We start from the raw sequence: 72,089 nt of genomic DNA, 5'->3' as shown, positions 1-72,089 counted from the left end.
TGTGAGATCAGTACTCCGGTGAGAGTGAGCGAGTGGAAACCAAAGGGGGCATGGCTGGTGCAGGTCCGAGCTCTGATGTGACAGAGTTGTGTGTTTGTGTGTGACCGCATGTGTGTAGGTGTGTGTAAAATAGTTTGTGTGAGTGCGTTGTTTTGTGTAAGGGTTTTTGTGTGAGTTTGTGCATTTGTGCTAGTTTGTGTGTTTGTGTGAGTTTGTGTGTTTGTGTTGGTGTATGTGTTTGTGTGTTTGTTAGTGTCTGTGTGTGTGTGTGTGTGTGTGTGTGTGCGTGCTTGTTTGCAAGTCTTTCAGTTGAGTAGGTTGGTACTACAGGGTTGTGTATCAATGTATATTTTCTGTTTGTGCTTTACTTTAAGAACCACACAAACATACACCCATTACAACTCAATACATTAATTGTTGTTTACAAGTACTTGATACAACGAGTTCAGATTCAACTGGATATCCAAGTCTCCCTGTTTCTTCAGTCTAATCAGATGACCCTTAGCAATTGCTCCTTTCCCCAGCCCCCTCTATAATATGTTACTTTAACTATTCAAAGACTTTCGATAAGAGGATGCTGTGTCTAATTTTGCGATTTCATCTGAATATCTGTCTTTGGCAGATCACTGTGTTACGACCCCCTGTGCCGTTGCGCACCTTGCCTGCAGTCCTCATACTGGCCAGGTGGAGGCAGCAGGCTAAGGATATACAATCTTCTAATCAGCAGTGATCATCCACACCTGGCGCCAGATGTGGATATTTAAAGACTGTTACACCCCAGGAAGAGCAGCTTCCGCAATTTACACACACACACCTGTTGACCAACGCATCCACACGCATCCACGCATAGACAAAAACCCCTAGACTTTCCGTTTGACTGACTTGTGTTAAATAAATCGCCGTTTTGTTTTAAAGATACACCTTTTCCTGTTTCGACCTTTTTATGCTACTGCCGCACGAGCCGGGCGTAACATAAATTGGGGGACTCATCCAAAATAGATAGTTTTTTTTCCCCTTATCCTGCGTGGAGTGCGTGGCTCACTTATTCAGGTTTGGTTCTGGTATCCCTGACCTCCGTATACTCCAGGTAGGAAGCAATGGCTCAGCTGGATCCCCAGTTCCTTCCATCGAGCACTGGTTTGTTGTTTTGTGTTTTTTTGTTTGTTGCGTGTTTGAATTTGCTTCTCGTCGTGGAAACAATCCTGGGCGGGTATTGTTGAAAACTCTTGTCAGGGGTACGTGAGTACGGCTGCACTCATTAAAGAACAGTGCACCCCTAGCTCGGCAGGTTTCTGAAGCGACAGGTTTAGGAGAAGAATAGTTAAGACAGGGCTGGAGTGTACGGACGAACGTGATACGGTGGTGAGTAAGATAGTTTTTCCCCCTAAATTCTGTGTGATAGACGGTTAGGTGAGGAATTGGGCATTAAATATATGAGCAGTGGCTTATTTAGGGTTGAATTCAGGTGATCTGAAGAATCACCGGGTTATCTAGTATAATTAAAGGAGTTTTGTTAATTAGGTATGGCTGTGGAAGCCTACATAGCGTTCAATCAAAGCTCTGTTTAACAAGCAACAAGTTATTGGGATAAACTGTCTGCTAGCATTTGCTGACGTGTGCTTTGGCCCGGTTTTTTGGTTGTTAAGGAAAAAAAGCTGTTAAACTAGGGTGTTTACAGTTAGGTAGTTCCATTGGTTACGCTCACTGTTTAACCCTCTAGATCCCATAGCGGCCGTGGACGGCCTTCTTGTAGAATCCCATAGCGGCCGTCGACGGCCGTAACTTTTAAAGACACGGTGTGAATACTACAACATTAATATATGAAAAAATACACCGCTAATGGATAGATTAACTTCTTACTTTTATTTTGAAACCGGAAACGGGATATGCTGTCATTGGCTTTTTTTAAGTATTTGCTAATTTAACCTCGCTACTGACAGATCGCCTAAGATTAGCGGTTCCCAAACTGGGGGTCGCGACCCCCCGGGGGGTCGCGGAGCACCGTCAGGGGGGTCACGGAGAGATGGGCCAGTTGCATATAAAAAAAAAAAAAAAATACGAATAATTATATATACGAATAATATAATTATATGAAACATTATATTAAAATACTGGCGTCAGAATAGGCTTTTAATGCACAGCCACTTTGCAGAGAGAAATCCACCTTTGAAAAGAACCCCCTGTAGCCCCACCCTTTGATTCTATATTTGTCGGTTGGTCCCGCCATCGAACGTCAGTGTGATAATCGGATTCAGTTTTCCTCAGCGACGACCATTATTCTCGTTGATTTCACAATGGAGAAATTTCTCGCACTCGGTCCAAAAAGAAAGGCTGCTGCTGCTGCTGCTGCTGCAACGACGCCACCTGCCGGCATATCATCGAGGACACCGACCCTAGCCAAGACAAGGAGGTTTGACGATGCTTTCGTGGGACTGGGGTTTACCAGTGTGATGGTGGGAGCTGAGGAGCGGCCGCAGTGCCTTCTCTGCCTGAAGGTGCTAGCGGTCGAAAGTTTAAAACCCAACAAACTAAAGCGCCACTTGGAGACAACACACCCTGAACATAAAAATAAGCCGATTGATTTTTTTAGAGAAGAGCTTTTAAAAGTTCGGGCACAGCGTAGGTCTTTCACAAAATTAGCATCTACAACTGCCAATGCACAGTTCGCCTCCTATAAAATGAGCTACCTGTTAGCACAGGCAAAGAAGCCTCACACAGATGGCGAGGAGGTGATCCTGCCCGCCGTGATTGAGATAGTTAGAATCATGGGAGACGAGGCAACAGTGAACAAATTAGGCCTGAAATCAATTCCTCTGTCAAACAACACCGTCAGCAGGCGTATACACGACATGGCTGAGGACATTGAAGAACAGCTGACTGACCGAGTTCGTGCTAGCACTTGGTTTGCGCTGCAGGTAGACGAAGCTACTGACAGCAACAAGGACTGTTTATTGATCACGTACATACGTTTCATCGATTCGGGGGACATGAGAGAGGATCTTCTCTTCTGCAAAGAGCTGAAAACAAGAGCCACTGCTAACGAACTTTTCCGAATGATTGACACTTACATACGAGGGGCAAATTTGAAATGGGAGTGTTGTGTTGGAGTGTGCACAGATGGGGCTCAGGCTATGGCTGGGAAGCGCAGTGGATTGCAAGCGCTCATCAAAGGTGCGTCCCCCAACGTACAATGGACTCACTGTATGATTCACCGTGAAGCGCTTGCATCAAAACAGCTGAGTCCAGACCTGAATGCTGTCATGACCGACGTAATTGCGACGGTCAATTACATCAAGACGCGCCCGGTGAAAGCCAGACTTTTCGCAGCGCTGTGCGGAGAGATGGGCTCCAAGCACACGGCCGTCCTGTTCCACAGTGATGCGCGATGGCTTTCGCGTGGGAAGGTGTTAAGCCGGGTGTTTGAGTTGAGAGAGGAAATTCGCGTTTTTTTCGAGGAGGAGGGCCATGCCCTTGCGACTAGATACAATGACGAACACTTTCTGTTGGCACTTGCATATCTTAGCGATGTTTTTCAGAAATTGAACGAGTTGAATCTCCAGATGCAAGGACCCAGCACCCACATCCCTCAACTTGCTGCTAAAATGCAGTCCTTTTCGAAGAAACTGGAACTGTGGGGGCAGAGACTGGAGGAGGGACACACAGACTCGTTTCAGAACTTACATGCCTTTCTGGAAACTACAGGTTGTCAGAACTCCATTTTGACATGCGTTCAGTCCCACATCTCTGCCCTCCAACTGCATTTTCAAAAATACTTCCCAACAACCGATGCAGTGGCACACTACGAATGGCTAACAGACCCCTTCAGTGGAAGGACACCTGCTCACCTCAGTGTCGCTGAACAGGAGCAGTTCATTGATGTCACTTCAGACATAGGATTAAAACAGCAGTTTAGGGCCAAGTCACTGCCTGCCTTTTGGGTTGGAGTGGAGAAAGACTATCCGTTGCTGGGTGGAAAGGCTATGTCCATACTTCTCCCTTTTGCCACTTCTTACCTTTGCGAGGTAGGCTTTTCTAGAGTGGCCTCCATCAAGAACAAATACAGGTCAAGGTTGGGCATTGAAAGTGAACTGAGAGTGGCAATCTCAAAGCTGTCACCAAGATTTCAAAAACTTTGTGCAGAAAGGCAAGCACACCCAAGTCACTGAAAAAAAAAACTTTTTGGGGTGGGGATTGGGTTAGTTTTGTTATATTGTTACTGACCAATTGTTACTGTTTATCATTGACTGTCTTGAATTATTTTTTTATTGTTTTATAATAAAACTTAGGCCAAAAGGCTATATTTGCATATTTACATGGCTGTCTCTGAAGATTTATATTACATAGTAATAAGAACATTATTAAAAATAACAATAATAATAATGGTGATGATTACTACTACATAATAATAATGATAATAATAATGACAATAATAATAATAATAATGATTTTGAACATTATTATTATGCATAGTAACATTAATGCACTAAGTTGGGGGGGGGGGGGGAATGCTGTCGTGCGGGGCGGGGGGGTCGCGAAAACAGTCTCAAGTCCAAAAGGGGGTCCCCTGAAAAAAAGTTTGGGAACCACTGGATTACAGTGTCTGTTGGAGTAAAGGCTAGAAATCAGAGACGTCTACATCTGTTCTCACTGGATGATACCGTATTTTTGTGCACCAATGACGACGACTAATCACGTTTGTATGACAGTAACGATCCTGTTTGAGAAGTCAGAAATAAAAAAACGTATTCAAATAGAAATATAAGTATCCTCCTGTTTATTTCTGACTAGCTAACTCGCCAGTAACGTCTTCGTATGGCAGTAACTGAGAAGTGTTGGTTTACAAATAGCACCAGCCTCATCGTATACATAGACAAAAGTCATAGCTAGATCAGTGATGTTTGAATAGATTGTAAAGCCATGACACTTTTATTAGCAGAGCAGTAACATTTAATAATTGGTCTTTAAGGGACGTTCAGTAAAGCTAATTTTCACGTTACCTCACTTGCGGAAATGGCGGTCAATTCGTGACTTTAGCAACCTACGAAGGAAGCACCCGCGTCTGTGGTTGAGAGGCTATTATTTGCACAAATAAACGACGTGGGTAATCGGCTGTGTTTTCTGGTTTTCAGAAGAAATGTCTTACAATTTGTATCGTCATCTCAATTTCCATGACCAGTTTGCCAGCTTACTTGCTAGCTATCTACATTGACTGAGGTAACGTTAGTCTGAGGAGTTCGTCTGGAGTTGGTTGATAGCCAGCTATTGACTCAGCCTCATCACTTACTAAACTGATCAGTTTAAGATAAATAACATGTATAGTAAAAAAACCTTCATCTCTACTAGTATTTGAAATCCCTCATTTGTTTTGAGCTGTAAGCTTATGGTAACAACAGTAGCTACAATCAATAGCAAGGTCATCATTGAATATTGAAAACCTCATATTGAAATGGTATTCAGCAGATTATTCGACAGCCAACTAGTAATATGTTATGATGTTAAATTTTAAGCTTGTACAGCTTTTATGCTGTGAAAAAGCTAATCACAATGAAATCAGGACCAAGGTATAGGACATCACTACTACAAAAATCTATAGTAGATGTGATATAGCTTGTCTGTATGTAGTACACACTGGGATATTGAGCTGATGTTGTGGCATAAAACAATTGACATAAAAATGGATGAAACAATAATGACTTCCACTGTGATGGCTTACAATAATAGGATAGTTTTTTCTTTTTCTTTTATGTGTCAGGATGTCAGTTGTTCCACCTCATCTGAGGGTAGAGAAGTGAGTGAGGGTGCTGTGGCAGCAAAGAGAAGTGAGGACATGGGGGGAGAGGAACAGCGAGAGGCCTGATGAGCATAAGGAAGCTTCAGTAGGACATAGTAGGTTTCTCACTGACGAAGATGGAAAGTTGTCAGCTTACAAGTGGTGGTGTTTGTATAGGTAGTCTGACATTACAGTCTCTAGTCTATAGTAGTCTGATATTAGATCTATAACTACCCTCACATAGTGTACTGGTATGCTCAATGGGTTAAGTGTTCTGGGAATGTGGTATTTGAGACGAGTGAAAATGATTGGAAAAAACTGTAAAAATAAACTTTTCCGTTGGTTTGTACATACAAGTTTTGTGTGGCAAGAATGCCAGGTGTGATAAGTGGTACAGTGGTTAGTGTTGTTGGCTAACAAGTAGGCTATCTGACCTGGGTTCAATTCCTGGCCAATGAAAGATGATAGTGTAAATCACTTTGGATAGACATGTTTGTTTTAGTTCCCTTTTTGGGTCACTTTGTCTCATTGATGGCCCATGACTTTCATAAGCAGCAGTAATAGTGGGAAAATGTCTTCATTGACACCTACAGTACATCTATATTTTACATGTATGTACATTTCAACGCAAATGCTGTACAGCGGTAGTTGGTAGCAAGGCTGCAAAACAAACAAAACAAAGATGTAAACTAAATCCCAATCAAGATGTAAACTATATACATTTATGTAGGCTAAAAACAAAATCTGTCTTATGTCAAGTGTATAATTTATTTTGTCTGAAAATACAGCATCTTTCCATCTACAGTGATCTAAATTGTGTCTGGTTAAAAAACTAAAGTTATCTGTTTTGAACAGAGTATCTAAATATCTTGAAAAAAAAAAAATGCTGTAGTTGCACAGCATTTTGCTGGTGGTGAACATTGACTGCATTTTGGATCTAAGCAATGGAAAAGTATCCCATTTGGTCTACTGCTGGATGTGTTAAGTGTTTTGAGAAAGAGTACATGGTATTGAACCAAGTGTGAAAATGATTGGAAAAAACTGTAATGGTCTCACTTTCGGAAGCTTGTTACCAGAGTCTTCTATCCCTGGGTTTGAACAGGGTAGGTATCTGAATAACTCCTCATACTTATTTCATGGCATTGGTGTCTGCCACATAGGACACTTGTAAGGCTGGATCAGATGAACAGTAGTCAAGAAAAGAGGGTATATGATGGATACCCAGGTGGATGTTTATCCTCACAAACACCTTCACCTCCTCCACAAATGTATTGCACCAGGATGCTTTTGAAGAGGCATAGAGTTAGGTGTTTTCCACCAAATTAGCAAAAATGTTGGTAATCTAGTCTAGTGTTAATATTTTAATATTTATTCATTTATTTACAATATATATAACAAATACTAATAAAAAACATTAAGAATATATTAAATATAATAACTACATCTGCTGTACGGTTCAAATGGTATGAATTTGAACTTTAGGGTGTGTGTAATGATTTGTATTTTAATATTTGTAGAAGTCACTAATACATATTTGATATCATATTAACAAAGAATTTATGCCCTTTCAAACAAAACAAACTTGTAATTGTAATTTTTCTTTTGTTTTCTAACTGTAACTGTTTGTTTACAGAATAACAAAAAATGAAGGAATTCTCTGTTTTTCGTGGGATTTTGCTGCAGTGTTCTAGAATTCCGTTGGGGTATAGAGGGTTAAAGCAGTTAATAAATAGTATAAGAGAACCGCTGATATTACGGAGGTTCGTGTGCCGGTAGCGTTGTGTAAGAGACTGGGCTGTTGTGGCAAGCTCAGTTTTCTTAAATAGGGTTGTCGTAGATTGGGGACGCCTAGTTCTCACTAGCCTTTTGCTTCGCTGCTGGTCAATAGGATAAATCTCCTGCTGTAATTTGAAGGGTGAGTTTGTTAGTGTGTGATTTAAGCCCGTTTTTTTGTGCGGATAATAACTGGCAAAAGTGAGGTGTAACTAAGTTTGCATCTGCAAGGTGTTTTGATAGAGGCCTGTGTGGAAATTTGTGTAGGGCCTATTGTTGTGAGTGCCTAAACACACTGGGGTTTCTGTAGTGCCCTGTTTGCTGTTGTTGGTTCAAGTATGTCTTTTAATATGGATGAGATGGCTGCTCAGCCCTCTGAGGAGGTGTTAAAACAATGCACAAAATAACAGCTACTGCGAATAGCAGAGCATTATGAAATTGAACTGTCAAGTCAAGTTAAAAGAATGAAGGCGACTGTGTATGAAGCCGTTAAGAACTTTTTAATTGACAGTGCGTTACTAGCAGCAAAAAGAGAGTACCCAGTTTCACCCTTGCTCTCTGTAACACCTAGAGCTGATAGTGAAGGAGTCGGCCCCAAAGAAAAATAATTTAGCAAAGAATTGATCCTGAGAAAGCTGGAGCTGGAGTATGAAAACATTGAGCTGCAGAGGCAGTTCGACAATGCTGAGTGGCAGAGGCAGTTACGACCTCCGCCGGCTAGAGTTAGAACTTGCAGCCAAAGGGATTAAAAGTCCAACCACTTCCGGTGAACAGTCACCGCCTCATCTAGCAGCAAGTGACATAAGTAGGTACATCCGGATGGTACCAACCTTCTCTGAGAGGGATGTAGATAAATACTTCCCTCATTTTGAGAGGGTGGCTACCTCCCTGAAATGGCCCGAAGAGATCTGGACCTCACTACTACAGTGTGTTTTGGTAGGCAAGGCTCAAGAGATTTATGCCTCTGTGGCGGTTAACACTCTAAGGTCAGCTGCCTTTTAGACTTTTCTAAGTTGTCTGACATGCCTTGATGTTTTTGTACATTTCCCTAAACTAAAAACATTGATGCACAAATGGAACATATGATTATATTGTAGAAGACATCAGCAATAATAACATGTGAGTAAAAGGAATGTAGTAATTCATTTTTTATTTTTAAATCTAATGTAAACATACCCTTAGAAAAACCTAATTTTAGAGGTGCTCAGATTTAGTAAAAAAACACATTGTGCAAATTTATTCACAAGGCTTTTTATTTCTGAACCTTGAAAACATATGTGTTAGCTATGTATATGTTAGTTTAGCATTTAGAAAGTGTGTGTGGTTTCTCTTCTATAAATTTATAATTTCAGAGTGACCTTTCCCTGCCCAAGAATTCTTTCCCTGCCCAATGAATATTGATGAGTTAGATTTGACAGGCCGGTGATTGCTCCTCCCCCCTGTCACTGTCACCTGTCAAAGAGGATGGCCAATAGATAACAACCCTGAAATGTCTCTCAGTTTTGAAAGTGCATAATTAGTTAGTGGATATAACTAAGTCAGTAAACAAGTAAGTGGATATATATTAGAAAAAAAGTGCATAATTAGCAAATGCATGCAAGTAAGTGGATATAACTAAGTAAGTAAGTGGATATAACAAGAATCAGAATCAGAATCAGTAACAGATTTATTGTCATGCAGGTTTACACCAAGAAATTGCTCTGGTGTATGGGTACAGTAAACATATAAACAAACCCAACACAATAAGTACTACACATAACATAAGACATAGAAACACACTAAGTACTACACATAACATAAGTACTACAGATAGACCACAGTATGAATACAGATATAAAAAAAGAGAGTATATAAAAAAGTTAACTAAGCAAGTAAGTGAATATATATAAAAAAAAGAGTGTATATAAAAAAATCCACTAAACGAAGAGGGGATGTGGACATCTCGGACCATGGAGCTGCCGATGAATCAGCACAAACGAACACACAGATGAAGCATTTCACCAACCAGGGACATGTCACCTGTGTGTCGGTTTGCCTGTTGCATGTTGCTAAACTAAGCAAGTAAGTGGATATACTGTACAAAAGAAGTATAATCATATCCCCCAAGCATGCCAAGCCTCAAAACAATTCCTCTCTGGGATAAGGCAAAGGTGGATACGACACGCTTTGCACTTCCAGAGGGTTTTTGTTTGCTTTCCCCTATACTTTCTGCAAAATGCACATGTCTTGCGATTATCGCGAGTAGCAACCTCACAAACTGGCATACAAACATTGCTGGCATTCAGTATAGGGTCTGTTTGTGGCTGAGTTTTTAATGGAACGCCAAACAGCTGAGCAGTGAGCTCCTCAATGAAACGCTTGTGGGACAAGCTGTCCTTGTTCAAGCTTTGCCTGAGTTCTCTGTGTAGAATGTATGCATTTGTTGCGGCTATGTCTATGAAGTGATACAAGAGCTTCTTGTACCACTTCATAGTTCTGTGTTGTGCAGTGTAATATTGTATTAACTGGTCAGAGAGATCCACACCTCCCATGAACCTGTTATATTCTGTCACAGGTGAAGGGCATGGAACAGCCAGAGAAGACCAGACACCCTGCTTAGACTTCACTCTTCTCTTAGCTAAGTCCCCAGTGTAGGCTGTGTGGATGGTGGAACAGACAGACACCTCTCGTGTATCCATCCACTTCACAAACACCAGAGGACCTTGCCTTATCCAGCGTATTGTTCCTCTGGGGGACTTCTTGTTCAGTGCATTGATAGCACTGCGTGGGCACTCCTTTCGAAAGTCTCGGTATGTGCCACACGCGCCAAACTTAGCAGCAAACAAGTCCTTTAGAAGCGTTGGGCTCGTATAGAAATTGTCCATATACACATGATATCCAGACCCCAAGTACTGTTTGTCAATTAGTGACATGACACTGTCATACGAGAGGCCTTGGCCAGTGGGGAAATGGTTCTTTCCGGTGTATACGGAAAAGTCCAAAGTGAAACCATTGCTGGAGTCAGCAAGCACAAACAATTTAAAACCCCACTTGGTCGGTTTGTCCTTCATGTACTGACGCAAGAAGTGTCCTTTGGAAGGCACCATGCGCTCATCCACAGCAATGTTCCTGCGAGGCTGATAGAATGCTTTACAGGCATCCTTGATAGTGTTCATGAGGGGTTTGAGCCGGAACAGTTTGTCGTGTTCTGAGGTCCCCCTCTTGGCATCGTTCACGCTGTCCTCATCTGGGTCGCTCATGTGCACATTCCAGGATATTGTGCGGAACCTGTCTCTTGGCATCACCTCTGCTGGGAATGGGACAGTGAAGATGTGGCCTTTCCTCCAGTATTCTCGTACATCATTCAGCTTGACCATGCCCATGAGGAATATCAGTCCAATGTATCTGTAGAATTCCCCCACACCTACATCCACCCATGTATACTTCACTCCTCTGGCTATGGACCTAGCAGCCTGCTTGTTGGTGTGTTTGCAGAGAGTTTCCACGGCATCACGTGAAAAAAACAATTTGAACAGGTCCAGAGGACTGTAGTTGTCCGCTGCATTCAGCTGCACACCAGGCTCCCTTGCAGGAAGAAATCGCAGTGTTGCTGGAGCAACATCAATGTCCTTTTCTGACTCCCATGTCAACGGCTCCTGCTGGGGCAGACGCTGTGACAATGGCTCCTGTTGGAGATGACACTGTGACAACGTCTTTGTCTTCTTTTTGGACAGAGGTCGTGCTCTTTTGCGGGGTGATGTAGGTGCTATGTTCTCCTCGTTGTTTTCCACGTTGTTCTCCACGTTTCTGTAATAGAGTAAATAAAAACAATGATCAGTTGCTTGTTCAGGGATTTTTGCAACATAGAATCCCAGAGCTGCAATTCACACTTTACAGCAGTTTCGGCCATTCACACCTGGCCTGGCCGGTTTCGATTCACACCTATCAGACGTGTTTGAATAGCCTACACTAATGACTAACCCAAGGGGAACAACATACTTTTAGCGTTAGTATTTGTACTTATTTTGGTGCAGACAACAAAACTGCAAACATCGACGTATATAGCGAGATAAAGTTATGTATATGATTCATAATCGCCATATAGACGGTAGTCGCCTGGTTTACTCCTCTTTGCGCAAACAATAAACCCCAAACATCGACAACAAAATGTCGGCGTACGTAGCAACATAAAGTTATTTACCTATATTATTCAAAACCGCTATACATACGGTAGTTACGTGTTTTATTTATTTTAGGATAGACAACAAACTGCAAACATCGACGACTGTAGCAACATACAGTTATGTATGATTCAAATCGCCATATAGACGGTAGTCGCCTGGTTTACTCAGCTTTGCGCACACAACAAACTCCAAACAATATAAAGTAATTTATATTATTCAAATTCGCCATACAGTCGTAGCGTGTTCTACTAATTTTTGCACACACAACAAACTAGACGCCAACGGCATAATAAGCATACTATGCCATGAGTTTTACTCCCTATAAGTAAATCAACACCATGCAAGAGCCAGTCAAGTGAATATAAATTACTTACTCATCAGGAATATCCTGAACGGGGTCAAGACGAAGCACGAAGTGGTTATGTTCGTCCTCACTGTCTTCACTACTTTCATCGGATTCGTGGTTGTCCTCCTCGCTTTCCAGGTCAAGTTCCTCCTGAATTTGTCGTAGAGCATCAGCAGCAGAGATGGGAAGCGGCATGTTGTCTCGTTCTCAGTCGAAATGTAAACAAACATACGACCATGTGGACTGGCTTATATGGGTGAAAAGGGCGATTACTGAGTGCTCCTCGCCACGGCATGACCCAATAGCGTTCGCCGAATTACCATTTCTTACCATATGAATAGCCACCAAGTGCTAATGGGTGGCGCATTAGGAGCTGAATTCTGGCTCAGACAGTGAAATGTGCAAGTTTTCGTTCGATTCTCCTGACAAAGTGCCTATTTATTTTTTAGTTTTGAACTTTATATATTTTAAAAGAAAAGGGTTCAATGATTATGTGGGTGTTATTTGTATGTCTGTAGGTCAAAAACTCGCGGAGCTTTAAACATTTTTTGACAAAAAAAAAAAATATCCCTGACAAGGGATATCGACCTTAGACCGTTAAACAGGCTACAGATTATGAGGTGGTGAAGACTGCAGTTCTGAGGGCTTATGAGCTAGTTCCCGAGGCATATAGGCAGCGTTTTTGGCAGTACAAGAAGTGGGAAAAACACACCTATGTTGAGTTTGCTCGCGAGAAAGAGCACTTGTTTGGCCGGTGGTGCACCTCTCAGAAAATAGACTCTCTGGAATTACTCAGCGTGCTCATCCTCCTTGAGAAGTTTAAGAACTGCATCCCTGATGTCATTGCCACCCACATCAACAAGCAGAAGGTTAGCACACTGGCTCAAGCAGCTGTGCTGGCGGATGAGTTCGCTTTAACACACGGAAACATGCAGCCCACCAGATCCGGTGACAACTTTAGAAACAGGGCTCCCTACCAGGGTAAACCTAGGCCTGTTGTGGCAGGGCCTAACCCTGCGCCTCCCCACAGGAGTCCCTATGCGGCCTCTGGTGGAAAATCGGACGTTGTATGTTTCTTTTGCAGAAAACCAGGTCACAAGATCTCGGACTATCAGGTTTACAAAAGGGGCCAGTTTAAGACTGCAGGTTTAGTGGCGCTATCACAGAGCAGGTCTCATGGGGACTGTGGGGTTGCCTGTGACTGTTCTGATGAGAGGGTTTGTAGTAGAGGGAAGACTGACTACTCTCCCTTTATAATCGTAGGGGCAGTGTCTTTGCCAGGAAAAAAGGATGTGCCGGTGAATATTCTGCGAGATACAGGGGCTGCTCAGTCCTTCCTTTTGGAGGGAGTGCTGCCTCTCTCGGCACGGACTGCCATGGGAACTCATGTGCTAGTGAGAGGCATTGGGATGGGTTTCCTAAAGGTACCATTTCATAGGGTCCAGTTATCTTCTCACCTTGTTACAGGTAGCGTAGTAGTTGCTGTGCGTTCGTCTCTGCCTGTGCCTGGGGTTGAGTTCATCCTAGGTAATGATTTAGCTGGGAGGAATGTCTGGGGGCCCACTAGGGCTGCACCAACCCCTGTAGTAGTTAACACTCCAATGGCGTCTGACACGCCAGTCGAGTGCATAAAGAAATTCCCTAATGTTTTTCCCGCTTGTGCTGTAACGAGAGCAAGAGCTAAACAGCTACGGGAAACTGAAGAGGGTTTGGGTTGTTCTCTTGAGGCGGACAGTCTGGCTGCAAAAGAGAAGGTTGCTCCTCTAGGCCAGTGGTTCCCAAACTTTTCTGGCTCACGGCACCCCTTAACATATCTCTCTCCATCCACGGCACCCCTATTTTTTTTTATTATTATTTTTTTTTTTTTTACTTTTTCTCTCAACCTCCCTTGTATCATAATTTGTACTTTATGCCATTTGATTTAACCTTGTGATATGTTGAAAAGGCTATAACTGCTTTTATTATAGTCATTACATTGAGAAGTTGAGGTTTATCTCATTTTTGTTATATTCAAATGAACCACTCTCTTCAATTCAACTTATTTAATAGAACTTTTGAATAAATAGTGAACAGAATATGAACAGACAACGTCTGTCCCTCTCACAACTATATCACAGCCAAAATACGCATTGGTAATAATCGAGAAATTAGCTGTCAGTAACAAAACATATCAGGAACAAACTTTCATTATAAAGTCACAAAAATATAGTTCTACTCGTCTCCACAGACTACTTATCAACTTAATGGGACACATGTGACTGTCTCTGACTGCAGAGTTTGTTAATGCGAGGAGGGATTGTGAACAGTGCAACACGGAGGTCATCAGTGGACGTTTGATCGTGTTATCAGGCCCTAGCATTACCTTGACCATTTTTTTGCAGGCTGGTAATATGAACGATTCTGCTAAGTGTGTGGATTTTTAGATTTAGCAAGCAACTCTGCAACTAAAAAAACTAGCATTTTGTGCCTTCTCAGACACACGCACGGTAGAAACGTTCGCTCTGTGTGGTATTCTGTGTTATACGTTTTTTTCAATATTCAATGTCTGTTCTGGTGTGCTGGGTGCTTGGTCTCCAGGTGCCTTGGCAACCTGGCCACCATGGCTGCATTAGCCAACGTCTCCCTGCAGACCAGGCAAGCATACTGGTGTGGGGCAAGTTACCTCGCCACACCAAGTGAACCCATACTGGAGGTACGAGTCGTTATAATTGTTTCTCTTTGCTGAATTCGAATACAATGTCTGTTTCTGTGGAGGTGGATGCACTCTCTTTAAAAATGTATCCTTTGCGCCTACCTGCACTCCTCCACCTGCTGTCAATACAAGAATAATGAACGAAGTCACCGAAAGAACTGTTGGCATTACGCCCTGAATCAACTGTGAACTGTAGCCTATTGTTGTTTGTGCTTCAAATACATTTTTAATTGATATAATAACAATACAATTCATTTTGAAATTGATTTTATGTTTTTTTTAATGTCATTAAATGATCTGAGCATGCGTCACGGCACCCACGCAGCACCCACTTTTAAAACCACTGCTCTAGTCGACAGCCAAACTGTAAGCCTGCGCGAAGATGTCGGCGATGACTACAATTCTTTAGTGGTGACTGAGCCTAGCCCAGTCGAGTTGACCCATACAAATGGAGTCTCAGACTTGGTGGGGTCAGAAACTGATCTGGGGGATAAAAAATGTCCTTATTGAACCTTTTTCAGGTCTCCCGTGAAGATCTCATCACGGAACAAAAAACAGATAAGGGCCTGGAGAAGTTGTGGGCTGTAGTGGTGCCTGAGGAAGATGGCAAGGGTCAGACTTCCTGTTACTACATAACGGAGGGGATATCTCGAGGTACATCAGAGAGTGTCATACCTGTCAAATGACTGGAAAACCAAACCAAAAGATACCTATGGCCCCATTACAACCTTTTTCCGCTGTGTCCACACCTTTTGAATACCTGCTGATGGACTGTGTAGGGCCACTGCCTCGTTCCCGAGTTGGGCACTGCTATCTTCTGACAATTATGTGTCAGTCCACTCGCTACCCCTGTGCCTACCCTCTCTATCACTGCTCGCTCTGTTCTTAAGGCGTTAACAGACTTTATGTCCACATTTGGCATTCCTCGAGTTATTCAATCAGACCAGGGGACAAACTTCATGTCCAAGCTGTTCGCTAGGGCGTTGCGCCAGCTTAAAGCACACACAAGTGCTTCACCCAACCATGGGGTAATTCATACGGGGTCAACATTCCTGGGGGTTCCTCACACAATGGTCATGGTTGCGCTTCCGATGACCTCACAGCAGGGCCTCCCACTTCTGACACCATTTGTAGCGAAGGGAGTGCATGATCAACCCACCCAGACTTGAACCCGGGGCAACGGGGTGCCAAACATGCGCTCTGACCGCCACACCAAAGAGCCCGGCTCTATGGTGTGGCAGCCAGAGAGCATATTCACCTGTAGGGACGATCACATCGTCACACTACCCTCACCTTCGGGAAGCGCAACCACACTTCACACACACAGGCATTCATCATGCATACATCAATCATGCTTCTCCCATCCAGAGCACCCCACACACACATACACCTTCCACAATGTTCTACAAAAAACAATTAGGTCATGAGGCCATTGAGTTATGTCTGAGCTCAAGTGAGAGTCCAGGAAAGGTACTGGCTGCATTGTGTGGACTGAAGGTCTGATACAATGCAGGAGGTCTGCTACTCTCCTGCTTTAAGCAAAACACAACATCTCCAGTGCATATCACCCACAGAGTCAGGGGGCTCTGGAACAGTTCCATCAGACCCTTAAGTCGTTGTTAAGGTCTTATTGTGTTGAACTTTCCAGTGACTGGGAAGAGGGTCTCCCATGGCTACTGTTGGCCATCCGTGAGGACGCTCAGGAGAGCATTGGTTTTAGTCCCAATGAGCTGGTGTTTGGCCATGCTGTTCGGGGTCCTACCGCAGTGTTGGCTGATGAGTGGAGCACTAAGAAACCTCCTGCAAATGTGCTAGATTATGTGAGTGGTTTCAGGTACCGCCTCTATCAGGCCCGTGCGGCAGCAAGAAAAGCGCTAGCGAGATCACAGAGCAAGATGCAGCGCCTTTTCGATCGGAAAACTACGGAGCGGTATTTTGAAAAAGGGGACAAGGTTCTAGCCCTGTTGCCCATTATACATGCTCCATTCCAAGCCCGGTTCGCTGGTCCCTACACGATTTTAAAATGTCTTTCGGGCCACAGCTGTTTAATCCCTACTCCAGACCGGAAGAAGAAGATGCAGGTTTGCCATGTAAACCTACTCAAGGCTTACTTTTCGCCTGTACCTGTTGGGTTAGTAACTCCTGTGTGCCCTCCCTCTCAGAGGAGCTCTCAGGTGTCACCTCTAGGGGAATAGGGGAGTGAGGCTACTACCGATTTTAATGAAGATGTAACCGCGCCCTCTTGGGAAGTCACTGAAGGATGGTTAAGGAACTCTGAGGTGCGAGCGGAATTACACAAGCATCTGTCTCATCTGTCAGAGAGAGAACGAGCTGATGTGGTTGAACTGATTAACGCTTTCCCATCTCTTTTCGCAGATGTACCAAGCTGTACCACGGTGGTTAGGCATGACATCGATGTCGGCTCGGCTATGCCTATAAAACAACATCCCTATCGGGTGAATCCCACCAAACGGGCTATACTTTGTCAAGAGTAAGTAAGTAAGTAAGTAGTAAAGTTTATTTTAGAGCACATTTAAACGCAGCTTGCACTGACCAAAGTGCTGTACATAGTGCATTAGATATTGAAAGAATAATAAAATGAGACAAGATAAAATGGAATAAACAAAATAAAATAGAATAAACAAAATAAAATGGAATAAATCAACAGACAACACTTGATTACAGACATAACAGGGTGAGACAATTAGAACACAGGGAATGCCAATGTAAAAAGGTGCGTTTTGAGCCTGGATTTAAAAAGTGTGGTTGAAGGGGCATTTCTAATGTCAAGTGGCAGTTGGTTCCACAGCTGAGGGCCGGCAACAGAAAAGGCACGGTCACCTTTTTGCTTAAGCCGTGACCGTGGGACATGGAGGAAACCTTGGCTGCAGGATCTGAGGGACCTGGGGGCTACATGGGGATGAATGATATCAGACATGTTGCTGGGGGCCAGACCATGGAGAGCCTTAAAAACCATGAGCAGTATTTTAAATAGTATCCTTGACTGGACTGGAAGCCAGTGCAAGGAGGCTAGGACAGGTGTGATATGCTCATGTTTTTTTGTGTTGGTGAGCAACCTAGCTGCAGCATTTTGGATCATCTGAGGCCGTGCCACCAGTGTCAGAGGGAGACCAAAATAGAGGGAGTTACAATAATCTAGACGGGACGTTATGAATGCATGGATGACTTTTTCCAGATCATAGAGGTGGACTACCTATTAGAACATGATTTGGCTGAGCCCAGTTTTAGTTCATGGAGCTCTCCTTGTATTTTGGTTGGTAAGCCGGATGGGACTTACAGGTTTTGTACAGACTTAAGAAAGCTTAATTCAGTCACAAAACCTGACTGTTTCCCTCTTCCCCGTGTGGATGACTGCGTTGATCGAGTCGGAGCGGCTAGATATGTAAGCAAGTTTGATCTTTTGAAGGCTATTTGCAGGTGCCTTTGATCCCTCGTGCAAGGGAGTTGTCTGCTTTTGTTACACCAGATAATTTCCTGCATTACAAAGTGATGCCTTTTGGCATACGAAATGCGCCTGCCACCTTCCAGCGCCTCATCAATCATGTCCTATCAGGATTGACTGGGTGTGACGCATATCTCGATGATGTGGTGGTGTTTAGTTCCACCTGGCCAGAACATCTGGTCCAAATCAGAGAGTTGTTCGAGCGCCTCGCCAAGGCCAACCTGACTGTTAATCTCGCAAAATGTGAGTTTGCGAAGGCAACAGGCACCTACTTGGGTAAGGTGGTTGGTCAGGGCCAAGTCCGTCCTGTTGGGGCAAAAGTTGAGGCCATTTGTAATTTTCCAGCACCTTACAATCGCCGGGGGTTGCGGCGTTTCCTTGGAATGGTAGGCTGCTATCGAGGGTTTTGTGAGAATTTTGCAACGGTGGTTGCACCATTGACTAACCTCCTTAGTATCAAGGTCTCTTTTCACTGGACGGAAGCCTCCCAACAAGCGTTTGAGGCTGCCAAGTGTACACCCATTACTGTATACACTGACCATAACCCTTTGGTCTTCATTGACACCTAACCCTTTTCCTGTCTCGACCTTTTTATGCTACTGCCCCACGAGCCGGGCGTAACAACTGTGATGGCCATTCATTACTACATTTGATTTATGCATGACAAGATAATGTCCTTAAACTTCAAATACCCTTCAAATACCCTTTGAAAATACTATACCACTACTCTGTTTGATTTGTGCCGACTAGAGAAGTGTTCTAATAGCTGGTTTGTTGGTTTGTCCTTTTCTTTCTGTCTTTGGTGCCAGAACTGAACACAGTGGTGCTCCTTTTCACCTCTGGGTCATCCTGAGCGAGTGAGAGGGACTGCATAGGGTTTGAGGCCATTCCTCTTCTGTCCTCCGAAGAAACTTTGGTCCCTGGATCCATGCTTTGCACTTGACCAATGTGCTTGTAATCACACCTCTTGATGCCTTGTCAGCTGGGTTCAGTTTGGTTCCAATGTACCTCCATTTTGATACATTTGTGTTGTCCCTTATGAGAGAGAATCTATTTTCCACAAAAGTCTGAAATCTTGTTTGCTCATTTGCTATTTACAGTATATACAGACTGTCCTAAAGGTTGACTGACTCAGGTTTAACAACCTCTCAGTGACAAACCCCCCTCGAGAACACAGTGGCATAAAGTTGTAATAGAATATATTTCACTGGATTATTTGACATGTAAATTACATGATAAGGATAACATTTTTCGCAGTCATGCTTACTCCTGCAGAGCTTTTGAAGAAGCAACTTTGCAGGTAGAGTGGGAGGGCACAAGAAACCAAGTGGGTCATAGATTGAGCGCACTACCGATAGCATGTTCGTTCGAGTGTGAGGTTCCTCCCTTTGACACAGAGATGTAAACTCATTGACTAGCTCTAATGCTTCCTGTTCAGATGAGAGGGACTTCAAGCAGCCATCAACATAGAAATTGTTCTCAATAGTTCTTATTTACTTGGGATGGAATGTGCTCTTGTTGTCTCTAGCTGTCTGTCTTAGTGCAAAGTTTGCACACCTTGGAGATGATCCAAAATGGTGCACCAACATGTGATGCTCAACTGGAGGGTTACCAACATCACCATTAGGCCACCACAGAAATCTCAAGAAATGAACATCGGATTTGACACTCAAACTTGAAACATTGCACACTAGCATACTGAATCATTATTACCCATTTGCATGTGAAGAGGATGGGAGTTAACCATCACCATCAAGTTCACTGATATTAACTCAGTATTTGGTCCTGTGATGCTCACCTCAGTACCTCCAGTTTAGAGGTTGGATCCTCCAGAAGAGAAGAAAGATGCTTCACTCCTGAGGCTCCTGCTTTACTCCCCCACAGCTTCAGGTCTCTGATGTGTGAGGGGTTTGATCTCAGTGCTGATGCAAGAGAACTGAAGCCCTCTTCTGTAATACTGCAGTCTTCAAGGCTGCAGAGAGAAAAGGATTTTTTTTTATGTCTTTCCTTTAGAAAACAAAAACTGTGTTTTTGTAAGTGTGTATGTATGTTGGTTTGTATGTATTTCTGTGTGTGTGTGTGTGTCTGTGTGTAAATTGGTGTTTTAGTGTGTGTCTGTGTGCAGGTGTTTTAGTGTGTGTGTGTGGGTGAGTTTGTAAGTATGTGTGTGTGTGTGTTTGTATGTGACCACATGTGTGTATGTGTGTTAGCGTGTGTGTGGCGGACCTAGTCATTTGGGGGCCTAAGGCGAACATAGCCAGGGGCCCTCTTCATCCGTCCTTTTAATGCAAAAAAAAAAAAAGGGCCACCTCAAAGCAGAGGCGGACTGGGGGAGAAAAGTGGCCCGGGAGTTGTCTGTCAGAGCGGCCCACTTAATATACGGCACGTTGCCTGCTCAATGTATGCAAAATACCCATACACTTAACATAATTTTGGATGATTACAAAGAAATAACATTATATATGTTTTTTAATAACATTTGGATCCACAAATTTGCCTGGATGGACACATGGAATAAAATGATACTGGCTATTGTAACACTCCAAGGTAGGTATAGTTTGTTAGATGAATATGCTTAACTCTGGGCTAGTATCAGATGGTTAGGCCTATATGTATAACTACAGAGCCTTTAGGAATAAATGTCAGCAGAGAAAGAGTACACAATTTTTTTGATAATGATTAGGGCGACCTACATTAAGCAATATCAATTTTTTTGTACGCTGATTAACTCATACAGCAATACCTTTTTGTATAGTAGATGGCAACACACAATCAAAATATTTCCCCTCTACCTACATAGCTACAGTAGCTAGTTATATGGAAGAAAGTTGCATTCAGGAGCCTTCATAAGCAAACATGATTTGGCTCCACATTAAATTATCCCACTTTTTCATTATCCACATGTCTCAAATGTTGTATGATGCAACATAGCTTTACAGGACACACAAAATATGTCCAGTAACAACGTAAAGAAGGGGGCAACATATAAGTCAAAACCAACTATATTTATTGACTGATCTCGAAAGTATTGGCTTACAAAAGCTAAATAAGTCTTCACAAAGAAAATAACTCAGTGTTAGGGCAAAAAGCGAACATTCACACTGTACAAGCTATGAAAAGTGACAGTGGTAGCCTACAAATAAAGGAATACAGACCGCGTTAGCCACTTCACAGCGTGCTAGCCATGATTTTCTTTCGTTCCAATTCTTGGATGTAGGATTCCACCCTCTGTAGAAACCTGTTGAATCGATACATTTGGTGTAGGAAGTCCTAATTGTTTTGTTGTCAATTTATCTTAATTAGTACGCCGACAGAGAAAAAAAATCTCCTTTTCCTGAAAGCAGTTCGTCGCCACAATCGCCCTTAAGGTCCTCCGCCACTGGTTTGAACTTTATTGTAGAAATGAACAGAACAGAACATACGATGGGGTGTAAACATCAGTGGTAATGGTAGTGTTGCATGCTGGGTGTGTGATTATGTGTGTGTGTGTGTAGGGGTGTTAACCTGTTGTACCAGCAGGGCGTTTTTTCACAATTTTCACCCATTTTGCTCTGTTGTCTCTCTCACATTTAAAACTTGAATATCTCTGGTTCTATACATTGCATAATAACCATTCATTGCTTAAATTAAAGAAGACACTTGGGCCATCAACTGCAATTAGTTAAAGTGTTTATTATGTCATTTTAGTTTACATTTCAGAGCAGTAAAAGTAAGAATTGTCAGGGAAAAACACAACAACCTTTTTTTTTTTTTTTTTTTTTCCAGTATAGAACTGGGTTTTTAATGTTAGAAGAAACCAAAACCTTTATTTCCTGATTCACCAACATCTTGACAGTGTGTGTAAAAAATTTGAGGAAGATAGACAAAAGTTTACAAGTGCTACCCATCAGTTTCCACATGGTGTCTTTTTAGCCGTCTCCAAGTGTCTCATAACCTCTCCAAAGTCACCAAACACAAAAGTCACTGAATATCCAGCATTCAAACTTTTTTCTTGCCATCTGTACTACAGCAAACCAATTTGAATTAATTTCAATGTAAACATTTGAATTGTACTGTATTTTCTTGTTAAAAATATACATGATGGCCTTTGGGCTATCCAAAACCTACCCAAACCTACCCAAATCCACTTAGAAGTAGGCTACATCATCACAAATGTTTTTTGTGGTTTTGTACTTATTTGAAGTGAAGCCTGTCCTGGTTTTTGTTCCAGTGGTCTCAGTCTTTCATAAAATAAAATCAAAATGAAAAACCTTCAAGCTGGAGGCCTTGATGGTCCTGGCAGGTCAAAGAGCTGAGGGGTGTTGGGAGAGGACAGGTGTGTCTTGTGCAGGGACATCTCTGGGGGAACAAAATCAATTGGCAAATGTTATACAAGCAACCCAGCGAAAATAAAACAATAGATTACTGAGTAAGCATAACTGTACATCTCCAAAACAACTTTGTAAAATAACAAAACACAATATGCAACTAAACATAAGATATATGCAACATGGTGACTAGATCTTGATATTATGGGGTGGGGTTAGGTGCTAATTGCGTAGTTGTCTGTGAGACAAAAGAGAATATATATCTTGATGTCTTGGTTACTGAGTCTGATAATACATACTAATGAGAATTCTCTAGGGTTGATGGGATGAGATCAGGGAACAAAGGGTGAATACGGGGGTTTTGATAGCAGGAATTAGGCTGGTTTATCGAGGTGCGAATGGGTCAGGTGCGTGTCCGTAAATCAAAGTTAATTTACAATAGTATATTTTGCTCCATCAGCCGTATGAGCATTTCTTACTATGTAAACAACACTATTAGTTTGATTATATTACTACTATTATAACAATATTACTATGTAAACAGCAAACAAATAAGACCAGGAAAACGTGCTATACAAAATAACCTATTCGTGATGACGGTTGCATCCACCCACATAACATAAGTAGCTTAGCCTGCTTGCTAGCATTCCTGCTTTTTAGTCAGATACTACTTGGTAATAATCTCGTGGAAACTTACCGAAATGCATGCTCTTAGTAGTTAATGCAGATATGTACTTACATGTCAAGGACACCGTCAATGCGATATTCCCAATCCAACTCCTCGTGGGATTGCCCCATCTGAGTTATCATCGGCCAATTCAAAGTGTCCTTCGCCGTCATAAAACAGGAACTCTAAAGCATGTTAGGTGGTATATTTCTTCATTTTTGAATGAAGGAAAAGACAATAATGCAAAAGAGGATATAAACTAATCTAAACTATAGGATTAGAATATAAATTAGATCTGAACTCGCACGAAACTCTTACTTCAGCTGCCTTGTTGTGTACGCTGTCGCTGTGGTGATGACGGACTCAATGACCTGCGTCATTGCGCACAGTCATAAATCTTGATTTGTCGGTTACGCATTATCCAATCAGACTTTTACATTACTCAACGACAGGCAAAAGAGGTACCATTTTAAACCTGAGAATGTGTACTATTGGATAAAAAAGTGTCAATCAGGTTTTAGTAACTTGATAGGAGGAATAGTCATTTTCGTAAAACCAGCATTCAAACCAAAGTTAGGTTGCAGTGTGTAGTACGAAGGTAAATGTATTAAGAACAAGGAATTTAATGTACTTTGGCGAAAAATAACAACACAGTTTCGTAGAGTGCATATATGGCTTTTGTTATCAAGGTATGTTTCAGAAAAAAAACATTTGTCTTGGCCGCGAGCAGTTAAGGAAAATTCAAACACGTTGCTAAAAAAGGTGGGGGGAGGTCCGTGTAACGCCACGTCTCGTGCTGAACGAAGGGGTTAAAGGTGTCTACAAGCGAGACACGCAAGTATTAGGCTAGAGTGATTTACATTTAATAACAAATAAACATAGTAAGACTGACGGAGGAGATTAGATTAGTAAAGAAAATAGTAACCATGAGTGTGAATACAGGTCACTAGGAGTAGTATAAATCGCAGACAGTGATTCCTCTTGGTTATCATTAGAGGTATAATGTATTCGGTGAAGCAAGGAAACCTGTCGCGACCGACGATATCTGCGGGAGGGCCGGATGGTGATAGACTTGGGCCATCCTATCGGCCCATCGGTGCCTGGGTGGGCAATTTATCGGGGGCTTTCTGCTAGGTGGGGGCCTAAGGCAGTTGCCTAGTTCGCCTCAATGGTAGGTACGCCACTGTGTGTGAGTGTGTTTGTGTGAGTTTGTGCATTTGTGCGAGTTTTTGTGTTTGTGTGAGTTTGTGTGTGTGAGTTGGTGTATGTGTGTTTGTAAGTGTGTGTGTGCGCGCGCGGGCGCGCGCTTGTTTTTTAGTCTTTCAGTTGAGTAGGTTGGTACTACAGGGTTGTGTATGAATGAATATTTTCTGTTTGTGCTTTACTTTCAGAACCTCACAAACATACACCCACTTTCACCTCAATGTATTCATCGTTGTATTTAATAGAAAGAGTTCAGATTCAACTGGATATCCAAGTCTCCCTGTTTTCTTCATTCTAATCTGATGACCCTCAGGGATTGCACCTTTCCCCTGTCACGACCCAGCCTGGTCTGCCCCGCCCCCTGCTATCAGTGCTCTTCCACAGCTGGGGAGCAGAGTCTGCGCAGGTGCCCACAGGTGTGCTGAATGAAGGCTTGATGAGCTCCACAATAAGAGGGCCTTGGTGCAGTGCACCGGAGGCTCCCTCTCCTCGACGCATCGTTTATGTTTGTTTGTTAGACATACTGTATGTCCACCCATTAGACACCCACTCGCACTTCACTTTTATTTCCGACTTTTCTACTATACTTTTAATAAATGTCCGTTTGATTACTTTAACCTTGCTCGTGGAACTCCCGTTCATGTTCATGCAGAGAGCCGTGCATGTAACACCCCAACCCCCTCTATAACATGCTACTTTAACTATTCAAAGTCTTTCGATGATGTTGCCATTTCATCTGAATACCTCTGTCTGTAACAGAACACTATGATGGCCATTTATTACTACACTTGATTTATGTGTGACAAGAGAATGTTCTTTAACTTCAAATTCCCTTCAAAAACCCTTCAAATACCACGCCACTGCTCTGCTTAATTTGTGCCAACTAGAGAAGTGTTCTAATAGCTTGTTTGTTGGTTTTTCCTTTTCTTTTGTCTTTGGTGCCAAAACTGAACACATTGGTGCTCCATTTACATTTTATCATTTAGCAGACGCTTTTATCCAAAGCGACTTACAAGGTTGTATACACATTTTACACTGATGGCACACTGCACATCAGGAGCAATTAGGGGTTCAGTGTCTTGCTCAAGGACACTTCGACAGGGTATCAAACTAGCAACCTTCTGATTACTAAACGACTTCTTTACCTCCTGTACCACTGTCGCCCCTTTTCACCTCTGGGTCATCCTGGGCGAGTGACAGGGACTTCATGGGGTTTGAGGCCATTCCTCTTCTGTCTTTGCACTCACACCTCTTGATGACATGTAAGCTGGGTTCAGTTTGGTTCCATTTTGATACATCTGTGTTTTCCCTTATGAGAGAGATTCTATTTGGCACTTATTTGGTGAAATCTTCTTGCTCATTTGCTATTCATATAGAGACTTTCCTAAAGGCTGACTGACTCAGCTTTAACAACTTCTCAGCATTTTGTCCACTTTACCAGGCAGTACTGCAGCTGCCAGTTCTATGCCAGGGATGGTCATCTGTTTGAAAGGAGCCACTCTTGCTCTACCAAGCATAAAGGACACATGTACAATATGATTGTCGGCAGTCATTCTGGAGTAACTTATGGTGCCGTATCCACGATCACTGGCATCGGAAAAGTCTTAGTGGTCAAAATGGTTTCACACACTGTGCCACTTGAATCAAGACGTTCGATCCATCTTCTCCATTCGTCAGATGCAGCTTGAGGTATTCTGCTGTCCCAGTCATGCTTACTCCTGCAGAGCTTCTGAAGAAGCAACTTTGCAGGTAGAGGGAGGGCACAAGAAACCAAGTGGGTCATAGATTGAGCGCACTACCGATAGCATGTTCGTTCGAGTGTGAGGTTCCTCCCTTTGACCCAGAGATGTAAACTCCTTGACTAGCTCTACTGCTTCCTGTTCAGATGAGAGGGACTTCAAGCAGCCATCAACATTGAAATTGTTCTCAATAGTTCTTATTAACTTGGGATGGAATGTGCTCTTGTTGTCTCTAGCTGTCTGTCTTAGTGCAAAGTTTGCACACCTTGGAGATGATCCAAAATGGTGCACCAACATGTGATGCTCAACTGGAGGCTTACCAACATCACCATTAGGCCACCACAGAAATCTCAAGAAATGAACATCGGATTTGGCACTCTAACTTGAAACATTGCCTGAATATCTGTCATCACTGCGACCAGCTACTGCTAAATTAGGCCAGTTTGCATTTGGGATCCTCCAAAAAAGAAGAATGCAGCTAATGTACAGTATATTAATCAAAGAGAATGTGACAGCATCCACTAACCTCAGTTTCAGCAGTGTGCAGTGGGAATCCTCCAGTAAAGCACACAGCTGAGTCACTCCAAAAGCTTTTAGCCTGCGCTCACTCAGTTCCAGCTCAGTCATGAGTAAGGGGTTTGAACCCACAGATGAAGCCACAGCAGCACAGGCTTCCTCAGCAGCACTCCCCTTCAGGAACCTGTACAAATAGAGACAATAAACATATATGTTGTCTGACACAATCATCATCACTGGTGCTTAAATTAAATAAACAAAAAAATATAAAATCTCCTACCAAGGCAGTCTCTTACTAAAATTAAAAAAGTGAACTGAGTCACATACTGTATGTGTTTTTCTCATGGGAAAGCACACACTGCTACCCACTTGTGAAGTCTATTAGTTCAATAAGTCTGCTTGGCCTGAAGCAGCAGCTTTAAGGCGAGACACGGCAGGCAAAAACATCGTTTTTTCAGCAGTGGTCAATTTTGAGATTTTGAGCTAGTTCACTCCCTAAACATGTAATCTTTCATACTAGCATAAAGAAAATATCCTAATTATACATTAGTGTGTATATTTATCCACATTTTGTCTGTTCGCGCCGTCAGTATTTTCCTAGGTTTCCTGGAAAGTTAGCATTCTAACGTAACGTGCAGTATATCGGCTTTCTGATGCATGACATGTTTGCTACCGTTGAAAAGCGCTGTATCTTCCACACAAGGCTATGTTATCCAAATAAGGACATTTCCTTTCCAGCAGTAACCAATGATGTTAGTAAAAACGTGGCTTTAAACCTAAGGACGCAATTTCATTGGTTTGCGGTGGTTTCTGATAACGTGATGCGTTCAGACGCATCACGTGGTTTGGATTGACACTTCCTGAATCTTTAAATGCGATTTTCTCAAAATGAGTTTTTTGTCATTCTCCGGTAGATACTTCTCAGCCTATGTAGCACCTATGTACACCAAACTTTCCAGTTATACACTTAGCAGTATTCTGAAGATATTTACAGAAGGATTTGTTAATTAATCATTCCTGGCCTGATTTATGTGACATTTTGATCAAAAAAAGGTGTTGAAAATCGTTTTTTTAAGGCTATAGACAGTATATTTTGATTTTCTAGGTAATGAAAGCAGATATCCTGAAATCCCTCTGTAAATTTGTTTGCATCTTGTATGACAACAAAATGAAAATAAAAAAAATCACCTGGCTTTATCGTATGTCCAGATATATCTACCGGAAATATATGCAAATGTGCGCATATTTAATTAGATAAGGCCTAATTTGCATAATCAAACATAATAATTTCAGAAACTTGTAATACATTTTTTGTTCATACATGTGTAAGTAATCAACTGAGGAAGTTTCATGGTGATATCTATTATTTAAAAAAAATACCCTATTCACCTGTAGTGTCTCGCCTTAAATCTTACAGTAGTAATAGTTTAAGTACATTTAATTGAAGAAGATGAATTTGTATATAGTCGTAATAACAGTCTCATTACTTTTTTGAACTACTTTGGATTAAAGCCTTGGTCTTGATATAAACTTACCTGAGATTTTTCAGTTTACACTTCGGGTCATCCTTTAGGTCTAAAAGCAGTTTCACTCCTGATTTCCCTGGATTATTTCCTCTGAGATCCAGCTCTCTGAGATGATTGGGATTTAACCTCAAGGCTGAAGCCAGACTAGCATAGCCCTCCTCTGTGATACTGCAGTCTGAGAGTCTAAAGTGAGGCAAACACACCAAGACATTTACAGTGCATTTAAAGTGAAAACAAATTCATAGACAAATTCAGGGCATCAATTCCACTGAGGCAAGGCAAAGAAAAACACAACAAGACCTATCAGTGCATTTAGAGTAAGACCATTTTTGTAGCCAAATTGAAGGGATCAGCAGTTTACTAAGTGAGGTACATTGGACAACAGAGTATTTGAAAGTTTGAAAGGTGATGTTCCCGCAGTTCAGTTGAAAAAGCATGGTGAAAGTCCCATTTTTATTTAACTGAATAATTATTAACATTTACTCAAATATAAAAGAGTCATTCAGATTTTCTATGAAACAGTTTGTGATCTTGTGGTTTTCTTATACATTTTATTTTCATCTGAGTGCTTGGCCCAAAACATAATTGAAATAACTTTCGTATGACCCTGTACAGTGAGCTCTTAGCATGGAACATGCTAAAAATCTTTAAGTCCATGTATGTACTTTAAATGATTTGGAAAACTGTGTACGAAATACAGTTTCTTTATTTATAATAATTGGGAGCTCTGAAGCCTTCCTCTGTAATATTGCAGTTTCTCAGGCTGTAGAGAGGAAAGGCAAACAGATTCTGCATGTGTGTGTGAAAGTTTGTAGAGTGTGTTTTTGTGTTTTTAAGTGCGTGTGTCTAAGTGTGTGTGTGTGTAAGAGTGTATTTGTGTGTGTGTGTGTGTGCGTGTGTGTGTTAGTATGATTGTGTGTGTGTCTGTTTGTGTGTGTGTGTGTTTACTGCTGAATTCATATTATCCCTTTACATGTGAATAGGATGACAGTTCACTATCACTGTCAAATTCAGTCATAGCAACTCAGTATTTGATTTTGTGATACTCACTCTAGTTTTCCCAGTTTACAGTTGGGATCCTCCAGAAAAAAAGAAAGATGCTTCACTCCTGAATCTCCTGCTTCATTTCCACTCAACTGCATCTTTCTGATGTGTGAGGGGTTTGATCTCAGTGCTGATGCAAGAGAATTGAAGCCCTTCTCTGTAATACTGCCGTTTGAGAGGCTGTAGAGAGGAAAGGGAAAAATAATGTAAATCATTTAACAATTAGAATAAATATTGAAAGGCATGTAAAACAAATGGAAAAGGAGAGTGATAAGAAGTTTACTGCTGAAGTAATATAAATCTTTTACACGTGAACAGCTTGACAATTCACTTTCACTGTCAAATTCACTGATAGCAACTCAGTATTTGCTGTTGTGATACTCACTCTAGTTTCTCCAGTTGACAGTTAGGATCCTGCAGAAGAGAAGAAAGATGCTTCACTCCTGAGTCTCCTGCTTCATTTCCACTCTACTGCATCTTTCTGATGTGTGAGGGGTTTGATATCAGTGCTGATGCAAGAGAACTGAAGCCCTTCTCTGTAATACGGCAGTTTGAGAGGCTGTAGAGAGGAAAGGGAAAAATAATGTAAATCATTTAACAAATATAGCTGCAAGCAGCAATGTGATGGCCAAGCTGGTCAGATGACCCAGAAAAAGCCTTCAATTCACTCAGAAAGCTTTTGATTTACTCAGCAGAGGCTGGATTCGAACCGATGAGGCTGCCTACGACAGGGCACCATTCACCAACTCACTTAACTAGTGAGCTATTGTCGGTGATGGAAATCACAGAGTTCAGTTACTGTCTCAAAATAGAAGCGTTTCTCCTATGGCAATGGTTGTCAAATTTGGACCAAGTTTAAACAGTTGAAACAGCTGTAATTCAGTCCTATTTTGACAAGTCGAGGTGATTGTGGTCTGAAGATAATCTTTGCCAAATTTGGTGAATATTTGATATTCACCAAAAACGTTATATTCATTCATTCAAAATGGCAGCCACATCAATTCGGCCACCTCAATTTGATAGACTGTAACTAACAAACGGTCGTGAAAATCAAAACGCCAGGGCATAACTTCTGTGAGGCTTGTTCTGAAGATCATATATGGCAATTTTGAAGAATATTCGACAAGAATTGTAGGAGGACTAGCTAAAAAACGCTTTTCCTTAACATTCTAAATAGCGGAGAATCTATATAACTGGGTATGATGTCATAGAGTGTGTTGAACTCGTCTTGATCCAGGGAATCCAATGATGCCTCATTTTGGGAAATGCAGCAAATGGCCCAAAAGTAAAGTGTGTAAACACATCTTCAACTTTGACCCATTGGTGGCGCTAGAAGTTTTGAATGGGTGACATGAATCTTGGTGAAAGTGATGAGAGGACTGGTTCCAAAGAGTGTGCCAAAGTTCACAACTTTCGACCATGCGCTTCAAAAGTAACGTGTGTAAACACATCTTCAACTTTTACCTATTGATGGCGCTAGAGGGTTCAAATGGGAGACATGAAACTTGGTGAAATTGATGAGAGGACTGGTTCCAATAAGTGTGCCAAATTTCACAACTTTTGACGATGTGGTTCTAGGGGCTGCCATAGACTCCCCATTGCAGAAGAAGAAACATATAATAAGTAAAAGTTTGAGGGTCTGCCACGCCCACACCTTTGAGATTTTGAACAATCCCCCAAGACAATTTGATCCCCCATGGCTGAAGAGTATCCTGACCAAGTTTGAAGGCATTAACATTAAATCTGTATGAGAAGTTGCGAAAAAATATTTTTCCTTAACATTGGAATTAGCAGAACATTTATATAACTGTTTATGATGTCATAGAGTGTGTTGAACTCGTCTTGATCCAGGGAATCCAACGATACCTCATTGTGGAAAATGTGGCATATGGTTCAAAAGTAACATGTGTAAATACATCCTCAACTTTGACCCATTGGTGGCGCTAGAGGGTTGGAGTGGGAGACATGAAACTTGGTGAAATGGATGAGAGGACTGGTCCCAATAAGTGTGCCATATTTCACAAGACTCCAATGGCAGAAGAAGATGTGTAATAATAATAAATAGAAAACCAATAGGTGGCTTTCGCAGCTTCGCTGCTTGGCCACCAATTAGAATAAAAATTGAAAGGCATGTAAAACAAATGGAGAAGGAGAGTGATAAGAAGTTTACTGCTGAAGTACTATAATCCTTTTACACGTGAACAGCTTGACAATTCACTATCACTGTCAAATTCACTGATAGCAACTCAGTATTTGCTGTTGTGATACTCACTCTAGTTTCTCCAGTTGACAGTTAGGATCCTCCAGCAGAGAAGAAAGATGCTTCACTCCTGAGTCTCCTGCTTTATTCCCATTCAGCTGCAGCTCTCTGATGTGTGAGGGGTTTGATCTCAGTGCTGATGCAAGAGAACTGAAGGCTTCCTCTGTAATACTGCAGTTTCTCAGGCTGTAGAAAGGAAAGGTAAAAAAAAAATGTCTGTTTGTGTGTGTAAACGTTTGTAGTGGGTGTTTGTAAGTGTGCGTGTCTGTGTTAGTGTGTGTGAGTTTGTGAGTTTGTGTGTGTGTGTGTTTGTGTGTGTGTGTGTGAGCGTGCGTGTGCATTTAATTATGTATGTGTATGTCTGTATGTGTAAATGTTTGCAAGTGTGTGTGTCTTAGTGTGTGTCTGAAGGCCCCGTCACACCATAACGTTCTGGTCAACGTTCTCTGAAAATTCTAATCATTCAATTTTGAGCGTTCTAGAGCGAGGTGGACACATCTGGCGTGTGACTAACGTGTGACTAGTGTGGGACTGACGCATGAAGAACGTGTGTGTTTGAACAGCGACCAAGTGATGTGTCACTGGCATGCGGCGAACGATAGGTCAATGTTAGACGAGCATGTTGATCGTGTGCCTAACGTGTGAATAACGACAGAGTGGCATTCTGCTGCCGTGTGGGTTTTATGGTCAAACGGGTACAAAACGCTGGAAAATCAGTGAATTCAATTGTTCTGAACAGTGAACATCATGCCGCCAAGACGAAAAAAAGGTTTGAGGGGGGCAGGATAAAAAACTCAATACAACACAATTTGTAATGATCCATGATTTAGTGAACATGAACATAGCTGAGCACATCGAGGGAACTCGCCCGCAGAGAAGAAGACCCTACCGAAGACGGCAGTGCTGGACTAAATCATGGATCATTACAAAATGGATCATGGATCATTACTAAATGTGCTGTATTGCTATTTACCTTTTTGGACATGGAAAAAGACAGTAGAAAGGTTCCAAACTTAATAGTTTATAGAATGCTGCTTACAGATGTTGTGTGCATAGGAGGGTATATATAAGATATATAATATATTTATTTACCCTACCTAGTCATTCGGGATCCTCCATAGTGGGTGTTGTTTACGGTAGCCCAGAATCAACTGAATCCTGCAAGCATCGGTTTATACACCCACATACATGGACGTTCATAAATCGCTCAAATGACACTCATTGGACGTCATATGACGTTCGTTTGACGTTAGTCACACGCTTCGTGCTCTAGGGGTCCATTCAGTGGTATTAGACAAGATGCCAGTGAGTCGTTCACTGCAAAGCACACGTTTAATAACCAAGTAACGATATGGTAACAACTGACTAACGGCTGACCAACTATAGCCGAGCACGTGCAACGTTATTCAGTGTTTAAAGTTGAAGAACGCTGTGCTCCATGCAAACTTTTGTGCATGTTCAAAACGTTTTACGTGTGTGTAAGTATGTGTGTGTGTGTGTGTGTGTGTGTGTGTGTTTAAGTATGTGTGTGTGTGTCTGTGTGTGTGTGTGTGTGTGTATTTAAGTGTGTGTGTAGGTATGTCTGTCTGTATGTCTGTCTGTCTGTGTTTGTAAGTGAGTGAGTGTGAAATGAGTTTGTCTCATGAAGATGGAGTGATACATAGATATGAAGTGTTTATTGCTGAATTACTAGTGACCCTTTACATGTGAAAAGCATGACAGTTCACTATCACTGTCAAATTCACTTAAAGCAACTTAGTATTTGGTCTTGTGATACTCACTCTAGTTTCTCCAGTTGACAGTTAGGATCCTCCAGAAGAGAAGAAAGATGCTTCACTCCTGAGTCTCCTGCTTTATTCCAACTCAGCTGCAGCTCTCTGATGTGTGAGGGGTTTGATCTCAGTGCTGATGCAAGAGAACTGAAACCCTTTTGTGTAATACTGCAGTATGTCAGACTGTAGAAAGAAGGCGACAAACATATTTAATATCAGTTGACTGTCATCACATCCATGCATTACAATACTTACCACAGCAAACAATGACTTAATAGTCATAATTTCAGGAGTCTAAATAAAAATATATGTATGATACTGATCTTATTTCCATCTGAGCATTTTTCCCAAAATGTGCTTGTGATAGAGACATTTTAATGAGGACATTCGGCCCCCTTCTCGTTCATTTTCTGAAATTCTTCTGAAATGTTACTTACGCGACTTCGTAAAAACAAAGTAAGGGAAATGCATCCGCTGCATTGCGGCACGCCTGAAAATGCATTCATAAGCAGCCGAAGTCTTCTCAGCTGTGTTCCTCCGGATTAGTTTCTTAAATTGATGCGCGTTCTCGTGAAAGTGGATTTGCATACATACACGCCCCGCCAGTTCCTTATTCGGGCACGCAATCGTAGAAACGTGTGCTGTTGGAATCTCCCGTATCCACACGAAAGCACCTCGTAAGGCAAGTCATGTCTAAGCGGAAAGCGGGCAAAAAAACGCAGATTTAACTTAACCGGTGCAGCCATGGAGGTACTGCAGGATATATATGTGTCCATTCTATTCACTATGGCTATTTAAACGCGATTGGGTTTAGTGTTTATTTATTTATTCACTTACATTTGCAGTGTTCTTGTACATTAACATTCACATTCAGTCATTTAGCAGACGCCTTTGTCCAAAGTGACGTACAAGGAAGAGAACAGTCAAGCTACGAGCAATAGAGACCTAGTGTAACAATAAATACTACCTCGTAGAATCATGACTATAAATGTGAACCGTAATTGTTAATGATACAAATATTGGCCCTCATTCTCGACAGCAGTTGGGAAGACTTTCAGAAGGATTTTCTTTTGAACTCCACTTTGGTGGATTAAGGAAAACATTTGCCATTCGCCATAGTTTTTTCATCTTCGATTTCTTCTGAACTTCAGAAGACTTTCAGGACGCGAAATAGCAGTCGTAACTCTTCCCGAATCTTCTCAAATACGATTCCATGGGGCCCTCTTGTGGTTATTTGAGGAATCGCGTTGAGGAATGACATTTGAAAAAACTCCATGTTAAAAGGGTTAACGGTTGAATTTGTGAAAACCCGTTGGTGATTGCGTTCACGTCAACTCTACAGACATCCTCGGATTAAAATAATAATAATAAATACGAGAATATTTGTATCATTAACAATTACGTTTCACATTTATAGTCATGATTCTACGAGGTAGTATGTATTGTTACTCTAGGTCTCTATTGCTCGTAGCTTGACTGTTCTCTCCCTTGTACGTCACTTTGGACAAAGGCGTCTGCTAAAAGACTGAATGTGAATGTACACGAACACTGCAAATGTAATGAATAAATAAATAAACACTAATCCCAATCTTTAACCATGACATCCACTTACTGCTTATTATACTCCCACTCGTGACTAGTCTTCACACTTATGGTGTCTGTTTAGAAAAGAGCACTGACTGCAAATTATACTCCTACTCGTGACCTGTCTTCACACTTATGGTAGCAATTTTTCAATTTTTTTTTTGTAAAGTGACTTCTTAAATGTGTTTTACGGACTTCGGAAGTTCGGCGTAAGAAAAGATCTCCACCTTATTAATGAACACCTGTTACGAGTTGCTTTCGTGTGGATTAGGGAAATTCCGGCAGCACACTTGGCTATGGCTGCGTGCCCTAATAAGGAGCTGGCGGGGCGTGTATGTATGCAAATCCACTTTCACGATAACGCGCATCAATTTAAGAAACTAATCCGAGGGAACACAACTGAGAAGACTTTGGCTGCTTACGCATTTATTCATGCACACGCTCTTCTCTCAAGGACATGTTCTGAGATCACTGCTGTAACTTCTGAAGAGATGGACGGGAATACCGCCCTTTGGGCCTCATTTATAAAACGTTGCGTAGAAACCATCCTACATTTTGTCTAAGACATTTCCTGAAATGAGCGTAAGTGAGATCCACAGAAAACAGACGTACACACGAAAAACATGTGTACGCCAATCCTTCGGTTATAAATCACAAATGCTCGTGAAATTGTGCGCAACTGAATCTCCGCCTTCAAAACGCCCCTATTTAATCTAATCAGCATATTATCAATGCACAAACAGAGCGCATCTTCAATGCACAAACTCTCTGTGACAGTGGCAAGCAAGAAAGAAACATGTAAACAGAATAATTAAAGTGAGGTTAACATCAACGTTCTGCTGATGGAACAGCAGATGTGGGCCAAAACATCGTTAGAAAGCCTGTCTGGTGGCGTAATGGCAAAAGCAAAGTATTTGACATGTAGTAGACACGTCTCCGAAGCACCAGCACCTGCGGCACGAGCAGTGACTGACAGAAGCCGCATCTGCGGCAGCAGCACCAAGGCTTTGGTGCGCTCCACTACCGACCTGTGCTGTACTGAAGTGGGCTTCCTAGGCTTTCTGAGTATGCGAAATCTGGATGAGAATACATTGGGAACCCTGTTTTACGCAGGAAATCCTCTTTCACATTTTGCTGGGCACCTTATGGAAATCTAATAAATTGTGGGCATATGGGATAGTATACTGCGATGAACATCGGGCAAAATACCGTTTAATGATGACGAGGATTGCTCGACTGGTCTCCAATTTCTCATCGGAACGTTCCTGTAGCCAGGAATCCAAGAACGGACAATACCTGTTGAACGTGTATGGCCTGGTTGCCTCTGGTGCGCCTCTCTAGACGAGAGGCCATTTGGGCACAACGCTCTCAGCAAGCGGTACCTGCTTATCAGACATACATCATCCTGTGTCAAAAAGTCTGCGCGACCACAAAAAAACACTCTCTCTCCTTATTGCGCAGTTGGCAATATCCTCTAACAACACCAATGCAGCCATATCTCCTACTGAAAACCAAGCCACTATTAGTCTTTTTATAGGTTATAAGTTCGAGGGAAATGTTTTACACTTGTGAAATTAAAACGGAATACCTATAAGATGTGAATCTCATTCATTTGTAAATTATTCTAATAGTTTATTTGATTTTATTGAGCGAAACATTCATTTGGCCTTTCACCATTAGCCCAAATGGTGACGGTGGTGCTGACGATGATGATGATGATGATGAAACTGCGTGTCGGCAGTCGGCGCTCGGAGAGTCCTGAATTCCTGCAGTACTCCAGTATTGCCGCAAGGAAATGTACTTACACGAACTGAAACCAGACATAGAGATACGTCCTTTTCTACTCCTAAGACGTTTTTTATAAATCTGTACTTAGACGTGGATTTGATCGCACGCACAGTCTAAGATCAGTTCTGTGCATAAGTACGTTTTATAAATGAGGCCCCATGTCTGTCATGAAATCTGTTTGTTTTTTTCTACTCACATAAGGCTGGCTGCGCCCAGCTCATCTTTGGAGTTTTTCATGATATTTGGTTGTGACACATCTGCCTCTCAAAGCGCTGAAATTCTGATTGCTGGTCTCAGTCCAGATATGAGTTTCATAAACTGAGACAACTTCTGCAGTTCATTCAGTAAGCTCTTAACATTGAAAGGGAGGATCCTCAAGTCTATGTGTGTCTGAAACTTTACAAGAACATGTGAAACATTTTAAGAAAACTACTGTCTGTCTGCAACGATGGGGATATTTGATCAAGAAATGAAGATGTACAAATGATCCAACATAACTCATTATTAGAGAAAACTGAAGAATCAATGTCTTCCCTGAGTGTCTCCAGTGCACAGTTTGGGTTCTCCAGTCCGCAACAGAGTTCTTGGACCCCAATATCTCCAATACTGTTGTCACTGAGATCCACATTTTTCAGTTATGAAGATGCTTTGCTGAGGATACATGCCAGTGCTGTACAGCTCCTTTCAGTGAGCCCACAGCTCTTGAGCCTTAAGGGGAAAACAGCCACCAGTGACTATAAGCTCAATGAAAAGGACACTGCTGCTGTCTGTATATTAGTGTTGTGCTTCTAAACCAATTAAAAAAATCAGACTAAATGTTTTTTCAGGTATATGAAGTTGGGTTTCCATCTAAATTTCATCATCAACAGGAGTAATCAGGAGTCATCTAGGGAACCAGATTTTCCATGAAACAGTTTGTGACATTTCATGATACTCTAAACATTTTATTTCCATTTGAGCATTTGTTCTAGTACTGTATGTACCTTATATTAGTTTTGTAAACTGATACAACTTCCGTAGTTCGTTCATTGATCTTTTATTATTGAAAAGGAGGATATTTAAGTCTATGTGTGAAAATAGAAAATACTCTGTCTCATAATGGGGATACTTTTCATGTATAGTTTTCAAAGTTTATTTTATCAATACAATTTTAATATAAAAATGATCTCACATAACTAATTTCTAAGGAATACTGAATAATCAAAATGTCTTACCAGAGTGTCTCCAGTGTACAGTTTGGGTTCTCCAGTGCGCTACAGAGTTCTTGGACCCCAATATCTCCAATACTGTTGTGACTGAGATCCACATTTTTCAGTTTTGAAGATGCTTTGCTGAGGATACATGCCAGTGCTGTACAGCTCCTTTCAGTGAGCCCACAGCTAATGAGCCTTAAGGGGGAAACAGCCACCAGTGACTATAAGCTCAATGAAAAGGACACTGCTGCTGTCTCTGTATTAGTGTTGTGCTTCTAAACCTTCTAAATGTTTCTCCACATATCAGAATTAAAAATGGACAACCGGGAGTTGTGAAAAGCTGTGAGCAACTTTCACAGGAAAACGTGATAAAAGTGCAACAAATGCTGATTTAATTCAAACCTAGTCATATTATACACTATGCCAATAGTGAGAAGATCTACCCCTCTATTCTATCACATGTTTATTTGCATTAGAATACTGTTTACAAATTTCAAGTGTTTCTAGTCAGGGTTTATTTTTCAAATGGTCAAAATGTGTATTAAAATGTTGGATGGAAACACAGCTAGAGTCATTATCCCCACCCATTTTGAGAATACATACTGCCATCATACTTACCGAGCCTTCTGTGATTCCTCCACTACTGGCTGAAGCCTGAGGAAAGATTCATCAGATCTGATGTACTTCTTCAAGTCAAACTCATCCAGCTTCTGTTCTGATGTGAGCAGCACAAACACTAGAGCTGACCACTGGGCAGGTGAGAGTTTAGCTCCAGAAAGTGTCCCAGCACTCAGCAAGCTCTGGACCTCTTCCACTAAGGAGTAATCATTGAGTTCATTCAGACAGTGGAAGAGGTTGATGACCCTTTCTGATGAAGGAACCTCCCTGATCTTTGCCTTGATGAAACTGATTGTTTCTTTATTGCCCCTCTGATTGAGTCTTCTCTGTAGTAGGCCATGCAGGAGAGTCTGGTTAGACTCCAGAGAGAGGCCAAGAAGGAATCGGAGGAATAGGTCAAAGCGTCCATCTTCATGCTCCAAAGCTTTGTCCACTGCACTCTTCTGTAAGATGATCATGGATTCCTCCATTGAAGGAGACAAATTCAATATCCTTTTCCAAAGCTTATTGGATTTTTCAGGAGCTTGGTGTCTGGATATTATGTCTTTCCCTTCAACTGCCATCATCAAAAACACATACAAAGCTGCAAGATACTCCTGGATACTTAAATGCACAAAGCAGCACACCTTTCCTTGATAAAGCCCTGTTTCTTCTCGAAAGATCTGTGAGCAGATGCCAGAGCATACTGCTGCCTCTCTGACATCAATGCCATACTCTTTAAGGTCTTCATCATAAAAAATCAAATTACCCTTCTCTAACTGTTCATAAGCCAACTTCCCAAGACCAAGGATAACGTCCTGGTTCCACTGTGGATCAAGGTTGTGCACATTTTCAAACTTGCTGCTCCTCTGTTTGGTCTGGAAAATGAGGAAATAGGTATACATCTCTGTCAGAGTCTTTGGAATCTGTCCACCTCCTGAAGAGCCAAGAATTACCCCAAGAACAGTAGCAGCAATCCAGCAGAACACTGGTATTTGGCACATAATGTGGAGGCTTCTTGATAATTTGATGTGAGAGATGACATTGCTGGCAAGATTCTGATCATTGATCTTCTTCCTGAAGTACTCTTCCTTCTGTGGGTCATTGAACCCTTGTACCTCTGTGACCCGGTCAACACACTCAGGCGGGATTTGATTGGCTGTTGCTGGTCGAGAGGTAATCCAAAGCAAAGCAGAGGGGAGCAGATTACCCTTGATGACATTTGTCAGGAGTATATCCAATGAGGTGACCTTTGTGACATCAGTCAAACTTTCATTTTTCTGAAAGTCTAGTTGGAGTCGACATTCATCCAAACCATCACAGATGAACAACAGTTTGCACTTCCCTTGGCTGAGAAAATTTGACTGCTTTATTTCTGTGAAAAAGTGGTGGAGGAGATCCATCAAAGAGAATTGTTTTTCTCTCATGAGGTTGAGCTCCCTAAAAAGAAGTGGAAATATGAAGTGGATATCTTGGTTTTCTTTTCCTTCTGCCCAGTCCAGGATGAACTTCTGAACTGAGACGGTTTTACCAATGCCAGCAACTCCTTTTGTGACAACACTTCTGATTGGTTTGTCTTGGCCAGGTAAGGGTTTAACCTGTTACTGCAGTGGGATATTTCGCCTTAATTTGGAACGATTTGTACTTACACATAATAACACTCAATATCTGAAGTTGTACACATGATACAAAGATCATTCATATCTTAAATTGAAGAAGACAAATGGGCCAAGACATGCATTCACCTCCTGACTTTTATTTTCATCATTAAGTATCAATTTCAAAGCATCATATACAGAACAAAATGTCAAAAATGTAAAAAACGCCTTTCATTTTTATGTTTGACAGTGTGTGGATGGTTTCAAGGGAAGAAAATTCTGTCATGTTCTATATTTCCTGATTCAACATGTTCCTGAGAAACAAAGTACAAATTTTGGAGCAGATATCTAAAAATGTCCAGGTGTTGTACAGCAATATCTAAATGGTGCATTCAGGCGTCTCCAAGTGTCCAAAACCTCTCCAAGCTCTCCAAATGCATAAAAAAAAAATTCTCATTGTATATCATTGTTTTTTTTCGTTGTACAGACATATATAACTCCATTTTAGACTAATATTACAATTTCTTTTGAAATTGGATTGTGTCACTGTTGGAGGCTGTGCAGCTGGTAGTAGTGGTGGTGGCGACGGGGGTGGTGGTGGGGGTGAGGGTGATGCTGGAGCTGGAGCTGGAGCTGGGGCTGGGTCACTGCAAGATAAAAACGTTGGACAATATAAATATTTTGACTGGGTCATGCCTTACAATTGAATTTTGCTTCATGTTATTTACTAAGCTAATGCACAAATATGTAAAATGTAAACATATGTAAAAAACACCATAGTCAAGCTGAAGTGTGATAATAACATAGGCATTATGCATTTAGCAGATGTAAATAAAACATTTCTATGCGTTTTGAGGCAAGAAGCAGGTTGTGATATGTTAGTTTGTTGTAGCCTACATTGCAGCTACGTAAATACAGCAGCAGCATGCTAACCAATATCCATTACTAGCAAACTACATCCCACAATGATAAAAAAAATAAAGCACTAAAGAGAATAAGGCATATGCATAGCTAACTGGTATGCACTGAAAAGTAGTTGGTTTAAATTACTTACGCATCGAGGATGGCATCGATTCCATTCACTCTTCCACTGAGTCCATGCTAGCATGCTAGTCCATGCTGAGTCCATGCTAGCATGCTAGTCCATGCTTAGTCCACTGGCTTCCCCGAAAATCATCAAAAATCATCCCATGTATTTCACTCATCTGCAATCCTCGTCTTGCCATGATGGATGAGTACAAGGGAGACAAATTGCAGCCAAAAATATGCACAAACAAGCCCTCAGGATCGTGTGGACCAAACCACTTGCTGTGCGCATTTGAAGGTAAACAAAATTGCCCATTTACGCACCGGGAGCGCATCTGAGACTCTTGAGTTGCGCTTTCAAAAATCTAAACTCCAGGACTGAGCAATCAGGGCAAATGACCTACCTACTTTTTTGTTAGAATCTCTATTATTCGGTAAAACAGGTGTCAATCACTACTGAGAAGTCTTACAAGAAGTGTAAAGTGATATGATAGGACATGCCTGAGCAGCTGCATGATTGAGAGCTGATGCCATTGGTGGTAATGCCTGTCACTCATGACAAACATGTGTTTAACAGCCAATAAAACCCAAAGATTCTGAAAGAGGGGGTCTTAAGCTTTGTAACTATATATAACATCACGTGATAACTTCGTGTAGTGTTGTCAGGAAGAGAGCGAGGAGATCGCCATCAGAAACATACAAGAAAGTGAACGTTTTTTCTCAATGTCGTGAGCAAGTGAATAAACAACTTTATGGACATAACCATGCAGTTCAAGTCTGTTTTTTTAGATGTTTTGAAGGTAAATGAATGTTCTATAACGTTATTTAAGGTACGGATAATGCAGAAACACATTTAAATGGCTTAGTTATGGGAGGAGGCTGCTCCATATGTAAAAAATGAGGATGTGTCATGGTGTGTTTAAAATTGTATTTATTTGTAACGGATGCATGTAGACAACTGAAAATCGGTTTACATATAGTTGGATTACCACAAAAAAATATTAAATGCGAGTTTGAATCATATTTTCAGAAATAGAATTTTCAGGATTTGTTTTGGCGATTTATCCAGTACAGGCCCGCCCGCGGGTCCATTAGGGGGCGTTAAAGCAGTAACAAGTTAAATATGTCACTGCATTTGATTGATGTCTCCTGTCCAGCTGGTCTCTTGGATTTTAACTCAATCTGTCTGACTTCATGCTCTTCATTTACTTTTCCACTTCCTCCTTCTGTGATGTAGACTTCAGTGTAGATCTTTTCAAGAAGAGCAGAGCTTCCTTGCTTGGGTATTCCTTCAGACACACTCTGGTATTTGTTCTTGAGATTTCCTTTTAGCTCAGTCTGACAAACTACATCCAGCCCATCTATTTAAAACAAAAGAATGTTTTGTAGGCCACTGACACCAAAAATGAATAATAACTTTGTTGCTAATGCAACTCATGGAAATCATTACAAATGCAAGAGAAGGAAGAATTCTTACTATGTTCCAGTGTGTCAGCGAGATCTTTAAGCTTCATATTCCTAAGTGTAGCAGTACGGCTTTAAGCTGACGTCACTGCTCCATCTTAACTTCTCCCCGTCTGTCTAATTTGTTAGTAATTAGGTGGCACTCTTGTCAGTCTTTACAGCCCCTATAAATTCACAACGAGGTGCCAACTGGGCATGTGTCATACTCCACGCTACCTGTTGGCGTCAAGCTCAGGTCCACCGGTTGGTGGTAGGTATGACCATGTCTGGTTGGGTCCCCATTCCCAGCTCTTCGGTTTCACACCGAGTCAAACTGTATGTCGGTTGTGCGCTACGTGCAAGTATGTGTGGGTCCTTTTTATGAATGAACGGTTGTGTTTTAGCTAGCTACTCAACTGTGCTCTGTGTACTGTGTTTAGATAACAGACACATCGTAGCTGCTGCCTGTATGGTCCTGTGTGCTGTGCCCCCGGATGCTTGGTAGGCTAGCCTACTGTTTCTTTTTAATATTAGTACTACTGGCGTTCGTGTGACGGTAACGTTACTATATTTCTCCCGTAGGAATTAGCTGGGGCAGGTTGACAACGCTGCTGTTTTGCTGACACTGGTTTTACAACTAGCTTCTAGCTAGCGTCTCAAGTAGCTGTTTTGTGGCCTGCTGTGGCGAGTGGCCTCACGTCTCGTCCTCCCTCCAAGCAGCTGCAGCGTGTTTGTGTGTCTGTCTCCGTGTATTATTGTCGTTTCGTATTTCTTCTCTGTTTCTTGGTGTTTGCCTCAGTTGGCTACATTTGTTTTGGTTCTGTTTGTTTCGTTCGTTATTTATCTTTCTGTTTGTTTCTTTATTTGTGTTAACTGTGCTGGGTGCCCAAGGCTTGGTGGTTTATCCTCTCCCTCCCTTAGTGGGGGTGCTATCTCCCGTGTGGATTGGAACTCATTGACGTGTATATACACCTTCTTCTCTAGGTTTGAGTGTGTGCATTTGGTGTGCGCGGTGCACGTGTGCTGTGACCTTCTGGAGGTAATGCCCCACTTCCCTGATAACTCTGCCTGACTGGTAAGCCTCAGTCCAGCTTGTGTGTTTTGTTGATTTGTCTGTGCTGTCCTGTGTCTGTCTCTTCATCGTGTATTGTATTTTACATTGGTGTAATTTAATAAAATATATTTATTTATGGAAACACGCCTCCGCTTCCTCAGTTCACGAACCTGTGTGCCCCTAGTGGGCTAGTTTATCACCTTAACTATTTCCTTGGGCGCAATTCCCAGGGTGGCGTAGTCGTGCTCTGGTTAGTCCTAGCTCCACCCCTGTGTCATGCCACATAAGGAAGTGCAGTGCCATCTTCAGAGCCGCTTCTCTGGCTTCACTCTCATCCTCTTCTTAACTCTCAAAGTTCTCTTGGTAATCTGGACTCAGCATCCTCTTGAATGTTTGCAGCTCATTCTTCACAAAGGTGATGATCTTCTCCTCTAACACCTAAAGCACAAATATATGGTAACGGTCTGCAGTGCATTGCATTACAGAGCATTAAAGAGCACTGATACACTAATTACATTTACCTCAACCCTTGACCTTTTGATAGAGATTATTTCCAAACATGGTTAATGACTGAAGAATATAATAATCAAGTGCCTTGTATTAATATATTACTTGTATGAATCATGTGCTTATGAAAGCAGGAGCATGGCTTTTCTCTCTGTGTTTGTAACTAGAATATTAGGTGCCACTAAGTCTGCATATGAACAAGAGTATGTTTAGACCAGAGGAGATAAGAAAGGAACTGTGCTTCTTCCAAAAACTGCCATCCTTGCAATACAGGGAGCCTCGGACATGAGAAATCCACCACGTGGTTATCCCTGCTAAAAAGCCAAACTTCTGTCTATATAAACCTTGTGCAAAGGGTTTATCATTGCCTTCACTTTCAGCCTTGTGCTGGGAGGGGAGCCCGATTGCAATTGTCTTTGTTTGTCTGTCTAATAAATATACTTTCATGCAGCTCTGGAGTCCTGAGGTAACTAGGGTGATTTTCATGTATCACCTTGTATATGTACTCGAATAACAAAGTACAGTAATGTTCTATTACTTAATGATTCTCAGTATGACATATTCTATAACACTGCATTTATGAGCGTCATTACAAAGTCTACTGTGAAAAAGTGAGACAGCAAATAATAAAAAAATTCCTGGTAGCTAACCCTCCACACATATTATTATGGTATACGTGTAGATATGATTATCATCGTGGCTTATATTGGATATTGTTTGTGGTGTAAACTGTAGAAAGATGCCGTATTTAAAGGGTTGAGATGCAAACTACAGTTGCATCTAAAGTACATCATGTCAGTGTCAGGTTTCTGGACTGCAATCCCCCTGTTGACCATGTGGGGTCCTCAGTTCTGGTTTGGGCTATCACATGTGTGTTTTATGTCTCATTGTTGTCACCTGTGTCTCGTTTGGTTGCCTTTATAAGCTGTCTGTTTTTTGTGTTCTGTGCTCAGTCTTGATTTGATGCCCTACAGTCGCACAGCGTGAGTCTTTTTTGTCTTGTGGAATCCTTGTCTTTGTTAAGCCTTTTTTTCCTGGAGTTGCCCTTTTTTGAACCTTGTTCTGAGTTATACTGTTTTTGCTACTTTTTGTTGGACGCCTTAACTGCCCAGACCGAATTTTGTATCTGGATGTTTTTGAGTTCTTTTTTTGCCTGGTCTGTTGATCATCTCTGCCTGGTGCTAAGTAAATATTCTTTCTGAAACCAAGAGTCAACTTTCTGTTCCTACTCTGCATCTGAGTCCAACACTCACTTAGTACGCTGGTAGGCTCCCCGCCTGCCACACGGGACATCACAGGTTCAATCCCCAGTTAAGCCTGACAGTCAGCTGGACCCTGGGACAGAGTAATGTGTTTAAAAACTACTGCATGACCAGTGCAGAACATTTAGACAGACAGTGGAGCCTTATGTCACCAATGACTATATGTTAATGATGTTGCAGAACATTAAACATTAACAAAGGAAGGGAACTGGGGACTGAGCAATTCTTACATGAGACAGATGGTGTAGCCTATGGCTATATTTAAGAAATAACTGCTCAGTGAATTTCCCCATAGGATAATTTATACATTTTTATGAACACTTGTCAATCCAAAAAATTCAATATTAACTCGCAGTAGCCCACTTTATCACTTATATGTATTTGTTGTACATGAACTGTATCCTCTTTCCCTGGTAAAGTACTGATCCTTCTCTAAAGGTCTGGGTGCAAATGCCAATGTGTACTGTTTCTCTGACATCAATGCCAGTCAGGTCTTCTTCATGAAAGATCAGACTGCCCTTCTCTAACTGGTCATAGGCTAACCTCCCAAGAGCAAGGAGACAGCAGTGGATTCACTGGTACTGTAACCATCACTGGCTGTTCTCTTGTGTGCAGTTTTCTCCATTGCTGTGAACTAAAAACTACACACCTAAACCTCCACTACTGCCTGAAACTCTTTCCAAAATACATTGCAAATGACGATACGAAATATGTCAGTATGTAAATATACACTTTGCCATTCAAAAGTTTAAAATAAAATGTTCGTATTCATCAATGAATATTATGAAGGCAGTGCTAAGGCTAGAAACAATTATTCATTATTGACACGACAGTTTGGTGCTTTATATAAACACTTGTGCAGTGCCTGTAGGAATTATGCATTCTGTAGTGTTAGCAGACATAGGTGTAGCTGTTGGGTAGTGCAATAGCAAGACATATTTGCACTCAACATAGGTACAGGTTACACTGAAGTATTATTGTGATGCATGTTTCCTTTTCATTAAGAAATGTTTTAATGTTGTATAGCCTTTTTGGAGATACACCAACAAATAAAGTTTGAGATTATGTAGTGGATGCAGTTGAATATAGATGTTAAAGTTACAGATACATCGGGACACTAATACATCGGAAAACCTCTCTCATTGGGTCAGCAGATGCATGAACGCATGGTCACTGGTCTAGACTAACCAGCAACATTGAATAGAAAGCTAACTCTTATACAAAAACATCAAACTACAATATACTACAATATAATACTTAACATGGTAATGAGAGTTGGTTACATGCCAGGCCCATACGCATCAACTGGGGTAACATCTATGACGACGACTGTTCTATGACTATGATATCATTCACGTTGCGTGGGTCCGTCCCTCTTTCTCTGAATTACTACAATACCCATAGTGCCAGGGAGATACGCCCTAGACAGACTGACAGACACACAGAGATTTCTGGATTTATAGATAGATGTATGGATGTATATTGCTATAGGTTGTGCTTTATATATACATGTATGTGTGTTTGGATGTCTATTGCTATAGGTTGTGCTTTATATATACTTGCTCTGTTCTGTGAAGGGTGTGGTGCACACCCTGGGAAGATGTATCCTTTGGTAGATATATTCAGTTCATTCCTCAGAACAACCCATAACACTTTATGTGAAGGGGTGGGCACAACACTGAAATGACACTGTCATAACCATAACATGACTCCCGTCATGAACGTGAAGTAGTTTTTATGAATGTTTATGACTGTTGTCATTAAGTGCCATTCGCACATTGTTTGGGATGTCATTGTTATGACGACTTGTATTAACCAAGACAACATAACCTGTCAAACATGCCTTCACGGGCCTAAGTATCAAATTAATATATGACTAAAACTATAATGATAGCTATACTTATTTATGGTCAATGATAAGCTATATTTTATTTAGGGTCAATCTTCGGTTATTTGAATAGCAAAATGTTATTTTCTTTCAGAAACAAGTACATTTGTGAGTAATTCCACACTTCTGAGTGGTAATGTATAATAATAATTATGAACATATACTCCATAGCAGCACTGCATTAAATGTCTGCATCAAACCTGGAAGATGTGCTTCAGATCCCCATGTTGACTCTGGGTGAACTGGTCACTGACACCATCTGGTTTAGTTCCTCCATTTTGCTTCTGGGGATGGAAAGTCAAAGTGAGGAGTATTGTCTTTAACTAGGGAGCTAACCTTTATACATCAACAAAGGCACAGTTGACCCTGATACAAACTAGCCAGCTTGCTAACTGCTGTACTTGTAACTGATGGCAACACTGTGCTGTAAAACAGGGTTTCCAGCCTTTATCAGAAACTTAGTGAATAGATTGAGTGGCTTATGAAAACAAAATATATGCTTATTCCAAAACCATACCTCAAAACCTGCATCATTTGCCTTTCATGAAACAGATTGTAGGAGCCATTTGGGGTTCATGTTTTAATGTTGTGGGACACTAGATGGCGCTCCACCTTAATTGGGTTCACCCAATATAGGGGTGAAAGTTCATGCAAGCTAGCAGGTGTTGATTGACGGAGAGGGAGTACATATAGTTTTTTGACCGCTTCATCTATATATTTCTAAAGGTGTATTATATGTATTTGGATGAATGAACATGCTTATGAACTGGATCGTTCTACAAGGAATAAAGTTTGCATTATAAAAGACAGAAAGCAAATTTGGAACGTTATTTTATTTCCAACAAGCGCGTCAATTAGGTGCTCAGTCAGAAACCCCTCTGGGCTTTAAGCCCATACACAGATGTACCCAGATGTTTTTTACCCTGCCCTTAGGCTTTTTTTGGTCTGCACATGTATTGTCTGTTCTATGCTGCAATAATGTATTTCAGAAATAATTTAGTAAATTGATCTTTTATGATGTACTTTTGAACCGTAGTGGTGATGATGTACAGAACCCAAACGCTCGGCCCGGACACAGTGATGGAGAGAGAATACACTTTTACTGAAACAGGGTTCGGTCCAGGATAAACAAGCTAACATTCCAAAGAGGGAATCAGTTATCTGAAGAACAGGCAGATGTCAGTCACACAGAGAAATCAATAAACATGAAAAATAGCTGAACGCTGGAAACACGTCTACATACACAATAGATAATGAGGGACAGCTGAACAAAAACAAGGCGGGGCAGACGATCAAGGGCACGAGACAAAAGGTAAACAAACACAAAACCGAAGAACATATGACAACACAAGGGAAAAAAAACTAAGAAACAGGACGGGGTTTGAAAAACTGCACCCATGAGCACATCAATGAGCCACTTAGAATTCTCAGTGAGTTTCTTTGTTTTTTGACCAAATTGTTATGATTTTTGAAATGCTTGTAATATAGTGGTGTGGGAACATGAAGCAGTTTTGCAAAAACAAGTGTCGTGAGGCCCGTGTTCAGAGGTAAGTGTCTTGTTAGGGCAGGCCAAATGGCCCATGTGCAGTGGTGATGATGTACAGAACTCAAACGCAAGTGAACACCATCAAGGCAGTGCAGAGGTGAGTGTTTTGTAGGGTCAAGAAGAAAGGCCTGTTTTCAAAAACAGGCCTACAGGTGCAGGCTGATGGAGATGGCCAAGTATTCATGGAGGGGTCTCGGGATAAGAGACGCTGACAAGTGAAGGACAGGCGAAGCCTCCCAAATAGTTGAAAACAGGGTCTCTGAAACATTGGCAGGGGCACCCACCTGCTCTCACAAGTCACCGTTGCCCTAAAAATGTTTCTCCCCAATAAGTGAGCTCCTGTAATTTAATCATAATGCGTTAATGCGTTTTTTTTTCACAGCTCTACTTAAAATGTTTCTCCGCAATAAGTGAGCGGAAATATTCTAATATGCTGTGCACGGATAAAATGTATCGGTTTGAGAAAATATTCTGATTGGTTCAACTTGGATACGTTTTGAGTGTTCAATTAGTTCAATTTGGATACGTTTAAGGCTTTTGATTGGAAAAGCATAGTGACGAAATATGCCGTTTAAAAGTAAGCGCAGTTTGACAGAGCTGCTCCATGGACCTACACTCATATTGAATGAAAAGTCTGCAAGATTGAATAAACTTCAGTTCATCACATTTGGTCCTCTGACTCTCATTGAAGTATCATCTCTTAAGATTTCACTATTTGTTGACTTCCTAACATACCCTTCCTAGCATACCCTTGACATGAGATTGTTTCATGGACTTGCCTTGATCCATCCGCACCATCTTCATTTTGGAAGTTCAGGGGGATACCAATTGACTGGACACTCTTCATGGACACACCAGTGGGCGCAGGTGATGGAGGTCTCTCCTGACGGAGGTGTCTACACACAAAATAGCACCCATGATTTACTACTGAAGCATTTACACACAAAATCTGACTGGCTATTCTAAACAAGGGGAAGCTGGAAGGGGAGTGTTGGTATTTAAATGAAATACAATGACAAAATATTCTTATTTAGAGTTGAATAATCAAATTCAGCCATTGTTCTGTACTGGCCACAGTTTTAATGACGTTGCTCTGCATCCAATTCCATACGGAATGCAAGGGCGTGAAAAATGTAGCTTTCTCCTCTCACTACTAAACACACATGTCCTATAGGAGAGGGTGTGAAATGTAGTTTTCTCTTCTCACTACTGAACACACATGTCCTATAGGCAGGGGTGCACATAACTGGTACGCAGGCTCGTGAGGGCTCCATGGAGGTATTTTTATTCCCCTAACACATAAACCTAACCCTAACCCTAACCCGGTTTGGCCAACTGCAATGAGCAGTGGCGAGCAATGAGGCTGGCGGCTGACTCGGGCATTGAACTAGGCTCCAGCACTAACCCTGCTGCTAACAACAGCCCTAGGTCTGGACCTGGCCCAGGCTCTAACCCTAACCCTAACCCTAACCCTAGTTTTGGCCCCAACACTGGCCCTGCTGGTCACAACGTTCTTAGCTCTACACCAGAACCAGACCCTGACCTTAACCTCAGTCGTAGTCTCATGCCTAACCCTAATCTCAGCCCTTACCCTAATCAAAGCCCTTACCCCAACTCTAGTTCTAACCTTTACCCTGACCCTATTCTTAAATTCTTTAAGAATTTGATTCTTAAAACGGTTTTCCTTAAATGCGTGAGAATACCATCTCTTTACACCCGGTACCTGGATGACATATTTGGCATCTGGGGTCATACTGAACAAGAATTTACAGAGTTCGTTTCGACTTTGAATGCACGACACCCGTCAATCTCCGTGAAGTATAATTTACAAAAAGAGAAGATTGAATTTCTCGATACGGAGGTCTTTATTATGAGGGGGGAGGGGGAAGGGAGGTTGGGAACCAGGGTCTTCTTTAAATCGACAGACACACATGCACTCCTGTACAGGTCCAGTTACCATCCAAAGCATACTTGTAAGGGGATCATTAAGTCCCAACTTATAAGGTATCGCAGGATCTGTACAGAAGAGGAGGATGTGGAGTCGGCGATAAAAACCCTGTTTCGAGCCCTCAGACCAAGACGATATAGTAGAACTTTCCTCAGAGCGATCAAGGCTGAGGTAAAATACAACTTCAGACAGGAAGATGGACCTGGGAGGGGGAACAAAAATATGGAAAATATTATTCCATTTGTGTCCATTCTCTCCCCGACCTCCTTATCCCTGAACTCAGTAGTAAAGACAAACTTTAAGGCACTTCAGAGAGTGGTGGAGCCAATGGCCAATTTTAAAATTATAGCAGCTTTTAAACAAAATAAGAATTTAAAGGATTATTTAGTACATGCGTCCTTAGGCAGTAAGAAAAAAGACAAGTTAGATCATCTGTACAAGAGGGTGAAATTTATAAGGAATGTACATACAGGCCAGGGAGCCCCTGTTTGGCAAACATTGGGGCTTGAATCATCTAACCTGGTTTATGCTATTGAATGCAAGATCTGTTGCAGACTGTATCGGGGAAACCGGTAACAGTCTGTTACAGAGATTAAAACAACATATGTACTACATGAATAAAACTGATAAACTTACCGTTTTGTACACTCATTTTAGAGAACATGGCAGCGATAATCTTTTCATCTCGGGCCTGGAATCCGGTACCTGTTGGACAAAAAAACAGAGATTAAGAAAAGAAAGACACTGGATGGAAAAATTGAAAACAATCTCCCCCAGTGGTCTGAACGAAAAAGTCTAACCGGGTAAAAAAAAACGGAAAAAAATAGGGGATGACCTGTAAGGCCTGCAGAATCAAGTATTTTAGCACTTATGCCTTTGTTTGTGTATATGTGTAATTTAATGGCACTTATCAGAAAATAGCACTTCATTGGCACTTCCTTGATTCCGTGTAGGATCCTTACAGGGGTTTTAACTTAATTTATTAACCTACATCCCTTAGGGCCGGCTTTTACCATTGTCCTTGAAAAGTATTAAATGAAATGAAATGAAAATAACATAAGAAAGAGTATAAAAAACTTACCTGTTGGTACTTACCTGAATCTTTAAGAGAGAGTGGGGGTTGGTTTTCTTTGTGAGCCCGTGCATTCCACCTGCCGTACACGGCAGATGGAGTTTATATTCCCCTAACTTAATCCTGACCCTATTCCTAACCCTATCCCCATTTCCAAATCTGAGAGGATGGTGCAGGTTATGCTACACAGAGTGGATAACCTCGGGTTGGAACAAAACTGTAGTGAGAGGGTTCAGTTTGTTCCTTCTTTACCATCTATTCCTGAGGTTGATTCTGCTGAGGTTGATTCTGCTGAGGTTGAGTTCCATCCAACGTTTGACTTGGGGTCGGTGGAAGACATCATATCAAGTCCATCTGAGGTTGTGAGTGGGCTAGTAATTGGGGACGGTTTGGATTTGGTGACAGAATTGTCTGTAACTAGACCGGTGCTCTGGAGTAATGTAGTGATGGAGGATTCTGATTCTATCTCCTCATGGAGGGCTAGTGGGACAGTAAGGTCGCCTGAACCCCCTGAGGGGTCAGTAGCGGAGAGGGACCTGGGAGTGGATTGCCTTTTGGAGAAATCCACCTCAGTAGAAGATGTTCCATCTGGCCCTTCATGTAGCTTGGACCCTCTTGATGCTGCTTCTCCTCCCCCCCTACAGATACCAACCCGCCATATGAACACCTACCAGAAAATCCTAAAGTGGTCTTTGGAGGTTAAGAAGCCTGTGTTGATTGTGGGTGATTCCAACTTGGCGAGGATCCCTAAATACAACTATCCATCAGTCCAGATTGATAGCTTTCCTGGGGCGCAAATACATCACTTAAAGGGTACCCTACAAAAACTGGACCTTTGCCCTTCTACTCAGAAGCTAGTACTCTCCATTGGCCTTAACAACTGCCTTAGGGAGAACCTGAGTAGTACGATTAAAAAGCAATTCGGTCTGTTGACCACAATGGTAGAAAGGATCTTTCCCAATGCTGAAATCTTTGTGCCATTAATTCAATTCTCTGCAGAGATTCCAGCGGGGGCACATCCTCTAATACAGGAGGTTAACACATTCTACGAACAATCGTATAGGGTGTTGAAAGGGGTGGTTGGGCATCGTTTTAAGGTGCAGCCTCACGATCCAGTCCATTGGACTCAAATGACTGCTTCCGAGATTTTAAATAGTTGGATGGAACAATTAAACTAGAGGCTGGGGGACCGAGAGTACTCACCCCCATACACTCAAATATTTCAAATGTTTTAAATTTGTCTATTCTGTATAACTTGCAGGAGGCTGAGCGAACACTTTTAGAGAGGGGCCTCTTTTTTATTCCCACTCCTTTGGGGGTTGACAAGGACTGCTTAAAAAGAGATCTTTCTGCTTACCACAGAAGACTCAAATTAATAGACCATTTTAAAGAGACTGATAACTCCGAGATTGTTTGTCGAGCCCTCGAGATGGGAACCTGATTCGGTCTCTGAATCTCTTCAGAGGCTGATCAGGCGTGACTCTCGGGGACTTGACAGCATCTCGTGTAATATAAGAGAAGAAAGAAACCTCTCCGGAGAAGAACGGTTAGCGTTAAAAGAGTTAAGACAAAATCAAGACATAGTTATAAAACCTGCGGATAAGGGGTCGGGGATTGTCATTATGGACAAAACTCAGTATCTGACAGAGGCACATAGGCAACTTAACGATGCCAGACATTATGTGCCTTTGACTGGGTCCCTCCAGTTGGAGACCCAAATCCAGTTACGAGAGATTGTCCAGAAACTCTATGAGAAAAAGCACATATCTGCAAAGCAAAGAAACTACCTTTTTGGCCCATATCCTCCACGTCAGCGTAAATTTTATTTACTACCCTAGATCCATAAAGATCCCGTGACGTGGACGGTCCCCCATGAGATTCCCCCCGGTCGCCCGATTGTTTCGGACTGTGGGAGCGAGTTTCAAAGGATAGCAGAGTACATCGACTTTTTCTTAAATCCCCTGTCGCAGAAACATAATAGCTATGTAAAAGATACATACAATTTTGTGAACAAAGTTAAAATAATAGATGCCCCAATGGGAGCAATACTTTTTACTCTTGATGTAGACTCGTTATACACAAATATTGACACACAACTTGGTCTTAAAGCAGTCCGACAAATTTTTAATGAGTTTAAGGATCCGGCGAGACCGGACGAAGCCCTTCTCTCCTTATTAGAACTGGGTCTGACGAGAAATGACTTCGAGTTCAACTCCAAACAGTATCTCCAGGTACATGGGACTGCGATGGGGAAGAAGTTTGCTCCCGCGTATGCCAATATATATATGGCGAATTGGGAGCATTCTGTCTTTCCCAAGTGTTCTAAAATCCCACTATTGTATGTCCGGTACTTGGATGATATTTTTGGAGTGTGGGGACGTTCGGAATCGGAATTCCAACATTTTATTAGCGTCTTAAATGGACACCATCCAACCATTAAATTAAAGTACAAAATGCACCTGGAAAATATTGAGTTTTTGGATACCGAGGTCTTTAAAATACAGCGGGGGGATGAGAGTGGTGGTCTAGGTACCAGGGTTTACTTCAAGCCGACCGATACCCACGCCTTGTTACATAAAACCAGCTTTCATCCTAGGCACACTTATAGGGGGATCGTGAAATCCCAGCTTATAAGGTTCCATAGGATATGTACAAGAGTGGAAGATGTCGAAGTGGCAACACGGGTACTCTTTAAAACCATTAGAACACGAGGGTACAGTAGGACATTTCTTCGCTCTATTAAAGCGGAAGTACAACAGAGCTTTAATAATAGTAATACATCCAACAGAGTGAATCGAAATGAAAACATTGTCCCCTTGGTGACCACCTTCTCACCAGCTTCGGTACAACTCAATTCCTTGGTGAAAAAGAACTTTAAAAAGCTACAAAATGTTATGGAGCCCTTGTCAGATTTTAAAATCATATCAGCTTTTAAAAGGAATAAAAATGTAAAAGATATGTTGGTTCATGCTTCCTTGAGTAGTGGGAAACAACAAAAAAAGAATGCATATTTTAGATCGATCAAATATATTGCAAATAAATACACAGGTCTCAGTGCTCCGGTTTGGCAGACCTTTCAATTGAGTTCGTCGAATCTGGTGTACGGGATCGAGTGTGGGGTTTGTAATAAAGTGTATGTTGGACAGACAAAGAATACTTTACACCAACGTTTGAAACAACATATTTATTGTATTGATCATTCACAAAAAATTACAGAAATATATATGCATTTTAGGAGTCATGGCAGGGACAATTTAATGATTTCTGGACTTGAGTCTGGGGTAGGGTGGTCCGATGCACAGAGATGGGCCACGGAGAGACGTTGGATCAAAAAATTAAAAACGGTGTTACCCAACGGTCTGAATGAGGAGGAATAGATTTCTTTCTCATTGAGATAAAACTCTTGTTTGCCCTTTGATTTAAAGATCTGGTTCTAAATTGTTCCAACCCCGGAGACTCACTTGTTGTGGAAGGTGGTGCGCTTCTGGTCCTGTGTACCATCGATGGTACACAGGACTCTGAAAAGAGGATTCAGTTTTATTTTGAGAAGGAAGAGGTGTAAGACTTTCTTATGTGCCCGTGCTCTCTGCTTGCCCTTGTGGTAAACAGAAATGTAATTTCCCCTAACCTAACCTTGACCCCTACCCAATTCCTAACCCTAACCTTAACCCTTTCCCAATTCCTAACCCTAACCCACCCTCTCACCCCAACTCTGATCTCAACCCTAGCCCAGCCGTACTATCACACCCTATACCAGACATCTCTCCTAACCCTAACCTTGACCCCCCTACAGACACACACATCCTACCCCTCATCACCACCTTCTCAAAACACACACAACATCTACACCACAAACTGAAACACAACTTGACCACATTACAAACAACACTCCCTGCATTCCAGAACACCACAATCATTTCCGCTTATAAACCTAATAAAAACCTCAAGGACTTACTCATCAGAACCACCTTCACCCGTCATCTCAAGCCCCCCACTCCCAAAGAAAACATTTATTTCAGGCCCCAGCACTTCATCACCAACATCCACAGCCACCTTTCAGCCCCCAACAACCCCCTTAATTTAGACACCCCCAACTTAGTATACGCCATCACCTGCACCATCTGCCACATCATTTATATTGGAGAAACCAAACACACACTCCGCATACGCCTCCGACAACATCTCAGAAATATACGCAACAATAAACTCCACACACACCTAGTCACCCACTTTCAAGCACACAACATTGCACATCTCAAGACTTGTGGTCTGGAGGGGAATCCAGGCTGGTCCAGAGCCCAGAGAAAAAGAGCAGAGCGGCTGTGGATTTTAAAACTGAATACTCTTTTACCCACAGGGCTGAATGAGAAATTGAATTAAAAAATAAAAAACTTTTTTACCCCCTTGTGTCTCCCTGTCTGTTTCCTTCCCTCCCCCTGTTAGTTTCCTTTTATAACTGTAAAAGTAATTATTAACTATGTATTTATTATTGACTATTTATTATTTATTTATTTAAACACTTATACTCTGTATGGTTTTAGTTTATTAGGACTGGTATCTTCTTATTTGTTTCGTTATTGTGTTTTTATCTTGTGTGCTTTTTACTACTTATGTGTTACCTTTTACTTCTTTTACCTAGCACTTATGTATATAACTTTATTTCACCTTTGCTTTGTGTGGTTTTATAGCACTTCACCTTTTAGCACTTACTTTTTAGCACTTTTACCAGTCCTTTTATACTATTATTCCACAAGATTGTATTTATTATGTATTTGTCTTATACCCCCCCCCCCACCCCACCCCCATCCCAGCCCAGCCCCCTCCCCCCTTCCCACTCTCCCACATACAGACACTTACACTGCACACAACACCACATTGACCTCTAGGCCAACGCACAACAAAGCAAAACATATGCACCCATTACCCACACCCTATTCTTAAACCTAACCCTAGGTTTAAAGTGCATGTGAATTACAATACTGACGTGTAGTTTGTGGTGAAAATGAATCTATTATTCCATTGGTGAGAGGAAAAATAAAGATCTGATGAAACATTCGTATCTTTATGTTAATGAGAATCAAAGAGCTACGTGCAAACGCGCAAATATACATATATAATATACTATAATGAAACCTGTGGCTTATATAAAATAAACTAATATAAATAATACATATAATAATATAATGAAACCTGTGGCTTATATAAGCTGTAAATTGCTGCAAATTGTTCCATGGGAGACCAGGTAGGCAGCTGTTGAGCTGGAGTGCCTGTCAGTCAAGTGGGCGTTCAACACATTTAAAAATGATTTGATAGGGAGAGCCTTCCCCCTAGAGACCGACCACTGCATCTTGAAGTGGCTTGGGCGCATGAAGGACTCGAATGCAGGGATAACACATTGGGTTTTTGCTCTGCAGCCCTACCGCTTCACAGCGCGGTGCAGAGCAGGTAAACAGGACATTGTGCCTGCCATTTTGTCTCTCCATCCCACCTCCAGAGGGGGCAGGAAATGTGAAAAGTTACCTTCACCCTCTCCACCATTCGCAGTAAAATGGAGTGTATCTGACATTGCCCGCAAGAGCGGGAGAGAGAGACATTGGAATCATACACACAAACACACACCTAGTCATGAATTTCACTAGCCACCTTTGCCATGCAGCTGTGTGAGAGTTGGTGTGAGTGCAGGAACTTACTCCAGTGTGTGGTTCTAACACAGTTTTCCCACGCTGTAACATAAGCGTTGAATCCACCATTGTCACTGTTCACCTGTTTATTTTGATTACCATCCACATGATATAGTGCGTGCAGTACCCACTACTGCTACTTCAATGCGAAAGTGCGCGCCGCTAGGGAGTGGTATTTCTCCACGTCCCAAAGGGAGGGAGAATGGAATTGGCATTAGGGGTGTTTGATGTGATGTTTGTTATGTATGTATGTTAATAATATGTGTGGTGTGTGTAAGGGGTCTAAATATTGTAAATGTATGTTTGAGGGTGCATTGGTTAACTTGGTGGTGGTACTACCACTGGTAGCTGAGTTGGATTTTGGTTCTGACGCGTGTGTATAAAAGATGAGGAGTAGAGGTGATTCCAGTTGGTCCCTTTTACCGTTTATTGCAAATGGTGGATAAAAGTTGTTGGAATTAAAATAAAAGATATTAAACTAAAGAGTCTTTTGTCAAAGCACAGTTCATTACAAAGTCTTGGCACACGGTCAAAAAACTGTTGCCTTCCTCAGCCACGCCCAAATGCTGTGGCTCCTGGCTTTTAAGGCCTTTCCCCCTTGGATACCACCTTCAGCCTCTCAGGTGTGTTCAGGTGTCCTCTAGGTGGGGCAAATACCTATGGCCATGGTGTCACGCATTCACTGTAGATACAAACACACACACTTGCTCATACTAATAAAGAAAGAAAACATAAGAATCAAGATAAAGGTACATTTGGCTCCTACAATTCCAGTAACTAAAGAGAAATCCTTTTTATATCAGATTGACTTATTTGTAAAGGAATATTTAATGTGGAACTAAATGTGAATGGATTAATGAGTCTACATATCTATGTTTATATGTTTATAGTTTGGATCTTTCTGAATTTTAGAGAACACTCGGCATGCTGCGGGTCCAGGATGATTCCCCTCCAGCCAAAGCTCTCTGAGGGCTGATGGGTTCTCACTGCTGATAGTAAAGATCTGAGTGAGGGGTTGAAGCCTTCATCTGTAATACTGCAGCTCATCAGGCTGGAGAGAGAAAGAAGGAAAGACTGAGCTGAGGTACACATGACAACAGAGAGGGAAGCAGTTATTACCTCATGTGTTCTGTGCATGCTGGACATGTAAGACATCAGAATAAACCACATACATATTTCTGAAAGGGGAGAGTATAAATTGTTAGATTACATAGATTTAGTCATATGCAATCACAGCAAGGTCCATTCTGTCAATATGCATCTAAGGCCTCACAGACGGGTGCAGGCCTGTTCCCCAACCATTTGGCCCCTGAGACATCAAATAGCTATTGTCCAGGGTCAGGAAGGAAGGAACAGCTGGAGATCAATGGTTGCCAGGACCCCAGACAGACACTTAATTAATTGAGACCTAATTGAGTCAGACCAAATTAGGTCATACTTCCTACTTTCATTTATGGACACACCTTTAATTTCTCGGTATTGTTTACATGTTAATTCCATACTATAAGAGTCACAACCTTTTTGTAATGAGAAGAAGAACAAGCAAGGAGACCGACTCCTCAACATGCAGACGTGCCTTGTGCATGCTTGTGTTGTATGGAGCCGATCGTGGCATGTGATTGAATAAACACATTCTTTCGCTAAGCCGTCTTCCACAAGTCTGTTATTCTGAACAAGCTAACTTGAACCAAGCGTGGGCATCCGAGGATTTTGCCGGAGGACAGCACAAGCTTTCATTTACAGCATAAGCTTTCATTTGGTGTTTCCGACCCAGTTTCACGATAAAGGAAGAAGAGAAGCTTCTCAATTCAAACGGTGAGTGCATCTTTTATTTATCGCTGAAAAAACGAACAGAAAGTTGCTGTGTAATGGATTAGAGGCAGTTAGCATGAATAAGGTTTTGTAAACTAGGGCCTACAAGTGATATGGTTTTTCTGAGACAGATCATTAGTGTGTAAGTGTTACGATTTCATAGTCGTAAACATTTTGAGTTGTATTGTTAAGGGTATCTATTATTAGTAATATTACCTTTTCAGAAAACGATACATAAGTTAACGGTGTAGGCTGTGAACAAACGTTTGATAAATGACTTGGGACTGAGGTCCGTGGTGGAAATATTCCAGGTGTTGAATTTTTACAGGGTGAAAGACGCTGTTTAGAACTCGCAGTATTAACAGACTGAGCGGTGACTGCAGTGTAGGATTTAGTTTGAAAATTATACCGTTGGCTTTTGCGCACAGAAGTGGCATAGCAAGGTATACATTTTTCAGAGTGAGCGATTTGATTTGCTGTCCGAGTAAACTGTATTAATTGCAACCATTGGATGGATAATAGTAAGGTGGGTTGCAAGAGTCATTTTCATAGCGTTGTGTTTTTGAATTGCCGGCAAAGGGATTCAAACTGGTAGTTCAAGCTGGCCGTTGTCCGAGAGCCTATGAGCTCGCTGAAGTGAAGAACTTCTGTTTATTTGGTTTATTAGAGATTTACTCAAATGTCCAGTTGCATAGTTTTACTTTTGTTAAAGGTATTTTTTTGTAACATCCGTTTGAAGTTTTAAGAGGGAGCATTACATTGCTGGAAGCGAAATGCACTTGTTTTGCTGTTAAAAATCAAAAATGTTCATGAAAAATTTTAGCCAGACCGCAAGCGTCCCTATTATGGAGATGGGCGATTTGGCAGTGCGTGAGTTTGACGAGAATACCATGATTAAGACAATACGAGTTTTTTTAAATAGTCATCTCAAGTTGAATGAGACTGAGAGAAAGATTGAGCTGCAATACAACATTCTGCCCGACCACGGTTTTTGGCCACTTGATGACATCAGACGCAGTTTTGAAAAGCTTTTGCACGAGAAGGATAAAATCAAACTATCTCTCGTTACCTTGGATCAGATAATGCGCCGTCAGAGGGCACAAGAAAAAATTGAATCAGACAGAATTCTGAAGATTGAGAGAGATAAGGTATCGTCACTTGAAGGTGAATTGGCAAAAGTGAAACATGAAAAGACTGAGCTAGAATGGCGCAGCATAGTTCGAGCAATTGCAGATGATGTGAAGACATTAAAAGCAGGACAGGCTAAGAACGAGGCAGACATAGCAAGCCTAAAAGAACCCGGGGAGAGACGAGAGGCTTTTGAAACGATGCCAATGCTAATTGCTAATTGTGGGTCAAAGGACATGAATGACTCAGGTGTTAATGATGGCTTGGCCAAATTGAGACCTTTGACATCCAGATATACTGGTGGAAATGTACTGCACTCTTATAAATCTGCAAAGCCGCAAGATATTGACGAATGGTCGAAAGATCTGCAACATCCGCGTAAAGCAGGGATGGATATTTGGTCCAAGATTACCCGGTTGCAAAAGATTTATCAGTTGCACCCATATGATGGCGTTTCACTTTTATGCACTGTGTTGAACAACACTGAGGCTGACAAGGTGAAGCGAGATGTTGATGTTGGATTAGGAGAGGATCAACAGAACCTAGTTAATGGCTGGAAGGCAGTCCGTGAGTGGATTCAGGAGGCTACCAATGCGACTACAGATTGGGGTAAAATATCTGGTTGTAGACAGATGGCTAATGAAGCGGTGGATGATTTTGCCCAAAGATTTGCTGAAGCATTTTTAAGACATTCAGGCATGAGCGGGATGACAGAGGAGAATGTTATGACCAATAACAACGGTGCCTTGAAGGCAAATTTCTTGCATAATACTGTCCCTGAGCTCAGAAGTATTGTGAAGTTGACCACACCCGGCTGGGAAGACACAACGTTCACCTTTGAGATGCTTATTAGTGTAGCAAGGCGAATGGAACGTGACACAGAACAAAAGATCAGAGGGGTCTGCATCCATGGCACACACACAGATCCAGAGTGCATGTTTAGAAATGAGAAATTTGGTAATCAAGGTGACCCTAGACGCATCAGAACTAGGAAAATAGAGACATCTAGATGCAGGTCGGGAAGAAAATCACATGATGTATGCCGTAAGTGTAAGAATTATGGCCATTGGGCTAGAGAATGCAGATCTCAGGGCAGAGGCAGACATGCTTCTCATTTTAACTATAACAACAGAGATGATGAAAGCATGGTCAATAATTATCAGAAACGAGCCCTTAACCACCTGGATATTTGCAATGACGAGAGTCAGCACGGTACAACATTGACGAGAGCAGTCCAGAGAGCCAGAGTGGTAAGGAGGTATCCAGAGCCACTTGATGGGGAACATACTTTGAAGTGTGAAAGACCACTCAAAGTAGGTACACTTTGTTCTGCTGCAGTCACTGTACAGGGAGAACTGATGCCACCCACAGCACATAATGCATGGCCCCAGAACAACCCTCTCTGGTGGCGTGCAAGGAAAAAACATGATTACGGCTAACCTCAAGTCATGCACTTTTGTGTTAATCATAACATTACTTTTAGCAATGATATGATGATTGGATGGGAATTTAGATGATGACTTGTATGGACATGACTATGAGATAGGGGTTAATGATAAAGGTCAGATCCCTAGTATTAAGGCAGTTTAAATGTTCAATGTTGTGTTTTTTTAAGTTTGTTTGTTCTGGTCATATGAATGAGATGCCACATTCTTGGAATATGTGATACTGCCGCTGTTTTCTCTGTTTGTATTTCAGAACAAGTCCAAGGTGCAGCATGAGGGGAACTGGAACGCAGGAACCATTGAACCGCTGCACTGACCAAGCCATCACCGTTGTCCAGATTGACCTCACCCGTTGGACAGCAGTGACGACACAACATTCAAAGCCTGACATCAGAAACTGATGGACCAGAGATGCATATAGTCGCCACTCACAGCATGTGGAATGCATGGGTCGCTGTGCAAAAGCAGGACTGTGAAATAATTTGACTCAAACAAATTAAGGGGATTTTTTGCTTTCACCTGTTAATTCATAACCCAGAGCAGCTGATTTGACGACATCAGCTGGCAACATGAGAGTGACGTCGCCAAAGTGCATCGAGTGGATGGAAATTATCATCCTGACTATGATGATCTTCACCCCAGACGTCTCCTCCTCATAGGATAGCCACCAAGAGACGGACGTCAAGGTGGCTATGAATGGGAGTATGTTCGTTTGTGAGAAACATGCCTATTCACATTTACCCCCGGACTGGAGCAGGAGTGCTGTACTTACATAAGAATATTTCCACATACATACAGGACATTTACACAAATGTAAAGCGTTTGAAAACGCAACCTGGTTGGGGTGGGTAGGTTCATGGGGAGACTACTCTGGAATCATTCGGACGATTATGTCTTTATGTTTATTGTTCCCATTTTGAGCGTTTATGCAGTGATCAGATTTTCTATGTATATTATTGTCAGGATGACTACAAGACCGCCACACATAGCCCACATTAAGAGGGATCCCATCGATACTACATCACAGATTTAATCGCATATGAATAACAAGGATGGTACCTAGTCGCCACTTGCAGCTTGCCGAGGGGTAAGGATTGCTACATAAATCGTAGAATCATGAAAGAATTATCCCGAAGAAGGTTTTTCGCTTTCATCTGTAAGATAAGGGACTTGGTACCCATATTAGAAAACAAACACCACGAATAACCACTACACTAATGATTAGCCACTACACTATGGAGATATATGTGTTTGTTTACATTTTTCTTTGTTATTTGTTTATCATTTTTTATTGTGATCATGATGTAAGAATATTTGATGATCAAAGGGTGGGGTTGTTAGATTACATAGATTTTAGTCATATGCAATCACAGCAAGGTCCATTCTGTCAATATGCATCTAAGGCCTCACAGACGGGTGCAGGCCTGTTCCCCAACCATTTGGCCCCTGAGACATCAAATAGCTATTGTCCAGGGTCAGGAAGGAAGGAACAGCTGGAGATCAATGGTTGCCAGGACCCCAGACAGACACTTAATTAATTGAGACCTAATTGAGTCAGACCAAATTAGGTCATACTTCCTACTTTCATTTATGGACACACCTTTAATTTCTCGGTATTGTTTACATGTTAATTCCATACTATAAGAGTCACAACCTTTTTGTAATGAGAAGAAGAACAAGCAAGGAGACCGACTCCTCAACATGCAGACGTGCCTTGTGCATGCTTGTGTTGTATGGAGCCGATCGTGGCATGTGATTGAATAAACACATTCTTTCGCTAAGCCGTCTTCCACAAGTCTGTTATTCTGAACAAGCTAACTTGAACCAAGCGTGGGCATCCGAGGATTTTGCCGGAGGACAGCACAAGCTTTCATTTATAGCATAAGCTTTCATTCATATAAATGTACAAAGTACAGTATGTGAGTGTAATACAGCAAATGCTTCGTGTTTCAAAATTATGTGAAATGTGTGTGTGTCTCTATATTAAGACCACATATGTTGAATGTGTGTATGTGAGAGGTAACATAAAAAAATCCCTGTCAGCAGTCAGATCATGGTCTTGTGATACTCACTTTAGTTTAGCATAACATACAAAAGAGAGAAAAGGACACAAACTCTGTGTTTCCTTTTAGATAATAAAATGTTGCTTAAATCAAGGAGAACAAAAAAGTAATTGATCATGCTATTCTTCTTCAATGTATTCAGCACTCAGTTGGCCTCCAGTGTACAGCTTTTGATTGGATCTCATCCTATTTAGATCCTTTTCTGTTTATATCAATAGCCTCCCTTCTGATGTAAGGTCCATCTTATATGGGGTTCCTCAGGGGCCAATTCTCGGTCCTTAGCTTTTTAATTTGTTCACGTTACCACTTGGATCTATCATCGGCAACACACCATCTCCTACCATTCATATGCTGATGATACCCAACTTTACTTATCCATCTCCTCTGATGACCCCAGTCCGGTAGATGATCTCACTTGTTGTATCTCCGACATAAAAAATTGGATGGCCCAACAGTTTCTAAGGCTAAATAATGCCAAGACAGAGATTCTGGCTGAGGCCCTGATAAATCACTTTCAACCAATTCTAACCTCCCTCTGGGAAAAAAACATGTGAGAATGTTACAAATTTAGGAGTGACTCTTGATGCAGATCTTAATTTTCAAAAGCATATAACTAACATTACTAAGACAGCCTTTTACCACCTGTTACGTACAGTGTTCTGTATGTCATTTATGTTATACATGTTATAGGCTTACATGTATAGTGTTCTGATTTGTGTAGTATGTTTGTGTTGTTCTGTCTCCTCCTCCTGTTTTCATTCTCCAAATTCTCAGATGTGCACACCTGGTCCCAATCACCAAATCACCACACCTGTTCCAGATCTCCCATCAACCATTCCCCTTTAAATAGTCCTGTGTTTGTTTGTCAGTGTGGAGTGCTTTGGTTTGAGCTGTGGCAGAGCTTTAGTTGAGCGCTGTTGGCTTGTTTTTTTGGAGTGTATTTTGCTAGTGGTTGCGAGTGCTTGGCTTCTTTGTTGGTTTATTGTATTGTCTTTAGTTATTACACATTTGTTTAAACCTTATTACTTTAGTTGTTAGCAGCCTACTTTAGTTTTGTCTTTGTCTTTGTTAATTCTTTTGTTGTGCGCACAGGGTCAATAAGGATAGGTAAGATACCCTGGGGTTTACATATTTCATACACGTAGGTTTACCTGTTGTTAATACCCTAGGTTAGAGTGAGCACCACCCACTGTACTTTTTGGGTGCAAAGCACCTGTCAATGGGGGGGTGGGTTTTGTTATGTTCTTTTCTTTGGTGCCACTGACAGTCCTTGTTGATCCCTGTGTTGCCTTTTTGTAAATAAACGCTTTATATTGACTTCACCTTTTGTCTTGGATTTTGTGTGACTGCACCCTCACTTGCCCAAACCTGTTGCCCTTATGTTGCGTCCTACTCCGAGCCACCAGGGGGCGTAACATAAATTGGGGGCTCGTCCGGGATCCTTGATCCTTTTAAGCAACGGGTTTGATGAGTGTTGGTGTGCAGTGCACATGTCAAGTCAGCTGGTAGTGTTGGTAAAGTTTTGGCTTAAGGCTATTTGAGAAAAAATGAGTACCTTTGATCTTGAGGGTTTTCTTAGTGATCCTTCTGTGGATCAGATTGATCGCTTCAGAAAAAAAGATTTGTATGCCATTGCAGCACATTTTTCATTTGAAGCATCAGCAGGTCTGCTTAAAGCAGAATTGAAAGAAGCTGTGATACAGATGTTAGTGCACGAAAAAGTGCTTGGTACTGGCAGCGGTGCGACTGCTAGTGAGCCTACTATTTCCCCATCCTTGTCTTCTAGCTCAGAGAAGGAGAGCAGGGAGGAAGAGGTAGTTGAGAGAGGGCTGGTTGAGGATGAGCCAGTTCCTGTAGATACCGACTCTAATGTGGAGTTAAAGCCTCCTCGTACTGTGCCCCGATTCTCTCCGTTTTCCTTACCTAGGGTAAGTGATGATGCCCGCCATAGGCTACGCATAGCGCGTTTGCAACTGGAGGCTGAGAAAAAAAATAGAGATGCCGAATACAGTCACAAGTTGGCTATTCGAAAGATGGAGCTAGAGATGGAGGCGAACACCGCCAACAGAAAAATTGAATTAGAGATAGCTGCAGAAAAAGAGGTGAAGCTTAAGCGCCTAGAACTGGAAGCTGTGAGTTTGGCTCAATCACCTGGTCATAGGTCCACACATTCTGATCCCTCCACGCCTACGACAGGTTTTGAGGTGAGCAGAAATGTTGTTTTGGTACCTCAATTTCGTGAGGCGGAAGTAGATGCCTATTTTACTGCTTTTGAGCGGGTTGCCACCTCACTGAAATGGCCAAAAGAGGTCTGGTCGATACTGCTTCAGTGTAAACTGACAGGTAAGGCCCAGGAAATTTTAACTACACTTTCTCTAGAAGAGAGTATGTGTTATGAAACGATCAAGACAGCTGTGCTTCGTGCCTACGAACTAGTGCCTGAGGCATATAGACAGAAGTTTAGAACTTTAAAAAAAATGTCTAATAAAACCTTTGTTGAGTTCGCCCGCGAGAAGGAGACCTTGTTTAATCGATGGTGCAAGGCAAGCAACACAATTAATTTTAACACTCTGTCACAATTGGTTCTCACTGAAGAGTTCAAGAATAGTCTGCCTGATCGTATTGTGACGTATCTCAATGAGCAAAAGGTAGGGACATTGGCGGAGGCTGCTGTGCTTGCCGATTGAGTTTGTTTTATCGCACAAACAAACTTTTGTGAGTCCCCGATATGAGAGTAGGTCTTTTACGCCTTCTGCCTCGGCTAGAATGCCGTCTAGTCCTCCACGTCCATTGCCACTCCGCTCCACTGAGGAACGAGAGTGTTTCTATTGTCACCAAACAGGTCACGTAAAGAATGACTGTTTTATGTTAAAACGCAAGCTGTCACAGCCAAGCAAACGACCAAAAGAGGTTTTGTTAGTGCGAACGTTGGTCCAGTGTCCCTAGCCCCGGAGATGGAGGGTGACAATCTGGAACCCTGTTATAAACCGTTCATGTTGGACGGGTTGGTTTCTCTCAGCGCAAATTCTTTGAATCAGTGTCCAGTGCGTATCCTCAGAGATACTGGCGCAGCACAGTCTTTTATCTTATCGGATGTGTTACCTTTTAGTAATGACTCTTTAAGTGGCTCTAGTGTGCTTGTGCAAGGGATTGAAATGGGGTTTGTGTCTGTGCCTCTCCATGAGATACATTTATCCTGTGACTTAGCAAATGGAGTGTTTAAAGTGGGCGTGCGCCCGTCTTTGCCTGTTAGAGGCGTCACATTTCTGCTAGGGAATGACATCGCTGGTGGCAAAGTGATGCCAGTTTTAGAAGTTCTAGAACGACCCGAGATTTTGCAGCCTGATGTGTTGGCTCAGGACTTCCCTGAAGTGTTCCCTGTGTGTGTGGTCACCCGTGCTCAAGCATGTAGTTTGGGTGAAGCAGTTGTTTTGTCGGATACTCTGTTCGCGACTGAGTTGACCGGCCAGATTGTTTCTCCATCTGTGTTTCCTCAGTCTTCTGCTGAGCCGAGTGTCCAGCCTAAGGTTCAATGTGATACTTCCACCAAAGAGACAACTAGGTTGCCTATGATAAGAAGTAATCTTATTGCTGCTCAGAAGGAGGAAGGACTTTAGCAAAGTGTTTTGATGCGGCTCTTGCTCCAGAGAGCGCTAAAAATAAAGACAGTGATTATTTTGTTGAAAATTATCTCTTGATGCGGAGATGGAAATCTCGCGCTGAGTTGAATAATGAGTGGACTAATGTCTTTCAAATTGTTGTACCTACACCGTACCGACAGTCCGTTTTATCTCTGGCTCATGAACATCTCTGGTCTGGTCATCTAGGGATTACAAAAACCTATGACCGAGTGTTGCGACAGTTCTTCTGGCCACGTTTGAAGCGAGATGTGTCGTTGTTTTGCCGTACATGCCATGTATGTCAGGTCACAGGGAAGCCTAATCAGGTTATAAAGCCTGCGCCTCTTCACCCGGTCCCAGCTATAGGTGAACCATTTGAGCATGTACTTGTGGATTGTGTTGGCCCTCTGCCAAAAACGAAATCCGGTAACCAGTTCCTGTTGACCATAATGTGTGTAGCTACCCGGTACCCTGAGGCTATCCCTCTTAGGAGCATAACAGCTCAGTCAGTAGTAAAGGCCCTGATCAAGTTCTTTTCTACTTTCGGCCTCCCTAAGATTGTGCAAACCGATCAAGGTACCAACTTCCTTTCGGGGATTTTTGAACAGGTTTTAACATCACTGTCTATCTCACACAGGATCTCGAGTGCTTATCACCCGGAGTCACAGGGCGCGCTCGAAAGATGGCATCAGACGTTTAAGTCAGTGTTGCGCAAATACACTATGGAGAGTGGTAGGGAATGGGATGAAGGAGTCCCTTTGGCTTTATTTGCGGTTAGGGAAATAGTGCAGGAGTCCCTAGGATTTAGTCCAGCAGAGCTGGTGTTTGGTCACACAGTGAGAGGCCCTCTAAGAATGTTGAGAGACCAGTTAACTGGCGAGAGTTCGCCCACCCAGCGAAACGTTCTGACCTACGTGAGTCGCTTCAGAGAACGACTGCACGAGGCTTGCAGTATCGCTAGGGAGAGTCTCTCTGTTGCACAACAGGGTATGAAGCGGCATTTCGATAAGAAAGCACTTACACGGTCTTTTCAAGCAGGTGACTTGGTTTTAGTGTTGCTGCCCATTCCAGGTAGTTCAATGAGTGCACGATTTTCAGGACCGTACACTATTGACAGGAGTTTGAGTGAGACTGATTATGTTGTCAGAACCCCTGATAGAAGGCGGAACACCAGAGTGTGTCACATTAACATGTTGAAAAAGTACTACACTAGAGGCGACGCTCAGCCTGAGACACACAGTGCGCCTCTTGTAGCCACTGTTGCGGCTGCGGTGTCAGTAGCTGTGAGCCCTACTGCAGTGAATGATGAGGATGGCCTGAGTTTGCGCAATGCCCAGCAGCAGACCCCTCGGTTGGCAAACTCCGAAATGTTGTTAAAACTACCGTCTTTAATGCATCATTTAAGCAGGGAACAGGAAGCTGACCTACTCTGCCTTATCTCTGAGTTCCCCTGTCTGTTTGGAGATGTGCCTACCCACACCACGGTGTTAGAGCACGACATAGATGTGGGTGATTCCAGACCGATTAAACAGCACCCATACAGAGTAAATGCCTTCAAAAGAGCTCTGATGAAGAAGGAGGTTGATTATTTATTGGAACATAATTTAGCACAGCCCAGCTCCAGCCCATGGAGTTCTCCGTGTTTATTAGTTCCAAAGCCTGACGCTACTGTCCGATTTTGTACAGATTATCGGAAGGTAAACCATGTAACTGTACCTGACTCTTTTTCTATGCCCCGCGTGGATGATTGCGTGGATACCATAGGATCAGCTCGATTTGTCACAAAGTTAGACCTATTGAAAGGTTATTGGCAAGTTCCCCTTTCACCACGGGCTTCTGCCATCAGTGCTTTTGTGACTCCAGATAATTTTCTACAGTATTCCGTGATGGCTTTCGGGATGCGAAACGCACCGGCCACTTTCCAGAGGTTGGTGAACATTGTATTTAGTGGTGTGCCTAACTGTACTGCATATTTGGATGATGTGGTAATACACTCGTCAGAGTGGCCTGATCATGTGGATTCGCTCAGAACCGTGTTTCAACGACTGGCTGATGCGTCTCTGACATTGAACCTCGCGAAATGTGAGTTTGGGAAGGCAACGGTGACCTACTTGGTTAAACAGGTGGGCGGAGGCCAAGTGCGTCCCTTGGAGGCCAAGATCGCAGCTATTACGTCTTTCCCAGTACCCACCACTCGGCGGAAGTTACGCCGATTCCTCGGAATGACAGAGGGTTCTGTAGGAACTTCTCTTCTGTTGCAGCCCCAATGACTGACTTGATCAGTCCATTGGTTAAGTTTGTATGGTCAGATAGGTGTCAAATCGCCTTTGAATGATGCAAAGCGTTATTGTGTAATGCTCCAGTACTGAGCGCTCCTGATTTTAATAAACCATTTTCCCTTGAAGTCGATGCGAGCTGTATTGGTGCTGGTGCAGTTTTAACTCAGATGGATTCTGAGGGTTTGGTCCACCCTGTAGGTTTCTTTTCAAAGAAATGTAATAGTAGCCAAATGCGCTACTCTACAATAGAGCAGGAGACGTTGGCTTTGCTGCTCGCGCTCCAATTTTTCGAGGTTTATGTTGGGTCCAGTGCGGAGCCTGTGGTGATTTACACAGACCACAATCCACTGGTGTTTTTGCATCGCATGCACAACCAAAACCAGCGACTTATGCGTTGGTCTTTGGTTATCACGAATTACAACCTGGTGATCCACCACAAAAAGGGCACCGAGAATGTATTTGCAGATGCTCTGTCTCGGGTGTAACGTGTGGGTCAGTAGTTACTGGGGGCAATTTTGATTGGTTTTGTTTTTTGTACTATTAAAAAGTTGGGTTTACGTGATGGTTTGAGGTATCGTCAGCCATGGGCTGACTCTTTATGGGGGGGAGTGTTACGTACAGTGTTCTGTATGTCATTTATGTTATACATGTTATAGGCCTACATGTATAGTGTTCTGTTTTGTGTAGTATGTTTGTGTTGTTCTGTCTCCTCCTCCTGTTTTCATTCTCCAAATTCTCAGATGTGCACACCTGGTCCCAATCACCAAATCACCACACCTGTTCCAGATCTCCCATCAACCATTCCCCTTTAAATAGACCTGTGTTTGTTTGTCAGTGTGGAGTGCTTTGGTTTGAGCTGTGGCAGAGCTTTGGTTGAGCGCTGTTGGCTTGTTTTTTTGGAGTGTATTTTGCTAGTGTTTACTAGTGGTTGCGAGTGCTTGTGAGTGCTTGGCTTCTTTGTTGGTTTATTGTATTGTCTTTAGTTATTACACATTTGTTTAAACCTTATTACTTTAGTTGTTAGCAGCCTACTTTAGTTTTGTCTTTGTCTTTGTTAATTCTTTTGTTGTGCGCACAGGGTCAATAAGGATAGGTAAGATACCCTGGGGTTTACATATTTCATACACGTAGGTTTACCTGTTGTTAATACCCTAGGTTAGAGTGAGCACCACCCACTGTACTTTTTGGGTGCAAAGCACCTGTCAATGGGGGGGTGGGTTTTGTTATGTTCTTTTCTTCGGTGCCACTGACAGTCCTTGTTGATCCCTGTGTTGCCTTTTTGTAAATAAACGCTTTATATTGACTTCACCTTTTGTCTTGGATTTTGTGTGACTGCACCCTCACTTGCCCAAACCTGCTGCCCTTATGTTGCGTCCTACTCTGAGCCACAAGGGGGCGTAACACCACCTCAGAAATATTTCTAAAGTCCGTGGCTTCTTGTCTTTACAGGATTCTGAAAAATTAGTTCATGCATTTATCTCAAGTCGGTTAGATTTTTTAACACTTCATTTTATTGTTATTATTTTATTGATTTTATGTCATGTACAGTATATATAATTATATATATATATTGCTAAGTGTTTTTGTTTATTTATTTTAAATAATTGAATGTCTTCTCTGCACTCAAAGCACATTGTGTCTATGTATAACATATGAAATGTGCTATATAAATAAACTTGAACTTGAACTTGAACTGTCAATGATTTCTCTTCATATTGTGTGCATGTGTATGTATGATACGATCGGAAGGGGGTGTTGTAAGAAGTGTTTTACTGCTGTATTTACTGCTCTACACACAGTCTGCTTTGCAGACACACACCAGTGTATGTATTTTCAAGTATGTGAGTGTGTTACGCCCGGCTTTGTCGTGAAGTGTCTGCCTCACTTAAACCCTTGTCATACTGAGACTTTGAGCTGTCCCTCTCCCTCCGGTCTGCAGGGAGAGCTGGCTGGCCTGGCCATTGTGGCTAGATGGCAGCCGACTGGAGAAACACTTTAAAACAGTTCCTGATGTTGAGCTCACTCCCTTATCTGCTTGCTCTGATCCTGCAGCTACTGGGGCTGGTTGCAGCAAATTTCTTCCTCAGCTCCCTTTCTGCCATTTTTACACTACACACACTATGCTGATCTGCACTACACATACAATTGGCTAATCTGCACTACACATACACTATGCTGATCTGATTTGCCCTACACACACACTATGCTGATCTGCACTACATTGTGCTTTACTTTTTCTGCTCCCCACTTTCTTACGTACTTAGTAAGTACTTGATTTAATCATTTAATTCATAATCTTTTGAATTTAATCTTT

General features: G+C 42.0%; 2 protein-coding genes across 2 annotated transcripts; one reads left to right on the top strand and one right to left on the bottom strand.

Annotated features, from left to right (window-relative positions):
• Positions 1–2,294: 2,294 nt before the first annotated feature.
• LOC308382149 (zinc finger BED domain-containing protein 5-like) lies at positions 2,295–4,166 on the top strand (the record flags this gene model as incomplete). The annotated part of the gene is made up of 1 exon (XM_080859835.1): positions 2,295–4,166. The coding sequence occupies one exon, from the start codon at positions 2,295–2,297 to the stop codon at positions 4,164–4,166; it is 1,872 nt and encodes a 623-aa protein (XP_080715961.1).
• An 18,293-nt stretch (positions 4,167–22,459) lies between these two features.
• LOC308382148 (protein NLRC3-like) lies at positions 22,460–55,728 on the bottom strand (the record flags this gene model as incomplete). The annotated part of the gene is made up of 10 exons (XM_080859834.1): positions 22,460–22,545; positions 25,530–25,693; positions 26,650–26,823; positions 28,175–28,348; positions 38,425–40,001; positions 50,699–50,877; positions 51,312–51,380; positions 53,535–53,653; positions 55,209–55,265; positions 55,703–55,728. 10 exons carry the CDS (start codon positions 55,726–55,728, stop codon positions 22,460–22,462), a joined length of 2,625 nt encoding a protein of 874 aa, XP_080715960.1.
• Positions 55,729–72,089: the final 16,361 nt, after the last annotated feature.

This window comes from Sprattus sprattus (assembly GCF_963457725.1).
Source record: "Sprattus sprattus genome assembly, chromosome: 21".
Classification (NCBI taxonomy): domain Eukaryota; kingdom Metazoa; phylum Chordata; class Actinopteri; order Clupeiformes; family Clupeidae; genus Sprattus; species Sprattus sprattus.
The sequence above is the reverse complement of the archived record's forward strand: the minus strand, read 5'-3'. Positions and strand labels throughout refer to the sequence as shown.